Genomic DNA, 60188 nt, shown 5'->3' with positions numbered 1-60188 from the left:
AGGTAAGATAGTATGGAATGGTGAAAAATATGTGAGAAATGATGTAGGAAAAAAATTAGAAATTTAAACAAAAAAAAGTGGGATGGGCAAAAAAAATCTTAAACCCTAAACTCTAAAGTGGGCTGTGCAAATGGAAAAGAACAAAAAAAAAAAGAAAAGAAAAGAAAAGAAAAAGTGGGTTGGCTCATCGGGCGGGCTGGTTGGAGATAGCCAGCCCACTGGCTTGATTCGTTGGTTTTGGCTCGGTGGGGCCGACAAACCCTTGTTTGGAGACCTTTTTTGTGTCATTTCGCGGTATTTTCGATCCTATGGTCTTTTGGCCGAATCGGTTGAAGATGGCTTAACACATGAAATCATGCAAGCCCGGCCTAGGCCCAATGCTAGCAAGGCGATTGTCCGGGGCCCAAAAAAATGGGGGGCACCAAAATTATTAGGGTGGTATATTTATATAATAAGAGTATAAATTTATAAAAATTGATTTAGTGACAAAGAAATTTAACTAGATTTGGTGGTTTTGTTGTTTAAAATTAATGAGGATGTCTTAGGTTCAAAACACTATGTGTGCTTATTTAACTAGTACTAGTGGTTTTGTTGTTTACATTCTAATTTTTACAAATTTCTTTTCATAACAGTATAAATTTATTAAATTTGGACGAAATGCTATGTGCATGTTAATTTTTTTCAATTTTTACAAATTTTTGTTTGGTTGTTAATTTATTTACTAGCTAGTAGCTATTTAGGTTGCTATTTTTTAATATCCGTTCCAATTCAAATCCAATCTTCAACAAAGAGTAACACGTAGATTAAATTTCTAGAGCAAATTTGTAAATAATATTACGTGTCATCAAAAGGTTTAATTTAGTGTTCATTCATTACTTATACATATCCATAAAGACTCGAAAACATTATTATTTTTTTAGTCTTACATTGACGAGGTTAGTAAATAAGAAAAAAATAATTCGCGATTTATACAAAAAACACTTTAAAAGTTCAGATGGAAAACAAAATCTATGTACTTGTAAGCCCGAAGTTTTTCGGTTTCATTCTTTCGATACAAAATAAATTAGTTATTCCATATTTCTAAATTATTGAGTTTGAAGTGTTTTTCTAAATATAATTTTATCGATGTCGTAAGTGTAAAAACAAATAATTTTTTTATATGAAGCGATGACATATTTTTTGGTGTCATCCTGGACCTCAAAAATCTTTGAACCGGCCCTAAAATCATGTGTGTGTGTGTATATATATATATTTATTTATTAGTTTATATGCATGTGTGCGTGCAGCACATATACTTACATGCACATTTTGCATTTGATTCAAACCGCAAGAACCTTTTGGCTCGACTGCCAACGAAGAAAAAAATTAGTCAATGATAAAAAGAGAAATGGACTTTTGTAAAGATTCATCAACAACATCATTAAGGCTTAGCCAATTAAATTCGTAAAACGGAAAAATTATGCACATAAAAATCTTGAGTCTAATTTAAGAAAAATGAATTATGCTTATGACTTCCCACTGAAAATGTGTCATGCCTGAACGACTTGTCTCCCTGTGGATGCTCATCTGGCTTTTCAATTTGACTGTATTGGTACTGGTTGTGTAGGAGGTTTTTCGCTATAATATTTTCTATTTCTATAAAAAAAGACAAAAAATATCAAAATTTTGGTGAAATAAATGTTCACCAGCATATTAAAGTTTTGACATGTCAGAGCATACATGGCATATGCCATGTAAAATCCCGTTCGCGGAATTTCACCAATGACTACGTATTTTCGTTATTAAATTTCGTATTTTGGGTTACATTTTTTTAGTTAATTTTTAATTCCGTAAATTTTAGGAATTAAATCGAATAGTTGTTGGGTTTGAATTTTCGTAATTAATCTTTAAAATTCATTGACCTTTCGAGGTCACAATTAATGATTTCGAATAAATCTTGAAACCACGAACGGATAAGCGAAAGCTGTTTGTGAATCTGGGTTTTAACGGTATAGTTACGAACATTTGAAGTCGTTTTACTAAACTATAGATTTTAAATTAATTAAAACTTCCACCATGTGGGAATGGTAACCAATCAAAGGTGAGGACCTGCCCAATCAGGTACAAATTTAAGGGGCCAATCATAAGTGAGGGAGGGGAAGAATGACCAATCAGGAAGAGAGAGAAAGAACCTTCCCTTCCTGTTGACGTGGTGTACCTGCGGCCAACCTGGTTTTATTCCGGCTATTTTCACCATTTTTTCCGTTGAAATTCACACATCCACCAACTTGCAACCTCTTCTACAACCTCCCCACTACCATTCCCACCCAAGATCAAAGGATTTTAGGTCCAAATTCGCGAGGAACTTCACCGGAGCACCAGAGGTAATCGATGGCGATCCCACCATTCCGGCAAGTTGCACCAACCACCATCACCCTTAATCAACTCCCCTTGGACCCAGGAACAAGACCCAACTAGTTGTAGTGGTGTCGAAACACCAAGGAAGGAGAATCGAAGTTTACCCATTATAGGGTTTCCGACGTGTGTGAGCCAATTTGGGGATTTTTTCGGCCAAATTGGACTTGGCCACATGTATAAAACTTACTCTACTCATTAAGACATTCATTCTGCTAAAATTTGGTAATTTTTGGAAATAGTTGAATTTTTTGGTGAGTCGGGGTGGCCGGCGGCGAGTGGGTCGAAACCCCACCTAACCTTCCTAGGCTAATTTGGATGCCCTGATTCCATATGTGACGTCCAATTGATGAAATCTTGTCGTATGACTATAGTTTTGATAGAGACCACCACTTGGTTATTACATGAATTGACGATCCGACCGTTGGATCGGCACCAAACTTAACTACGTAATTGTACAGAATATTGAAGTACATTAGGAACATAGGGATTGAGAATCCGATGTACGGATCTTCTCGAATTTGATTTCTAAGTTGTAAAATCAAACGTTAACCGCCACTTGAATTTGCGATTGGCGGAGATCCAATCGTTGGATCGTAATGACATTTTAGTATGTCGTTCTATGATATAATGAGGACTTTAGGAAGTCACAGATCCAAAATCTGACGTGCGGATCTTTCAGATTGAATTGCAAGGGTTGTAGACCCGACGGTTGACCTTTGACCCACAGTTGACTTTTGGTCAATGGATCCCGAATTCATCTAGTGTGTCCTAGAGGACTTGTACAAGCTAAGATTACGTGTTTTATCGATAAATTCTATGATGTGATTTGGTATTTGTTTTAGGCGACAATCGGACGTGGGCGTCTCAATATTCGACCTAAGGATTCGTAGTGCGGGCTCCAGGTGAGTGACTTTAATATATGTGATATTGGTGATTACACGATTTTCATAATTGTTATCCTATGTGGATATGACTTGGTTTTATAAATATGTTTTCTATTGAATTGTTATTTTTAATACTTAGTCATCGATTTATGTTTATGAAATAAGATTTGATGTATAGATTTGAAATATGGTTTGATTTGTATGATTGGCATGTTGTGATGAAATATAAGGGCTAGTAGTGGACCGTTAACTTATTGTGATGGGGATTTGTTGCTTCGATATTGTTTCATTTCCTGCTTCGTTGATTTGTTCTAAATTTAGTATTTGTGCCTTGTTTCACTTTGTTGAGCTTTTGTAAATTGAGTAATTTGTGCCTTGTCTCATTTCTTTGAGCCGTTGTACATTATGGTTGTTGGTCTTCCGCTCGGTTCCTTTCAGTGATCCGGAACTGGGTTTCTGCTGGGGTTTCTGTTGAGTGGTCTGGTTCCCTGCTGCGTCTGGATTCCGTTAAAAGGTCTGAAACTCTTTGTGCTCTGTGATTTCTTTGAGTGGTCCAGAATCGTATCCAGCTTGGATTTTGTTGAGTGGTTCAATATCCATTGTACTCCACGATTCCGTTGAGAGGTCCAGAATCATATCCACTCGGATTCCATTGAGAGTTTCGGAATCCCTTCTACTCTACGATTTCGTTTAGTGGTGTGGAATTGTATCTTGGTTGAATTTTGTTGACTGGTCTGGAATCCCGTTTGGTATTATGGTTCTGTTGAGAGGTCCGAAACCCAATTAATTACGTTGTTGATACTTTGGATTAAGTTTGGATTGAGATAGCTTTAGAGATGTAGGCTTCGGCTGAACTATGTCGCTCTAACCTTACTTTTCATTGTGTTGTATGAGTTTATGATTGTGAGCTCTTGTGACTTGTTTCAGACGAGTCGTTGGATATTTGGGTAACTCCATCAGGATTTTTAGTGACTTGATTATGATTTCGTAAAATATGATTTTATATTTGACATTTATAAACTGAATCGATGGTTGATTTTTTATAGTATCACACACGTATTTAGGTAATTACCTATCCTTAAGGGGAACAAGTCATTTCTGATGCCTAGTTATGAGCAATTTTGGGATCATGATTTTCCAAGGTTAGAGTAAGATGGAACGGAGTATGCCTACCTTAGAAGTCTGTTTGTGGACTCAATAGCCTTCATAATGGAGCTAACTTGACAGATAAGTGATGCCATCATCATCCTATTCCAAAATCAATGGGCAGAGTCCGTCAACTATACTGAAATAGACTGTTCTTATTCTGCAAGATTCGGGAACCTAATCTAGTATGGAATTAGTAGGTTTCCTATAATCTTGGAATCCTTACAATCTAATTGGCATGCGCTGTAAGTAATCACACTCCTAAGAGGAAACAATATCTACTTTTTAGATATCCTCAAGGATTCTCCCAGTTTAATAAGGATTCTACTATCCTAAAAGGTCATCTCTGCAACTAGTATAAATAAACCTTATAGGTAAATGGATTCGAGAATCTCAATCACTCACGGTGGTGTGCAAATTTGGTTCCAACATGCAATTTTAGATTATCGGTTTTACACAGTGTTATTAAACTCAATTTTCCATTTGGTTAACTACTCCAACAAAAATGCCCCTCACCTTATTTTTCACACCAAAATTGTAGAAGCGCTCGCCTCACTTAAGCAAGCCATTATTTGCTAGTGAATCCGACTCCGGGAAAATTCGGAGTGTGATTCCGGAATTCATCTAAGTCCCACACGATTTTTGATTCCTCTCATGGTAGTAAACACCAGTGTAATCCGTAATCGGAATTCAATTCAATTTCTTAACTCTCATTACCCTTACGTAAACGCGTCATTGATGGGTTGAAAATGAGAGAGAAGGGAGACAAAAGACCACATGGGCCTTCGTGTGAGTGTGTGTGGCGTGTGGTTATTAGTTTTTTTTTTTTTTTTTTTGTCTATATCGTTAAAGTTATTAGATTGTTTTCAGTTAAAATGTAAGTTTTAAAACTCTTTTTATTAGTTTTTCTTTTATTTAAGTTTTTTTTTTATTAGTACCCCACATATTATTGAAGATTATGTATCATTAATAGCCAAAATTAACACCCAATTTCATAAATGTTACTTTTTATAAAAATTTCAAATATAGCAGAAAACTCACGTGGATAGACCTAAATACCCTCAAAATTCAAAACTCATTTACATAAAAAAGCCAAAACACTTTAATAAATCTCCTCGGCATTGTTGTTCAAAGTGCGAGGCCGATAAAGAAGTTGGTAATATCAAACTTGTGCAAGTTTATGAAAGATCGATCCTAACCGGCTTAAACTCTAAAGCAAAATTGGATTCCATAAAGCATTTTCAATCCAAAGAAGTTGGTAATATCAAACTTGTGCAAGTTTATGAAAGATCGATCCTAACCGGCTTAAACTCTAAAGTAAAATTGGATTCCATAAAGCATTTTCAATCCTAACTCCTTGTTGTTCCTCTTTCCTCTAGCCTTCTCAAACTTCCATCCCTTGGGACCGCACATAAGGTTTAGTGTTGTTGTGTGGGACACCAGGACCTAGACCAAAGTGCTTCACTGCTTCACGAGAATTCTTAGGACCTCTGAGGAGAACCATGTTCTGACCCTATCGTGCTCTCAAAGCAAGCTGATCAAATGTCAAACACTCTCCTCTTGGCTTCTCAATCTTAGCCCTCGCAATCTCCTTTTTTCCAGTCTTCCAGACAAGAAAACGGTACAGCTTAACGAGAAGCTTGAGATTGATATCATCGGACTTGGGCACAGTGCGAGTCGTCCTTTTGCTCTTACCTACTGCCACAAGATCAATCCTTATTGTTGCCACTGTTATTGAAGCTTGGTTGCTAGGGACGTTGCTTCGAAAGAGTGATTGCCCCCACGGTCTTGTATGTCACATCCCGGCCCGGGTGGGACCACTTCCCGGGCCCGCTCCTGGGTGGGACCACTTCCCGGGCCCGCTCCACCACCGTAGCACGATATTGTCCACTTTGGGCTTACCATTCCCCCACGGTTTTGTTTTTGGAAACTCACAAGCAACTTCCCAGTGGGTCACCCATCATGGGATTGCTCTAGCCCCCTTCTCGCTTAACTTCGGAGTTCCCATGGAACCCGAAGCCAGTGAGCTCCCAAAAGGCCTCGTGCTAGGTAGGGATGAGAATATACATATAAGGATCACTCCCCTGGGCAATGTGGGATGTCACATTGTACCCATAAGAAAGGCTTTTAATGGTACCTTCATTGCTGGTAGTAATTTGTTGCTAGTGGTTACGACAAGGGAGATGGGAACAATTTGAGGGCTGTGTAGATCTTATGCTTATGGTCATTGGTTCTTGGCTAACTTTGACTTTTTTTCTCATTGAATTTAGTTTATGCTTTTTTTTTTAATTTTAAGGGCATTTAAGTCTATTTAAATGAATTTTCTGTTATTTAAAAAAATATTTATAAAAAGTGACATTTATGAAATTAGGTGTTAAATTTTGGCTATTATCAATAAAAACTCATTGTTGAATGCATCATACATAAAATTTTAATATTAAATTACTTATATATCTTAGGGGGATTTTGGATGTGGTTCCTAGCTATGAAAATTCTTTGGCTAAAATCTTGTTGGCTTTCAATTTTTTATCCAAGTCCTTGAAATTAATGTGATAATTTATTTCTATGTATGTTACTATATTTTTTTAAATTAAAAATTGAAATTTATAGTTGTTTATATTAATGAGATTTTAAATAAAATAACCATAATTTGTGGGATTAAAAATATTAAAATATAAATATATTATTGTGTGTGTGTGTTGTCACATCCCGGCCCGGGGGGGGGACCACTTCCCGGGCCCGCTCCACCACCGTAGCACGATATTGTCCGTTTTGGGCTTACCATTCCCTCACGGTTTTGTTTTTGGAAACTCACGAGCAACTTCCCAGTGGGTCACCCATCATGGGATTGCTCTAGCTCCCTTCTTGCTTAACTTCGGAGTTCCTACGGAACCCGAAGCCAGTGAGCTCCCAAAAGGCCTCGTGCTAGGTAGAGATGTGAATATACATTTAAGGATCACTCCCCTGGGCGATGTGGGATGTTACAATCCACCCCCCTTAGGGGCCCGACGTCCTCGTCGGCACACTTCCGGCCAGGGATTGGCTTTGATACCAATTGTCACATCCCGGCCCAGGGTAGATCACTTCCCGGGCCCGCTCCACCACCGTAGCACGATATTGTCCGCTTTGGGCTTACTATTCCCTCACGGTTTTGTTTTTGGGAACTCACGAGCAACTTCCCAGTGGGTCACCCATCATAGGATTGCTCTAGCCCCCTTCTCGCTTAACTTCGGAGTTCCTACGGAACCCGAAGCCAGTGAGCTCCCAAAAGGCCTCGTGCTAGGTAGAGATGTGAATATACATTTAAGGATCACTCCCCTGGGCGATGTGGGATGTTACATGTGTAAACATGGGTACATTCATCAAAATTAACCAAAAAATTATTGTACCAGAACATGGGTACATTCTTCAATATCACGAAAAAAAAAATATTAGGCTTAATAATATTAGTAATTTTCTTCGATTAAACTTCACATGGATACATTCTCAAAAAAAAAAAAAAAAAAAAGGAATGTACCCATATAATTTTAAAAATGGATTAGAAAAAAAATTGAATAGATTTTATATAAAAAAAATGGTACATTTTACCTATAACAAATTGGTATATTTAAGAATGAGTACATTTTAAGGTTAAAAATTTGAAAAAAATTACATGAATGGTACATATAATTAGCATGGGTACATTTAGCAAAATTAAAAATGGGTACAAATACAAATAAATCTTTATAAATAATGGGCACAAAAAGAATTTAATATATGGGTACAAATTAAAACTGAAAAGAAAATTGGAACAAATTAAAAAAGGGTTGCAAATTAAAAATGGGTACAAACTAAAAATAAAAATATATGATAAAAAATTTATCCATAAATATAAATATACTAATTGTAACATTTTTAACATTAAATGAATATATTTAGAAATAAAAAATATTTTATTATTGAAATAATTAATGATGTTATTAATACCAAGGACCTTAATCAAAAAATGAAAACGAATAAGGTTTTAATCAAAGGAGTAGTCAAAAGAAGGATGAAAACCTAATTTCTATCTTAATACGAAAGACTATTTAGGCTTTGTGAGATTATGAATACACCACAAAATCGTTTTTTGGCATATACTATTTTATTCAAGCTCCCAAAATCACTGTCATCCTTTGTAGGCAACGACACAATTTGTTGCAATGTCATTTATGACGTATCACTTTATGTTTATAGTTTTCATTTAATTGGCTAACATCTCTTCAGAATCACTTCATGTTTATAATTTTGATTTAATCTATACTATCCTTTTCAGGTGGGTAATTTGGATTTTAAGGGTTTTGCTCGTCCGTTGCTTGTTTACATGATGTATGATATTATACATCTTTGTTAACTTTGGTTACTCTTATTACTTTAATAGTACTTATCAAACTAAATTCTTTAGGCGGTTTAATTTAAATTCTTTCATGGACAATGATCTATTTTTACCTTTGACCCTTTGACCCTACAGGGAGAATTTTTTAAGATGGAGTCGGACAAGGGTTGGTTTTTGTATCTGCAGAAGAACCATGAACTATTTGCCCTAAATATTAGCAAATTATTGGAGCTCTTTGGAGAAGGCTCGGATGCCTCCTAGACCGGATTTTAAACTCGTGAATGCTTCTTGTTATCCAGACGGAAGCATGGTGCCATTCGGAACAAGATATATGATTGAGGGTTACAACCCTTATATTGTTGGGGGTCAGTTCAGTTGCCCGCATCCTCTTTTAGGGTATGATTATTGGCCCAACTTTGATGTTATTGCTTGTGATCATCCCACTGATGATCCATGCAAGAGTAATCTACGCATGTTGTCTGGTCCTAAATTTTATCCTTTTGTAATTACCCTCGAGAAACCCTACAGTAAAGGGGATATGTCGCAGAAACAAGGCCAGCCCTTTTTGAGGTTTATAATCCCGAATCTGGTAAGTGGAAAATTCTCCCGAACCACCCCCCCCCCCCCCCCCCCCCCCCCTTTGTCGTTGGTAATACTGTCACTAGTCCTGCTGCCCATCACTACTATGCTTTGGGACAGAAGCTCCTGGTGACAAACACATGGTCACTTTCCACGGGGTCGTCGAGGCGTGGAGAGTCAGCGACGGAAAGGATGCGGCGAGCCCCAAGCCGAGCCATGAATAGGCGGCGGATGAGAAGAGCAGCGGTAAGATTCAAAATACGATGAGAAATATTTTGGGGATTAGGGTTTTTGCAGGAGAGGGATCAGGGAGGTGAAGAGGGAGAATTGGGAGGGATCAGGGGAGTCGAAGAGGGAGGGGGAATGACCGGGCGTGGAGGGGATCATGATCGCAAGATTGAAGGTTGTGACCGCGTGAGAAAAGAAAAGTTTTTATTTTCTATATTTTATTTTTATTTATTTATTTTTAAAATATTTATATTTTTAAATTTTAATATCCACGTAAGTCATATTGACACGTAGTGCATGTAAGCTTTACGTCATCAGTTAACGAAAGTCTTGACGGAAAACTTAACTTTTAAAATTATGATTTTAGATACTAAAATAGGACGAAAAACACTTAATGTATCAAATATTAAAAACCCAAAAACTTCAAATTAATAAACTAAGATTAACTCTTGAATTAATTCTTCAACTTCGGGCCAAATTGAAAGATGGGCAAAAAAATATCATAAACCCAATTATGCCTAAAAAACAATTAGGTGATAAAACTCGGTGGCCCAAAATTGTTCCAAAGCCCTAATGTACTAAAAACGATGAAACCATGCGGCCCAAGAACAAAATTAGGCTAGGTTGGTCCACGAGCAACAGGCCCTGTTGCACACGAACGGGCTGCAAAACCAGGCCTTGAGACAGAGGCCGGAAGTGGGTTCTAATTTGGTGCGTGGCTGGTGCTGAGCGGGCCGAAGGGAGCAGATGCAGGACTGTTTCAGGCGGGCCCAAAACCAAAAAAATTGTTTTAGCTGCGGGCCGAGGTGCCAGGCCCAATTGCGCTCGAGTAGACCAAGAAAAACACTCCATCTGCTACTGGGTGGGAACCAGCGTCGCCGCTACTGGTGGCTGTGTTTTTAGGTTGGGGACCTCGAGGTGAGCCACAATGCATGGTGGTTCGTTGAAGAACCAATCCTAACGAGGGGATTGGGAACGGGAAATTCTCGAATTCGATGAATTTGAACAAATTCAAAGGACGTCGTCAGAGGCGACGATGCAAAACCCAAAATAGCACGACTGCAGGTCGTGATTTCTAGGAAAAAGGGGAAGGCAAAACCGTGGTCTCGGCTTCAGGCGAGGCTGGGGTTGGCTTCGTTTTCTTGGGTTCTCAGGTGGATGTAAAATCTAAAATTCGTAAACGTATGGTGGATGTTCATGCTATCGAGATAATTGTTTTGGAAGAATTTAATCGCGTGATGATATTGACGAACTGGTTTGTAGCAGAAAATTTTATGTTAGAATCCTTAATGTAGTCGAGGAGCGTGCTAATAACGTTTTGTGGCATATTTTACTGAGAAATAATATAGGGTACGTGTTGTGGCCTATTTTACTGACAAAGAATATAGGGTGCAGCAAAGAGAGGGCGGAGAAAGTGTAGGAACTTCTCTGTGTTAATGAGATGTGTTATTCCCCTACACAGTGCCTTTATTTAGTGCTTATTTATAGTAGTAAAGAGAAGAGAAATTACTTTTCTTCCAAGTAAATACAATCATGAGAAAGAATAACGAGTATACTCGAGGAGCATGCTAATACCGTGTTGTCACCTATTTTACTGACAAAGAGTATGGGGTGCGGCAAAGAGAGAGTGGAGAAAGTGTAGGAATTTCTCTAAGTTTATGAGATGTGTTATTTTCCCTAAACAGTGCCTTTATGTTTATAATAGTAAAGAGGAGAAAAATTATTTTTCTTCCAAGTAAATACAATCCTAGTAGAGAAAGAATAACTAGTATCCAAATCTACCAAGTATTTATACAATCACACTTTAATATAATATTTGTAACAGTTTGTTAAAGAAAAAAAAAATTATATATTGTCAAGCTTGCCACATATATGGTCAGATTCTCTGTCTAGAAACGAGCGGAAACGACCGTATCTCTAACTATATCGTAAACTAGGAACGAACCAACTTTGTGCGTGCCCTCTAAAATTGTCAATGCTTTGCCAGCGTCTTTCCACATATCCACCCACATATGCACCATCTAAATAGAAGACGCCGCTATCATTAGATAGCGTAGTAGGAACGCAATGTTCGAGGAGCCCTTGGCCTTGAAAATAAATGCGATTCCCTTTTAACCCTATAAAATCACTCGTTTGCAAAGACAAGAAAGAACCACTTGCTATGAAGAATGTTTGGTCCCCCAAACTGTGTACCCTGATAAAGCTCCCACTATAGGGGTCAATCTTGTAAACCTTAAATTCACTAGTCCTGCTATATTTGGAGGGATGCATCCGACGCTCAATAATCTGATGTTCAATAACACTACTCTCGAAAGTATCCATCATATGATGAATCAGCAAGATTTCGTTGTTGGTTGTTGATTCGAACAAATATGCCCGGTGATTTCCATTTAAATTGATTCTGTGCAAGAAATCACCATGTCCACGGTTAAGAGAACTCCATGGTTCTTCTATGTTGTCATAGACCAACTTCAATTCAACTGCACAGGGTTCGTCTTCATCTTCATCTCGAAAGTTCAAGATGAAAGGTCTAACGCCACCATTCTTATTACTGTAAGTACTCGTAACCAAGGCGTAAAACACGCCGCGAGAAAACAATAGATCCAAAGGATACTCATCCTTAAAATAATCTGTTACTTGGAAGGTGTTCCAACGTTTTCCTCCAGGTCTGCACAAACTCAATTCCTTATAAGGACCTACAAATACTGCCACTATACATTCTGAGATATTTGAACTGGACAATTCAATTTTATAATCAAGAAAAGCCGAGGCCGCACATGCTGTCCTTTCTTCTCCATTGACACTCTGTTCAAAAGACGCAATTGTTTTCAAGGATGGAAGTTGGTGTTGAGCTTTGGAAATTGGGTTCAGTAGAAATACTTTAGAGTCTACTCCTTGTTCCCTGATCATGATCAACCAACCTTTGCGAAAACTATGAAACCACCCTCGACATCTCTTAGGCAGCTTAATTTCGAGAACTTTACCCTCAGATAAGCCGTAAAACTTTAAGTACTTGGGACTTTCTTGAGGGTATAGTAAACATGGAAACTGTGGAGAGCAATGGATGTCACTTCGTGTAACAGTCGAATTCCAAAACTTGCAGACGGTGCTTAAGCGTATGTGATCACTTAAGTTCAAGCGCTGTAGAATATTTTCCAGTATATCCATGGGTGGTGTCTGCCAGCGAGCATAATTAGCTTTTTTCATGTCGTCTTGCTTTCTGTTGCCTCTCTTGTTTTGAAGTAATTTCTTGAAACAAAGGGAAGACGCAACCACTTTTCCAGAATATCTTGAGTTTTTGAAATTAAACTGGGTACAACGTTAGAGCCCTAAACTTTTATTTATATAGACATCGCAAGCCTTGGCTACAAGGATTAGGATTCCTTGTTCAATATAATTAATTACATTCTATTACATTGAACAAGGAATCCTAGCTAGTATTATATTCTAGGGTAAAGTACAAAAAACTACCTTAACTATTGGTGTTCCGACACTTTCATACCTCATCTTTTAAAATTGACAATGTCATACTTCATCTTACGAATTTGTGCCAATGTTATACCTTCCGTTAGCTTGGCGTGAATTTCTCAATTAAATGCTGACGTGGCATGATTTAGGACCCACTTTCTATTAAAAAAATTAATAAAATACTATTAAAAACTAAAAAAAAAATTATTTAATTATTTTTAAATATTAAAATAATAAAAAAAGTTAAAAAAAAAAAAAAACGAAACAACTCTTTCCCTCTCTCCATCCCTCCCCTCGCGAAACTCCAACACAGAAAACAAATGAAGAAAAAGAAAAAAAAAACTTTATCCCTTCCCAACCTCCCCCCCCCCCTCCCCAGGCGGCGTCCTTCTTTCTTCTCCCCCATCCCCCCACCCCCTCTTCTCCCCTACCCGAGCCCTTACCTGCAACCCAAAAAAAAAAAAAAAATCCCAGTTCTTCTTCCCCTTGAATCCACCCTCCGCACCCATCCTTACACCCACCCAACCTCGCACCCACCCCCTTGAGGAATCGGTGAAAGGGATCTGGGTTTTTTTTTTTTTTTTTTTGCCTTCTTCTTCTTCCTCCTCCTTCCTTTGCTTTTTGGTTTGGCAGGGTGTTGGATTTGTTTTTTTGGGAGGGGGGGGGGACGAATTGGGTTTGTATTTTTTTGGGAAGAGGGACGAACTGGGTTGGTTTTATTTTTTTTATTTATTTATTTTTTCCTTCTTCTTGGGGTTGGGGCAAATTTTTTTTTTTTTTATTTTTTTGGTTGAATCACTCAGGGAAGAAGAAGATGGGGAGAGAGAGAAGGGGGAGGGGGGGTGGATGGGAATGTTTTGATTTTTTTTTGTTTCAACTTTTTATTATTATTTTAATATTTAAAAATATTAAATGATTTTTTAATTTTTAATTTTTTAATTTTTTTTAATAGGAAGTGGGGCCTGGTTTAAGCCACATCAGCATTTAACTGATAATTAACGACAGGCTAACGGAAGGTATAACATTGACACAAATTCGTAAGATGAGGTATGACATTGTCAATTTTAAAAGATGAGGTATGAAAGTGTCATGACACCAATAGTTGAGGTAGTTTTTTGTACTTTACCCTATATTCTAATTCTATCAATTAGACGGAATTGAAGAGATTTCGCAATGTATTTTAAGCATCCACAAATCTCACATCTCTCTATGAGATTTCGATGGAATTGAATAAAAAATTTACATAGAATCTCTACAGTTAAATTCTATAAAAACCTATGTATTTATAAATCTAGGTCATAGACTAACATTTTTTTTTTCAATTTTTTTTTTTAACAAAAGTCTAACAAATTTTTAAACCAACAATTTTTTGTCTTGTTTTATTAACACCTTACATTTTATTGATTACACCCCACATACTTAATACACCCTACATCTACTTCTTAACTAAAAATTTATCTTAATACACCCCGCTTATTTTCCAATACTACTCTTACACCCCATACCCCTCTACGTACACCTCACACCCTACTTAAACCCTACAATCATACTCTTCGTTAATTACATTATTCAAATAGTTTTTGGTGTTTTGTTTTTCTGCAAAGAACTTGCTAGAGTTTTGGGGGAGAAGATAGTCATAGAATTCTCAAATATGTGGATCACGTTGTGAGAAGAAGTATATGCCCATATTGTCTTTCTTGCTTATTTTATGTTTGAATATTTCTGGGCAACTGTAGGATCAAAGAAGAAATTTTAATGTTACGATTCGTGCGTGGAATCTAAAGCTCCACCCAAAAGTTCCCTTTGCATATCAATTAGAGATTTTAAACGATTTTCATGCAAAGGAAACTGTACGTCAAGAGATGTATTTATGAAGAAATATATAAGCGCATGCATTTTTCATTTTTTTTTTAAAATTCTAATAATACAAAAGTTGGAGATGACATTTTAGTTTCAAACTTACAGATGATATGGATGTTGGAATCAATATGGAAGTTACAAATGATACAGATGTTGTAGTCAATATCCAAGTGACAGAGCTACGAATGACGTCGAAGCCTCCAAAAAATTGATTTCATGTTTCAATCGTCAAAATTAACCTCTTTTTTTCATTAACCATGTTGTGCTATTAGTTACGGTTTTGTTTTATAATTGAGGTGAGAGTATTTTCAAGAGCTTAAAAGAAAACAATCTTGGAATACATATCGACAAATAGTTGTTTTTTAATATGGTCTAAATAGTAATTGCATATTAAATATAAGTTATTTAGTAATAAAATATTCTAATAAAAAAACCCAAGCTTTTTCCTTTTGGCGAAAAAGACAACATTATCCCAAGGCATCATCGTTATCCTTGCCTTGGGCCCACCTCGTATCTCTCACACGGAGTTTGAAACTAATGTTTTTTCTGTACTCCTTTCGCAAAGGTATCGTTTGGTATGCAGACGGGACGGGACGGAACGGAATGGGATGAGACGGGATGGGACGGGACAGGACGGAACGGAACGGAGCGGGAGCAAAGATGCCCTCGGATGGAAACAAGGAGGAAGAAGAAGGAGACGGAGATGTTATAGTTTTGTGTTCCATGGATGTGGAACGAGTCGTTCCAGGGGGTGAGGTGGAACGAAAATTCACCCAAAACTCATCCCGTGGAACAGCTCGTTCCACCCGTTTTAGGCGCACCAAACATGGGACGGAACGCCTTGTCTCACTCTGTTCCGTCCCGTCCAACGTACCAAACGGTACCAAAGGGAACAAGGGATTAAAAGACCCAATCAAGTGATTGCTATTGAGTTCTTGTGCTAAGTCTGTTTCCGATTCCGACTTGGATCCAATCGCAATCATTGTAGATTTGCCTCTGATTTCTTAAATAGAATCCAGCTTGATCTCTCTCTTCTCTCTCAATAACATAAATCCATTTTGAACCTCTAAAATGACATTCTCCCAAATTTCTCACTCATATTTCTAGATATCTGATTCGAGCTCTATCAGAAACCGAACTCAGCACCCATTTGTTCTCCGGCTTCCTAATTTCTCCAGGTTATTTTGGCTGAGGGGTGTATATTTATCTGACCCCTCCCCCTCCCTCTTGCCGCCCGTTGGATCGCTTTGCTTCCTTCGATTTTCAGGTAATAAGCCTCAGTTTCGTAGCGTGAAAATTCATTGGAGTCTCTTAGTTGTGTGCAATTGCAGGTTATTTATTGACTGGAATTTAGAGGTATTTTACGTTTTCTGTCGATTTATTTTGAGAAATAAATAGGGGCATTTGGTTGGGTGTATGAATCGCAGTTGTGGTAGTCTTTTTCAATTTCTCTTAGCAAATCCCGTTTTCAATCTCTCTTGAGCAAATCTAAACACACACACGGGGATCAAAATAATAATAATAATAATAATAATATTATTATTATTATTATTATCATCATTAATCTATACTATCTTTTTCAGTTGGGTAATTTGGATTTTAAGGGTTTTGCTCGTCCGTTGCTTGTTTACATGAACATGATGTATGATAATATTATGCGTCTTTGTTAACTTTGGTTTCTCTCATTACTTTAATAGTACTTATCAAACTAAGTTCTTTAAGCGGTTTAATTTAAATTCTTTCATTGACAATGATCTCTTTTTACCTTTGACCCTGTAGGGAGCAATTTTAAGATGGAGCCGGACAATGATCTCTTTTTACCTTTGACCCTGTAGGGAGCAATTTTAAGATGGAGCCGGACAAGGGTTGGTTTTTGTACCTACAGAAGAACCATGAACTATTTTCCCTAAATATTAGCATTGGCGTGGAGCTCTTTGGAGAAGGCTCGGAGGCCTTCTAGACCGGATTTTAAACTTGTGAATGCTTCTTGTTATCCAGACGGAAGCATGGTGCCATTCGGAACAAGATATATGATTGTGGGTTCCAACCCTTACATTGTTGGGGGTCAGTTCGGTTGCCCGCATCCTCTTTTAGGGTATGATTATTGGCCCAACTTTGATGTTATTGCATGTGATCCTCCCACTGATGATCCATGCAAGAGTAATCTACCCATGTTGTCTGGTCCTAAATTTTATTCCCCTACACAGTACCTTTATTTAGTGCTTATTTATAGTAGTAAAGAGGAGAGAAATTACTTTTCTTCCAAGTAAATACAATCATAGTAGAGAAAGAATAACGAGTATACTCGAGGAGCGTGCTAATACCGTGTTGTAACCTATTTTACTGACAAAGAGTATGGGGTGCGGCAAAGAGAGAGTGGAGAAAGTGTAGGAATTTCTCTAAGTTTATGAGATGTGTTATTTTCCCTAAACAGTGCCTTTATGTTTATAATAGTAAAGAGTAGAAAAATTATTTTTCTTTCAAGTAAATACAATCCTAGTAGAGAAAAAATAACTAGTTACCAAATCTACCAAGGATTTATACAATCACACTTTAATATAATATATGTAACAGTTTGTTAAAGGAAAAAAAAAAATTATATATTGTCAAGCTTGCCACATATATGGTCAGATTCTCTGTCTAGAAATGAGGGGAAACGACCGTATCTCTAACTATATCGTAAACTAGGAACGAACCAACTTTGTGCGTGCCCTCTAAAATTGTCAATGCTTTGCCAGCGTCTTTCCACATATCCACCATCTAAATAGAAGACGCCGCTATCATTAGATAGCGTAGTAGGAACGCAATGTTCGAGGAGCCCTTTGCCTTGAAAATAAATGCAATTCCCTTTTAACCCTATAAAATCACTCGTTTGCAAAGACAAGAAAGAACCACTTGCTATGAAGAATGTTTGGTCCCCCAAACTGTGTACCCTGATAAAGCTCCCACTATAGGGGTCAATCTTGTAAACCTTAAATTCACTAGTCCTGCTAAATTTGGAGGGATGCATCCGACGCTCAATAATCTGATGTTCAATAACACTACTCTCGAAAGTATCCTTCATATGATGAATCAGCAAGATTTCGTTGTTGGTTGTTGATTCGAGCAAATATGCCCGGTGATGTCCATTGAAATTGATTCTGTGCAAGAAATCACCATGTCCACGGTTATGAGAACTCCATGGTTCTTCTATGTTGTCATAGACCAACTTCAATTCAACTGCACAGGGTTCGTCTTCATCTTCATCTCGAAAGTTCAAGATGAAAGGTCTAACGCCACCATTCTTATTACTGTAAGTACTCGTAACCAAGGCGTAAAACACGCCGCGAGAAAACAATAGATCCAAAGGATACTCATCCTTAAAATAATCTGTTACTTGGAAGGTGTTCCAACGTTTTCCTCCAGGTCTGCACAAACTCAATTCCTTATAAGGACCTACAAATACTGCCACTATACATTCTGAGATACTTGAACTGGACAATTCAATTTTATAATCAAGAAAAGCCGAGGCCGCACATGCTGTCCTTTCTTCTCCATTGACACTCTGTTCAAAAGACGCAATTGTTTTCAAGGATGGAAGTTGGTGTTGAGCTTTGGAAATTGGGTTCAGTAGAAATAGTTTAGAGTCTACTCCTTGTTCCCTGATCATGATCAACCAACCTTTGCGAAAACTATGAAACCACCCTCGACATCTCTTAGGCAGCTTAATTTCGATAACTTTACCCTCAGATAAGCCGTAAAACCTTAAGTACTTGGGACTTTCTTGAGGGTATAGTAAACATGGAAACTGTGGAGAGCAATGGATGTCACTTCGTGTAACAGTCGAATTCCAAAACTTGCAGACGGTGCTTAAGCGTATGTGATCACTTAAGTTCAGGCGCTGTAGAATATTTTCCAGTATATCCATAGGTGGTGTCTGCCAGCGAGCATAATTATCTTTTTTCATGTCGTCTTGCTTTCTGTTGCCTCTCTTGTTTTGAAGTAATTTCTTGAAACAAAGGGAAGACGCAACCACTTTTCCAGAATATCTGGAGTTTTTGAAATTAAACTGGGTACAACGTTAGAGCCCTAAACTTTTATTTATATAGACATCGCAAGCCTTGGGCTACAAGGATTAGGATTCCTTGTTCAATATAATTAATTACATTCTATTACATTGAACAAGGAATCCTAGCTAGTATTATATTCTAGGATAAAGTCAAAAAACTACCTTAACTATTGGTGTTCCGACACTTTCATACCTCATCTTTTAAAATTGACAATGTCATACTTCATCTTACGAATTTGTGTCAATGTTATACCTTCCATAAGCTTGGCGTGAATTTCTCAGTTAAATGCTGACGTGGCATGATTCAGGACCCACTTTCTATTAAAAAACTTAATAAAATACTATTAAAAACAAAAAAAAAATTATTTAATATTTTTTAAATATTAAAATAATAAAAAAGTTTGAAAAAAAAAAGAAAACGAAACAACTCTTTCTCTCCCTCCATCCCTCCCCTTGCGAAACTCCAACCCAAAAAACAAATGAAGAAAAAAATAAATAAATAAAAAACTTTATCCCTTCCCACCACCCGCGCCCCCCCCCCTCGGGCGTCCTTCTTTCTTCTCCCCCATCCCCCCACCCCCTCTTCTCCCCTACCCGAGCCCTTACCTGCAACCCAGAAAAAAAAAAAAATCGTAGTTTGTCTTCCCCTTGCATCCACCCTCCGCATCCATCCTTACACCCACCCAACCTCGCACCCACCCCTCGTGGAATCGGCGAAAGGGATTTGGGTTTTTTTTTCCCCTTGCATCCACCCTCCGCACCCATCCTTACACTCACCCAACCTTGCACCCACCCCTCGCGGAATCGGCGAAAGGGATATGGGTTTTTTTTTCTTCTTCTTCTTTTTCTTCTTCTTCCTCCTCCTTCTTTTGCTTTCTGGTTTGGCAGGGTGTTGGATTTGTTTTTTGGAGGGGGGGGGGAACAAATTGGGTTTGTTTTTTTTGGGAAGAGGGACGAACTGGGTTGGTTTTTTTTTTTTTTTTTTTTTTTTTTTTTCCTTCTTCTTCTTCTTCTTCTTCTGGGGGTTGGGGCAAATTTTTATTTTTTTATTTTTTTGGTTGAATCATGCAGGGAAGAAGAAGATGGGGAGAGAGAGAAGGGGGAGGGGGTGGGTGGGAAGGTTTTGATTTTTTTTTTTGTTTCAACCTTTTTTTTTTTTATTATTTTAATATTTAAAAATATTAAATGATTTTTTATTTTTTTTTAATAGGAAGTGGGGCCTGGTTTAAGCCACGTCAGCATTTAACTGATAAATTAACGACTAGCTAATGGAAGGTATAACATTAGCACAAATTCGTAAGATGAGATATGACATTGTCAATTTTAAAAGATGAGGTATGAAAGTGTCATGACACCAATAGTTGAGGTAGTTTTTTGTACTTTACCCTATATTCTAATTCTATCAATTAGACGGAATTGAAGAGATTTCGCAATGTATTTTAAGTATCCACAAATCTCACATCTCTCTATGAGATTTCGATGGAATTGAATAAAAAATTTACATAGAATCTCTACAGTTAAATTCTATAAAAACCTATGTATTTATAAATCTAGGTCATAGACTAACATTTATTTTTTTCAAATTTTTTTTTTAACAAAAGTCTAACAAATTTTTAAACCAACAATTTTTTGTCTTGTTTTATTAACACCCTACATTTTATTGATTACACCCCACATACTTAATACACCCTACATCTACTTCTTAACTAAAAATTTATTTTAATACACCCTGCTTATTTTCCAATACTACTCTTACACCCCATACCCCTCTACGTACACCTCACACCCTACTTAAACCCTACAATCATACTCTTCGTTAATTACATTATTCAAATAGTTTTTGGTGTTTTGTTTTTCTGCAAAGAACTTGCTAGAGTTTTGGGGGAGAAGATAGTCATAGAATTCTCAAATATGTGGATCACGTTGTGAGAAGAAGTATATGCCCATATTGTCTTTCTTGCTTATTTTATGTTTGAATATTTCTGGGCAACTGTAGGATCAAAGAAGAAATTTTAATGTTACGATTCGTGCGTGGAATCTAAAGCTCCACCCAAAAGTTCCCTTTGCATATCAATTAGAGATTTTAAATGATTTTCATGCAAAGGAAACTGTACGTCAAGAGATGTATTTATGAAGAAATATATGAGCACATGCATTTTTCTTTTTTTTTTTTAAATTCTAATAATACAAAAGTTGAAGATGACATTTTAGTTTCAAACTTACAGATAATATGGATGTTGGAATCAATGTCGAACTTATAAATAATACAGATGTTGTAGTCAATATGCAAGTGACAGAGCTACGGACGACGTCAAAGCCCCCAAAACATTGATTTCATATTTCATTCGTCAAAATTAACCTTTTTTTTTCATTAATCATGTTGTGTTTTTAGTTAGGGTTTTATTTTATAATTGAGGTGAGAGTATCTTCAAGAGCCTGAAAGAAAACAATCTTAGAATACATATTGACAAATAGTTGTTTTTTAATTCATATATGGTATAAATAGTAATTGCATATTAACGTGGGCCCCTGTGCCCACCTCGTATCTCTCGGAGTTTGAAACTAATTTTTTTCTGTACTACCTTTCGCAAAGGGAACAAAGGATTAATAGACCCAATCAAGTGATTGCTATTGAATTCTTGTGCTAAGTCTGTTTCCGATTCCGACTTGGATCCAATCGCAATCATTGTAGATTTGCTTCTGATTTCTTAAATAGAATCCACCTTGATCTCTCTCTTCTCTCTCACACTTCACCTTAATATCAATGACATTCTCCCAAATTTCTCGCTCATATTTCTACATATCTGATTCGAGCTCTATCAGAAACCCAACTCAGCACCCATTTGTTCTCCGGTTTCCTAACTTCTCCAGGTTATTTTGGCTGAGGGGTGTAAATTGATCTGACCCCTCCCCCTCCCTCATCTTATCTCTTCCATCAGGTCTCTCACTCTTGCCGCCCGTTGGATCGCTTTGCTTCCTTCGATTTTCAGGTAATAAGCTTCAGTTTCATAGCGTGAAAATTCATTGGAGTCTCTTAGTTGTGTGCAATTGCAGGTTATTTATTGACTGGAATTTAGACGCATTTTACGTTTTCTGTCGAATTATTTTGAGAAATAAATAGGAGCATTTGGTTGGGTGTATGAATCGCAGTTGTTGTAGTCTTTTTCAATTTCTCTTAGCAAATCCCGTTTTCAATCTCTCTTGAGCAAATCTAAACACACACGGGGATCAAAATCATAATATTATTATTATTATTATTAATCCATACTATCTTTTTCAGGTGGGTAATTTGGATTTTAAAGGTTTTGCTCGTCCGTTGCTTGTTTACATGAACATGATGTATGATATTATGCGTCTTTGTTAACTTTGGTTACTCTCATTACTTTAATAGTATTTATCAAACTAAATTCTTTAAGCGGTTTAATTTAAATTCTTTCATTGACAATGATCTCTTTTTACCTTTGACCCTACAGGGAGATTTTTTTAAGATGGAGCCGGACAAGGGTTGGTTTTTGTACCTGCAGAAGAACCATGAACTATTTTCCCTTAATATTAGCAAATTATTGGCGTGGAGCTCTTTGGAGAAGGCTCGGAGGCCTTCTAGACCGGATTTTAAACTTGTGAATGCTTCTTGTTATCCAGACGGAAGCATGGTGCCATTCGGAACAAGATATATGATTGTGGGTTCCAACCCTTACATTGTTGGGGGTCAGTTCGGTTGCCCGCATCCTCTTTTAGGGTATGATTATTGGCCCAACTTTGATGTTATTGCATGTGATCCTCCCACTGATGATGCATGCAAGAGTAATCTACCCATGTTGTCTGGTCCTAAATTTTATCCTTTTGTTATTACCCTCGGGAACAAAATTTATGTTTTGTCCCTACAGTACAGGGGATATATCACAGAAACATGGCCAGCCCTTTTTGAGGTTTATAATCCCGAATCTGGGAAGTGGAAAATTCTCCCGAATCCCCCCTTTGTCGTTGGTAAGACTGTCACCAGTCCTGCTGCCCATCACTACTACGCTTTGGGACACAAGCTCGTGGTGACAAACACATGGTCAGTTGAGTCATACGTGTTCGACACTCTCGAAGAGAAATGGGAGCCATGGGACAGTCGGGAGGATCCATTTGAAATCGCATATAAACCCCATCCTACTTTAGCACGATTCAAGGACTTTTTGGTTGCTGTCCATCAAGGGCATTTTGGTGATGTTCTTACTTATCGGTTGGATTCATATGGCATCCCTCGACCGGGTCGGAATCTAGTTGAGCTTGAGAGCATATTCCTTCCTCCTCTGGACGGTTGCTTTCCCTTCATCACTGAAATCAACGACGCTGGCCTTATGTGCATTGTGTGTTATTCTGGCATTGAACAATCGGAATTGTGGCGTTTACGTGTAGTGGTGTTCCAAGTGTCCATCTCAGGCCATCTTGACAATCAATTCCTTTGTGCTGATATTAAGGCCAAAGGAACTTACTACTTCTGTCAACGTATTGATCCAATCATCTTCCCACCAGTTATCACGTAAGCAATTATTTCCAATTCCCTTGGACATCCCTATTCCAAACTTACTCTTTCCCGTTTCTTATAATAGTTAACTCGTATTTTCACTGTTCATATTTTTGTTGGTGATATATTTGTGATATATTATAGGGTAGCATGTTACAGTTCCTAAATGTTAGTATGGACGAGTCACAGCAATTTATCCATCATTTGTTCGCCTTCATGTTCCACAGCATTCCTCGTGTGGTTTCAGCAAATAATGGTTTGGTTTTGGAGAAAATGGACAAAGATATATGCACCACTGACCTTTTCTGTTAATCCATGTTGAATTTCGTGTATGAGTGCAAGTTTAGATCTTAACTCTATTGGTTTTTAGTTGTTTCTCTATTTCATTAAGTTGTGACTTAAAGTGCTATCCTACCTCAAACCAATTACCACTGTTCCCGGTTTGTATTTAGAAGCTTATTATTAGCAAGCATCTTACCATGAAATGGTAAAGTTTGTCCTAGCTGTGAGAGATTGTTTGTTAAGGTTGAGATGTTAAAATTAAGGGTAGCTGAAAGGAATCATGTCCTATGTTCCGAGCAAAAGGAACATTCAATAGTAATTTTTTTTACTACCTTTTTTCTTTTGTGTTAGATTTTGATTCACTTTTCTTTTTGCTGCATAGCATTCCGATTTGCTTACATGCACTCATGATTGTGATTTTTTTCCCTAATCATTTATATTTTTAAATTAAACATGGTAAAACCTGAAATAATGTGGATTGTGGATTTTTATATCAGTCTCTTCACTCTTCTAAGTTGAAGCTTGAGAGGCTGAGAGCATGTGAAATTTTGGTATGAAGCGAACTTAGTTTTGATTGGTAGGGTTATAATGGATCTATTCTGGTGTACTTTTGCTTAACTCAAAACTTCTGGTCTTGTCATTTGTAGGAGTGATCGGTTGGACAAGCACGACAATAAGCCTGATGTATTTTGGAAGAAAGAAAATCTTTCTCGGCTGGATAGGTTTGTTTTCTCTGGATGTAACTAGTAATGGCCAAGTTATTAAGTTCTGTTTTGAATCTCATAGTATTACAGTGAGTATGCAATGCATTTTTTTTTTTTTTTTTTTTTCTGATAATATTCCTGTATTGTGGTGTTCTTGTTTATGAAAATGATCTGTTGAGCGAGATAGAAAAATTGCAAATCATTTCTATAAGCTTTAGCTGCAAGCTGTGAATCTGGAATCCAGTTGCATTAAATTTTTTGAATAAAAGAATCAGCCCATGGTTCATAATCATGGGATGTAAAATATGCAGAAGATGTTTGATTTGCAGTTTGCACAAAACTCTCTCTCTCTCTCTCTCTCTCTCTCTCTCTCTCTCTCTCACACACACATGTGGTGTTATTGCTGTCATACCCGCTTATTTATCTTTCCATCTCTGTCTACCTACTCAGTGATATTATAAGTGATCTTAATGCTTGTTTTCTTGTTTTTTTTTTTTTTTTTTTCTCTCAAAAAAAAAAGGGAGTTGTACGATGCCTGGTGTTCCGGGTACTGGGGGGCGCTGAAGGGAAGCAGTAGCAGCAGTGGTCATACACAAGATGGCCAGGTACCCTTAGGTCTTATTAATGGCTATAAGTGTGATATTTACAGTTTTGCGTTTGTGAAATGGGGGTACTTTGTTGCAGGGTCATGGGCGAGGGTTCAAAGATGGGGTTGAAAATAGTTTGCAACAGTTAAGTGTGATTGTGTGGCTTGGTATTCAAGTTTGATAGGCACCAGCAACCAACCGCATAGTTACACTATTAGTTGTGGTTTTGAAGTTTGTTTATAAGCTCTAAATTAATTGTTTGGTGCAGGAAAAAGAGGGCAAGATATGATAATGCAACTTAGTTTTTCTCCGGCAGAATTAAAATCTTCAACAAGGGGGTGCAGAAATGCTTGAGGATGGCACACCAAGAACATGAAGTTCTTTGAAAGAGAATGGGGCAAAAGATGCGAACACATGCTGGAATTGATGAAGTCTAAAAAAAATGGAGATATGTTGTGAGCAAGTAGTTGTAAACTTTGGGATATTCTATTTTGGTCTGTTGGATATTAAACTTTGAAGGGTTGGTGCATGAATATTCGTTAGTTTATATTTAGGAAAACTAATAAAAAGGGTTTGAAAACTTTGAGTTTTAACGATAAGGACAAAATAAAGGGTAAAGTGAATAGTATTAGGATTGACTTTTTAGTGTAAAAATGTGATTTTTCGTTAAAGTGAACAATACTGCAGGCTTTTCGTTAAAACTCCCTTTATATTTTTACCTATGAAGTACTATTAAGCACTGTTGTTTGATACTATGAAACCAGCGGAAGATGGTAATGTTATGTACACTGCTTGCTTGTATTTAGCAGATTACAAGTACCTCCCAAGCTAAGAACAGTTGATTAACACCGACCACTTGTTTCATGAATCAAAAACTTAATATAGAAGCATCCATCGGCACCACACCAATCACATAGGAGTAGCGTGAAAAGCACAAACCCTCAGATCCATGTAATTCCAACTAGCCAAATGATCAGCAACATTGCGCCAAATTTTATTTAAATACGAATAGAAATGTTTACATGTTTGGCCAAAACATTAAACAACCAGTCTGGAAAATGCCATCCCCATTGACCTCATCTGTGAGAACCTCGAGTCTTTGTTACGTAGGAAGTCACCGAGCTGCTCCGTCACATTTTCGGGGAGCAAACATAATCTTAAACAGATTCCAACTGCATCAATATTTGCATGTCTTCACCTTTCCTCGCAGCATCCTAATAAGCATAATAGATGAATCAGACTCGAAAATCACCTGCAGAAACTCTTGTTCGACGCACATCGTCCAAGCCTCACAAACTGTCTCGGCCTCAACAAGGGTTGATGCTGCTCAAATACCTCCCCGTCCACCTGCTAGCTGGAACCATTCAGCAAATTTTCTTACCCCGCCGAGGCCTGCTGTGGCAGACCCACCATACTTTTGCAGCTATTTAAAAATGTATCGAAAGGAGGAAAATTATCGGCCACATTTTGCCCAATAAAGGTTACATCTAAGGCTCTACAAGACGCTAATTCGACGACGGGCTGAGGCCTAACATCTAGGTGCTTATGCAAGGAGAAAAACTTGTGTGGGATTTAGCTTGACGCTAAACTTTGGTGAGTGGCATCACAACCCACTCTATAAACTCATAGTAAGTTTTAAATATAATATTTTATCATTCCCCCTCATTCTTCTATTCTAAGATTTTCATAATGGGTGTGATATTCACACATCACTTTTTACTTCTCACACACCCCTTATTAATTTTTGTCCTTTGATCTTCTTCAATTCATTCGATCCAGCGGCCGAAAATCAAAAGAGTGTGAAAAGTAAAAAGCGGTTTTCATAATCATCTTTTCCACTAATTAATACACTATAAAATTTATCTAACAGTTCATATTTTTCCCTCTCCTCCTCTCTTTCCTTTTCCTTCCCTCCATACCGTTGCGATGAACCATATATGAAATAGCAAAAGGGCCCTAATTCATCATGCTTTAACTCATCACAATATCATACATATAACATAACAATTAATCATGCACGAAATAGTGAACTGAGTTACCCGAATGCATCACCGAAGGCATAATCGTCAATTCAACCCCAAATCGTCAATGCTGGTAGCTGTTGTTCTTCTTTGCCGCAAGCCAAATCATTGAGGCAATCATTCATCCAAGATCAAGTCATCTGGACCCTTTGATCAACAACCCTTACATACACACTTTGCATGTTCGAAGATCGAATTAGAGGATTCAAATTGTAAAGAGATTGTAACCCTAAACTCATTAATACAAATATGTTCTCTTGTTATTTTGGCACAATATTTTTGTGTTTACATGTGTATTTGTAATTATGAAATATTGGTTTTCAGGTTGCTTGTTTGAAGACGTTAATATGTTGTCTAGCATATTCCAAGAGATATTAACGTTCATAATCTGTTTTTCTTTTTGGGAATTTTGCATGGATGGGCTACGAGTTGATGAATTTATTGACAATTCTAATTTCTTGAGTCTATTTGAGGTGGTGCTTGATGATTCTTCAAAGGCTTTGGTGAACAACGTAGAAGACTTTCTAAATTCTTTTGAGTTTTTGGGAATTTGGATGTTTGAGAGTTTTAGAGTTACAAAACTTTAGCATATGGTCGTAAAATGATTTCGGAACCCTTTCTTTATCTTGGAACCTCGTATTTATGAACTCTCCAATCTTGCCTACAAATGAATTTGGCATTGATTGTGGACTTACTTAATTGACAAAAAATTAGGATTTAATTTTGTGAGCCAATTCATAATTTGACTCTATCAATTAACATTTGATTTAATTAAATTAAAATCAAATAATTTACTTCCGTGAAGTGTTGACACGCATCCTTCTTGATGACTCGTCCGATTTTAATGAGTCACATCCGTGTGTACATTTTATAAGACACATAGCGTATGCCATGTATGCCTTGACATGCCAAAACTTTAATATATTGACGAACATTTATTTCACTGAAATTTCGATGTTTACAACACAATTTGTATTCAATTTGATTTTCACCGGTTTTATCTATCAAAGGTTATTCAAAGATGCCAAATAAAATTTTATAATTCTTTATCTCAATTAAAATTGGATATTCAAGATTTTAAAGAGACAATTTTGATCAACAGAATAATTTGATCATTTACAGCAACTATATGTGTATATCCCAGTATATCAATTTTGACCAACGGAATAAATCATACGAGTAAAATTCCCGATAAGAAAGCGGAAGCAGTTCATAAAAATCATAGACACAGACAAAATAACATAGTATCAGAGATGATCAAAACCAAGAAGGAAAGTTTTCCAGAAACAACATTCAAGATAAAACCTTTTCTTGCCTAAAAACGGATTGTGTCACATGCATTAACTTCATTAGTCTAATATGAAACCATTAGTTTAATAACAATAATAATAATAATAAAGGTTAACTATTAGACTAACCATTAGATGCATCAGGACACAAAACCATGGCCTCTAATATTGACATTTGCAATTCAATATATATTGATATACTAGCTCAAAATAAAATTCAGAAGTTTAATAACCATTAGATGCATATGTTTGTTCATATATTCACAAACCTCAACAACTCCTTGATCTTTTGCAAAGATGGTTTAGACAAAACACGATTTTTCCCTTTTTCAAAATTGCAATTGTCAAATAATTTTGAAAGAAAAAAACACTACCTAATCTTTTACATAAAGACGTACTCTATATTATTTTCTTAAAACCTTACAAAATTATTTTGCAAACCAAAGTCGATTCCCTCTAAATCATCACATCGATTACTACTTCGATTTATACTTTCAATTTGAATTCAAGAGCAAAAATTATAGGCTTTGATACCACCTGTAAGACTAAACTTATCAACAACATAAGTTAAGAGATTAAGCTTAGGAACCACAAATTTATACAAGTATTAAAATCACAATTTGATAAACACAATAACAAACTAACCCGTTTAAGCAATAGAACAAGAAGCCAAAGCAGACTTCTAAACAATGCCCAAAGTAGGCAAGTTTAATATCGGGTGTATATTTTCTTAGAGCACTATTTATATTGAAACCATCCTCGTGATTTCCCTATTAAAATCAGCGTAAGAAACAAACACACAATTCCTATCCAATTATGAAAGCTAAGTATCAAGATTTAATTAAAGTTTCAATCCCAAACTGATTAGGTCAATTTTAACCTTTACAACAAAAACCTTTCCATACTAATCTGAAACACTATAGCCGGTTTCTAGCACTCACAATCCTACTCATATTTTAACACGACTATCATGAAATGAAATGAAAAAAAAAGTCCAAACCGAAGTTCTTCAACCACACTGTAATTGGCGAACACAAGTACAAAACACGACTCTCCGCTAAACTTAGAGCTTAGAGAAAGGAAGGGAGCAGCTGATGGAACCGACTCAACTCCTTCATTCACTTGTTGATTCCATGGACTCCACAACAACAATCAAAACTAGCATTCAAGAGCTGCACTTATTTAAAAAAAATCATTACAAAAAAAATAGAAAACGTCCAAAAATTTTAAGATACTAGTACCTAAAAACGAAAAAAAAAATCCAAGCAATTTCAAGTAATCCTACCCAGAAATAAACAATTCCACCAAAGAAAAATAAACAACAGTAGGAGAAAACCCAATAATTTCACAAAACCAATAAGGGTTTAAGAGCAAGAAAATGGATAAGCTAGAAATATTGAAACTTTAGGCCCGTTTGATATTCAAGTCAAATTTTTTTATTATTTTTAAAATCAGTTTGGGGAACAATTTGCAAAGAAAGACTTGTGAGACTGTGTAACAGTCCAGTTTAGGGATGATTCATTCAAATATTTTTCTTCAAAATTATTAGAGCACGATTCGAATTAGTGTACATATCTAACATCTTTCTACACCCAACTTACTATCTTCACCCATATTATTTTTTTATTAAACAATTAATATCTTTTTAAATCTAAATTTATTACCTAAAGTACTACTATTGGAAGTTGTCTAACGTACTTTAGGGTTCGGGGTTCATGCATGGTTGAGTTGATGTCTTAGTGTCATGTTGTCAACTCCTTAATTCATGGAGTGAACATTTAGCTTTCCAAAGTATTTTGTAAGGATCTCAAGGATCTCAAGTATGGGTTGTCATCCTCACTTTAGCTAAGTTATGGGCTAAAGTGATGGTCTTAACCCTACTCTTTGTCTTCCATACCTTGTCTTGTCCCTTACCTTCTTTCCTTATTTTATTTTTCTTTTGCTTCTCACGGAACTAGGGCAGATTCTTAGGGATGGTGTTTGCTTCTCACTTGTATCTTCTTTATGTGTTTCTCTATAAGAGTGTTCTCACTCTCTTGTAATAAGATAATGAAAATACAACTTAAACTTTGAAAAGCAACATGGTATCAGAGCAGGAACTTTAACCTGCTCCTGCTATATTGCTTTCCAAAAATTTCCAATCTCAAAAATGTCGCAAGAAAATCCGGCAGCTTCAACCGCAGATAACTCCTCGGAAATTTCCTCCGTTAATGCGCATGAAGTGGATGTCAACCCAAATCAAAGGTTAAGCTCAGTCGTATTGAATGAGTTCAATTACTTGCCATGGTCGAGAGCTGTGTCGTTGGCGTTGGGTGGTAGGTCCAAGTTAGGGTTCATAAATGGAAGCATCAAAGTTCATGATGCTTCCTCATCAAACTATGAATCCTGGCTGAGCAAAGATCAGCTTGTGATGTCATGGCTCTTGAATTCCATGGAGCGAAAGTTAGCTGAAATTTTCAGCTACTCAGAATCTTCTTATCAACTATGGGAAACAGTCAAGGAAATGTATGAGAGCCAAAATAATGCTGCTCGGGTCTTCCAATTAAAGAAGGACATCTCTGATTTGCAACAAGATGGTAAGCCATTCGTGCAACTCTTGGGAAGTATGAAGACCATATGGAACGAGTTGGAAACCTATCGACCTCATACAATAGATGCAGCGTTGCTATGAAAGAGGGCAGAAGAAGACAAGATATTCTAACTCTTGTCCAGTCTTGACTCAACATATGAAGATCTGCGATGTCACATGGTCATGAACACAGAACTACCTTCCTTTCCAAGCGTGTGTGCAATGATTCAACGTGAGGAAGTAAGGAGGAAAGTCATGAACATGAGTACTATGCCAAATGTACTGGAGTCTAGGGCATATGTAACTAACGAAAGAAGATACAAAGGAAAGCACCCTCACCTAAAGTGTTAACACTGCAATAACACAGGTCATGTTAAGGACACATGCTGGATTTTACATCCAGAATTAAAGCCAGAGTTCATGAAGAATGTACCAAGGGTGAATCGTACTCCACATCGAGCAAATTCTGCATCCACCTCCATCTCCAATAAGTCAGATTCATTCAAAAACTTCACAGCAAATCCAACAGAACTCATGAATGAGTTCCTATCATTTCTTCAAGGCAAGAAAGGAGGTGATCAAAGAGATAGTACTACGGGCATGGAAGAAGGAACATCAACAGCTATGCTTGGCAAGTTCACAGGATTCTTGACAGACACAAATCCTGTACCCCAAGAAGACATGCCAGGTATTATGCAAGCCTTTAAAACTGCACTCAAATTAAATATGTTGCATGATTTTTGGGTTATAGATTCAGGTGCCACAGATCATATGACCAACCTTGTGTCTAATCCTCAAAAATTTGAAAGATTGACAAAACCTTCTCAAGTCTCAATAGCAGATGGAAACCAAGTAAAGGTTTTAGGAAAAGAAAAAATCAAGTTGATGTCTGATGAACTCGAGTCTGTAGCTTTGTATGTTCCTTCCTTCCCATTTAAACTTCTATCAGTAGGTAGGATCACAAATACCTTGAATTGTTTAGCCATTTTTTCTCCTCACAATGTGATTTTTCAGGACTGTGTCACCAAAAGGACGATTGGTGAGGGGTTTTACTTAGATGGTCTCTATCACCTGTCAAAGAGCAATCCCAGAGGCTTTCAAACCAAGTTCGACTCCACTCGTGATACTTGGTTGTGGCATCAACGTCTAGCACATCCTTTCTCTCCCATTTTGTCAACTTTGTTCCCAAACTTAGGAAAGGATGATATGATTTGTGAAACCTGTCACTTGTCTAAAGACACTAGATTATCCTCTAAATCTTCTCTTTCTAGAACAAGTAAGTGTTTTGAACTAGTTCATTCCGATGTATGGGGACCAACTAGTGAATCTTTTGATGGTTACAAGTATTTTGTGATTTTTGTGGATGACTTCTCTCGAGTCACTTGGTTGTATCTGCTAAAGTCTAAGAGTGAAGTTATAGAAGTATTTAAAGATTTCCATAACCTTGTAAAAAACTATTTTTCATCTCAAATACAAACCCTACGATCTGACAATGGCACCGAATACATGTCCCATATCATGAAACATTACTTGAGTGCTCATGGCATCATGCATCAAACGAGTTGCGTTGGAACCCCTCAACAAAATGGGGTAGCCGAACATAAAAACCGAGATCTTCTTGAGAAAACAAGAGCATTGATGTTGCAAATGCATGTACCTAAGAGGTTTTGGTCACAAGGAGTTATGACAGCTGCATACATCATCAATAGGTTGCCTAGTCGAGTCTTGGAACTCAAGTCTCCCCTAGAGGTCCTGAAAGGAAGAAAAATTGATGTCTCACATCTTAAAGTGTTTGGTTGCATCTGTTTTGTGCATGTTCAATCTCAATACCGAGATAAATTGGATCCCAGAGCAGCAAAATGTATCTTCCTTGGTTATTCATCCACTCAAAAGGGATATAAGTGCTATAAACCCCAACTAAGGAAAGTGATCGTGTCCAAAGATGTCAGATTCCATGAGACTAATTCCTTTTTTAATAAAACAAGTGCAAACATAGACCAAGGGGATGGCATCCTGGACCTGTTCCCATTACCAAGAATCGGACCTGAGGATCTACACCACGAAGAGCTCAGTCTCAGTCATGACAACACTGATACTGATCTCCAAAACTCTCAGCCAGATGAGTTCATACAAGATGAAGGCAGCGAGAACCAAGAAAACCATCAAAATATTGCTGAAGGGTTACACGAGAGTGAGCCTTCTCTCCCAGAACCCCGACGCAATCCCCGGCGTGATAGGCAGCCTCCCACCAGGTTTTAAGATTTTGATATATATAAGCCAAAGCATCCAATGTCAAGTTATGTGTCATATCAACAGGTGACTCCTTTGCATGCTGCCTTTCTTAACAACATTTCTAGTTACAGGGAGCCTCAAAGTTTCCATGAGGCTAATAATCAGGCTGTGTGGCAAGAAGCAATGCGAGATGAACTCAAAGCTCTAGACCAGCACAACACCTAGAGCATCACCAAACTTCCAAAAGGAAAAAAGGCAGTGGGTAGCAAGTGGATCTATAAGATCAAGTTTAATGCAGATGGTTCAATCGAGAGGCATAAAGCCAGGTTAGTGGCTCGAGGGTTCACTCAAACATTTGAAGTGGACTATAAAGAAACATTCGCGCCAGTTGCAAAAATGAACTCAGTAAAGGTGCTATTGTCTGTTGCTGTCAATAAAGGCTGGTCTATGTATCAAATGGACGTGAAGAACGTCTTTCTTCACGGTGATCTCGAAGAAGAAGTTTACATGCGATTGCCCCTGGACATCCTCAAAGTCAGGTCCCTGATCTGGTGTGTAAGTTACATAAGTCCATTTATGGACTGAAGTAATCGCCTTGTGCTTGGTATGCGAAACTAAGCTCAGTTCTTCATAGTGCTGGTTTCAAAAGAAGTGGAGCTGATTCATCATTGTTCGTACGTACTAGAGCTGGTGGAAAATTAGTGGTGCTGATTTATGTGGACGATTTGATAATCACTGGTGATAATGCTTCCGAGATCTTCAAACTCAAACAGTCACTACAACAAAAGTTTGCGATTAAAGATCTGGGGGTGTTAAAATATTTTCTTGGGATTGAAATGGCATCTTCTCACAAGGGTTTATTTCTCAATCAACGAAAATATGTCATGGATCTTCTCAATGATGCTAACATGAGTGAGTCAAAGCCTGCCACCACCCCTCTCGACAGCAAGCTCAAACTTAAAATGGGCGGGACTCCACTCTCAAATATCAGTTCATACCAGAGGCTTGTTGGTAAGCTAATCTACCTAACTATCACCAGACCCGATATCTCATATGCAGTGAGCATTGTCAGTCAATTCATGCACACTCCTTCTGTCGATCATTTGAATCTTGTAAAGAGGATCTTACGTTACTTGAAAGGGTCTGTGGGACATGGTATTCTCATGACAAAGAACGATCACACTCACATCATGGGGTACTGTGACGCAGATTGGGCAGGCAATGCCATTGATCGCAAATCCACCAGTGGTTATTGCACCTTTGTTGGTGGAAACCTGGTCACCTAGAAGAGTAAAAAGCAAACTGTCATCGCCAGATCCAGTGCCGAAGCTAAGTGTCGTGCAATGGCTTCAACAGCTTGTGAATTAATCTGGCTTAAGGGTCTTCTAAGTGATTTAGGGTTTTCTGCAACTCTTCCTATGTCTCTATTCTGTGACAACCAAGCTGCCATGCACATAGCTTCCAATCCAGTGTTTCACGAACAAACGAAGCACATTGAAGTTGACTGTCATTACATTCGTGAACAAGTGCAATCACAAGTAATTCAGACACACTATACCAGAAGCTCTGATCAACTGGCTGATATTCTCACAAAGCCCTTGCCTTCTAATCAGTTTCAGTGTCTTCTATCCAAGCTTGGATCCATCAACCTTCTGGATCCAGCTTGAGGGGGAGTATTGGAAGTTGTCTAACGTACTTTAGGGTTCGGGGTTCATGCATGGTTGAGTTGATGTCTTAGTGTCATGTTGTCAACTCCTTAATTCATGGAGTGAACATTTAGCTTTCCAAAGTATTTTGTAAGGATCTCAAGGATCTCAAGTATGGGTTGTCATCCTCACTTTAGCTAAGTTATAGGCTAAAGTGATGGTCTTAACCCTACTCTTTGTCTTCCATACCTTGTCTTGTCCCTTACCTTCTTTCCTTATTTTATTTTTCTTTTGCTTCTCACGGAACTAGGGCAGATTCTTAGGGATGGTGTTTGCTTCTCACTTGTATCTTCTTTATGTGTTTCTCTATAAGAGTGTTCTCACTCTCTTGTAATAAGATAATGAAAATACAACTCAAACTTTGAAAAGCAACAACTACCCTCTCAAACCCAATTCAAAATGTAAAATTATTTTTACACTCATTCCATAATAGAATACGAGATGTCAGGCCTAGTAAAGGTGAGGTACTGTAAAACACCTACTAAGCTTCTGTAAATAGTTGGATGGGAAGAGTAGTGCTTTCTGGTATAAGTTACTCAGTATGAGGCCTTAAAGGTATAGAAGTAGGTTTACAAGTCTCTATGCCATCCTTTTTAACCAAATCTTGAACATACTTAGTTTGGTGAATAAATAAATCACCATTCTCTTTGCACTCAATTTGCAGGCCCGAAAACAAGTCAGAGGACCCATATCTTTCAATTCAAACAATTCTACATGATTATTAATCACTTGTTGAACTTGAATATTAGAACCAGTTAAAATGATGTCATCCACATAGAGCAATAAAATCACCACAAGAGAACCATCATAAATGACAAAACAAACTAGCATCTGACTGAAAGGAAACAAATCCCAAAATAGGTAAGGCTCCTATAAATTTAGAGTGAGAAGCTCCAGGAGCTTGTTTGAGACCATAAAGAGATTGAATGAGTCTGCAAACATAGTCAGCAAACTTGCAGAAAGGCAATTTTAATATCCAATTGGACTAAAAGAGATTGAATGAGTTGTAGCCAAAGCCAGAATAAGTCTCATAGTAGAATGCCTCACAATTGGACTAAAAGTCTGTAAGTAATCAATGTCATGCTAATGACGTGTAAAACCCTGAGCAACCAATCTAGACTTGTACCTGGCAATACTCCCATCAGAGTTCTTTTTAACTTTATACACCCATTTTCACCTTACTACAGACCTGTGCTGAGGAGGTGGAACTAAAATCCAAGTTCCCTGAGACTTTAAGACATCAAATTTCTCCTACATTGCTTGCTGCCAATAACTGTTAGAGGATGCAGCTCTAAAACTCTTAGGTTCATCTATATCAAATATTTGAGCTACCAGAATAACCAGACAAACAATTGAAGTCTGAATCAATACGTAAAGACTGTAATTTTGGTAAAGTAGCAAGATAGGCAGAAGAATAATGCCTGAAAACTTTACCAGTTTGCAATCTGGTTTAAATTGCAAGTCTAACATTGGATGTAAGAGATGTATCAGAAGGAACACAAGAAGATGAATGATGAGATAGGAAAAAAAACCTTAAGCTATGCAGGATGATGGACAGTAACATAAAGGAGGAATCCTGAAGAGTAGCACTGTCGTGAGTTGGAGTAGCGAATGTTTCAGATTCCTAAAAAGTTGCAGAACTAGAGACAGTAGTGGATGAACTTGCTGAAGTTGATGAATCACCTTGAGAGATAAACTGAGGAGCAACAAAAGTATTCTGAGAAATAGCACCTGGAAGAGTAACCAGTACTGAAGGTGACAACGCATCATTGGAACTGAGTATACAGTGCTATGACTGAGAATATTTCGAATGACTTTTCTAGAAAAAGTTTCTTATCATGTACTGTATGTCTAGAAAACATTAACTTTTGATTCTGAAAGTTGTAACAAATAATCGCCTTATAACCAACTGAATAACCTAGAAAAACATTAAATACAGACCTAATTAGTAACTTGTTGCTAATGTAGGGCCTGATATATTGATATACTGCTGTTCCAAAAACCTTTAAATAACCCAACTCAGGTTGAGTATGATACAAAGCACAAAATGGAGAATCCATGTGTAATGACTTGGTAGACATCCTATTGATAAGAAAAACTGCATGAGCACAAGCATGGAACCAAAAGAATTAAGTCAAGCCTGCGGCAGCGAGTAAAGTGATGCCTGTTTCAACAATGCGTCATGCCTTTGTTTAACAAAACCATTTTGTTAAGGTTCACAGGGACAAGAAGTTATGTGTTGAATGCCCTTAGATACTAAAAAACTATCAAACATTTTACTAAGATATTCACCAAATGCCTCAACGATATGAAGATGTGAAGCATAACCAAAGATATGAAGTAAACAAAGCATAACTTGTCAAACTCATCAGACGCCTCAACGCACGCTGAAATGTCTAGGTTCCAAATACATGTATTAAATTAATTGTCCACAAAAGAACAATACTAGTAAACTAACTGCACATCTGCACTATATCAACTGCATTCTTCAAGCAGCTCGAGAAAACATGTGAAGAGCGGAAATCAATACAGTTGCTGATATTGATCATTCCTTCTGGTCATTTTTCGCATTATCATAGTAAGAAACAACGTCAGTGTGCATGCCAAACTTCCAAACCAGCCCTTCTATTTTTTTCACTTTACTCTCTTCCATATCTTGGGGAATCAATCTTCGGGCTCTAAAACAACTTCAAGGTGCATTTGCGACCAAAGAGTTTCAAAATACTTGTGGCGGAGACTCTCCTGAAACTAATCTAGGATTTCTAGTTTCAATTCGCTAGTATTCTCCTTCCAGACTTTTCTTAACATAGCACAGCTGTCTATCTTTTTTATACTCAACTTAGCCATAAGATACCCTACCCGTGCTTGACCTGCTGCCTCTGGCCTTAAAATAATAGCTGGGGGGGCTGCCATAGACGCGAGAACAGATCTTAAACATGGCAACACCTGGCCATTCAGCAAACCATAAGCAAAAACAGACACTCGGTCTTTACAGTCTTCAATTGGATCAGTATGTAGTGGAATCTTGATGACCAAAGGCTGGAACGACAAAATGTAATACTCGGTCAGTTAGAGGCTCATAGTAAGGTTTATCTGTTGGGGGATCCGAGAAAGTGCACAGAGACTGAGCATACTCAACACGCCACTCTGTTTTGCACTAGTAACACCATGCATGTAAGGACGTCCTGTATTTATCAACTCACTGTATACCAGAAACTCAGGGGCTGAATTAGAAACAGATGACCAACAGTGGAGAAACACTGTCTCCTTAAGCATGTCGGCTTGATATCGAACCGCATGGACTTTTTTCTATCTCCTTCAGATGACCCTGAACTTCCTCTAATGCATTTGGCAACCCTATCTACCCAACCAGCACAGATAGCTTGGCTTAGGAGCTCTTCCTCATACAGTGAAAGAGGGTTCTTACTGTGGGAAACCCTCCAAACATGTTCAACATCTTCCCAACTTCCAAAAATCCATGAAAAGTCATTCTCGCCACCAGAACACTTTGATTAAAGACAAGCTGGAGTAGTTGCTTTCTCAGCTTGGACATTTCCTCCATTGTTTTCGGGTGTAGACCATTGGCATTACAGAATTCCACTGGGCTCTCTGCAAGTTCATAGCACTGCAAAGCAAAAGCTACGGACAGATCATCACTGTTGGGATTAGAAAATTATTCACGCAAAATTTTACAGCTAGCTTGTCTATAACTTTAATGTTCCCGTCTTCATTTAAGTCATGGCTTTCTTTGTGGCTATCTTCAAACTGCCTGACAAAAGGATTTGACTCAAAGCAGCAGCTGCTGCAACTGCATATGCTAGCACTAAATTAGCTCCAGAACTCTTATTCTTACTCAAGACTTGAATAACAGTAAGGAGCATCCTAGTGTGGTGAGGACTCATGGGGTAATGAGCCATGGCCCTCCCTAGAGGTGTCAGTCTTCCATCTTTGTCAAGTGCTTGAAGAATCTTCAAGCAACGCTCTGCTTCATCCAAGGCAGCACCATCTGAAGGAGTTGGAAGTGGAAAATTGGATACCTGGATGCCCAAAAAACAAGGTCATATAGTATAACACCAGTCCAGACGTAAAAGAGGAAGCATAAATAAGACCATATAAAACATTATTACCAAAATGCATCATGATAAAAAAAATTAATATATTTTCAGGTGAAACAAAACACTGCCTAAAACCTATTAAGAACCATCCAAAACCATGAACATAAGAAGATGGACGATACATCTACAGCTGATAAGATCCGCACCTAACCCCATGAGGTCAGTATTGTCAATTTTACGCGTAGTCCGGAGAATGAACATGAAAATCTTGTGAAGTAAACCATATGTCCACCCCACAAATCAAGTTACTGGAAGAAAACTTCAGTATATGTCTACCCCCGTTGTTGTAAATTGTTAGCATGCAAACAAGACAGCTAGAAGATTATACGAGATATAGACCCAACACCAAAACATATTTTGCACCTACCTTATCAATATTCATGGATTTCATGAGAAGGACAACACCATCCACAGGGACCTTAGATATTTCAGCCAGAGAAAAGTCAGGAAATATGTTACTATATGCTGCAGAAGAGTACCGACTGTAACAGTGGCCAGGCCCCGTTCTTCCAGCTCTTCCTGCACGTTGAGCAGCCGATGCCTTACTTATCCACTGTACTTCATATGTTTTCGTGCCACTTGAGGAATTGTAGTTCTTCACTTCTTTTCCAGTATCGACAACATACTTTATCCCAGGTATAGTTAAAGAGGTTTCAGCCACATTAGTGGCCACAAAAACAAGACGTTCTCCTTCCTTGACGTCTTTAAATACACGAAGTTGAGCTGCCGCAGGCAGCAATGCATAAAGGGGGAGAACATGCAATACGGCAGGAGAATTATTATCATCAAACCCACTCTTCCTATTACCATTTATTTAAAAAAAAAATTTAAATGTAACTTACCCATTTTCTTTGTTCCTATGCATTGGTTTTAATTTTCGAACACATAGAGATGAATCTGAGCAGTGGCCAACAAATATTTTGACACTAATTTCTAGTCCAGATTAAAAAAAGTTGGAAAAAGAACAAATTTTGAGTGAGGTTGGCCGAGAGTTAAAGGTGATCCTGATTCCTGAGCAAAGGTTAGCCGTATCATGGCATTCATCCCAAAACTGGACTCTCGATGGTGCCTTCGGTCACGTCTCTCTTAGTCAACTGTTGTTGGCTTGTGTGAGGTTCAAACCAACCATTTAGGGAACCTCACTAGTCTCCTAATGGATCATTTTCACGCCTATGACAAATTCTGTATAAAGGCATATACATTTCAAAATTAACTGTTTCTTAGCCAAAGAACGTTTTTTATTCATACTGTTTTCTAGGTCTTAACTTCAAACCATACCGGTATGACACGGTCTTATTTGTCTTTCTTGATAATAGGGATACCACAGTAATTCTACGCTTGTGTAGAAATCGTTCTCGTTTCCCTCATCAAACTGAATTTATATTTGTATTATTGGGTTTTTCTTGTCTAAAAAGATAATTATAGCGATCGGACCAGTCCAGAAAGAATTGAGTTAGAACCGGTCATGTCCTAGCTGAAGCTAAATGCCCAATATAAATAAAAAAAATAAAAAACTAACTTTTAAAACCATAACTTCTCATTTTTCTTTCTTGGTTCTAAGTTTGTGGGACGCTCCTTTCTGGGTCAAAAGCTTTAAATTGTGGGTTGACGCCTTTGTCGCCAGCGACATCTGTGTGCTTCTGCGGTGTCAGAAGAACTAAAGAATTGCTATACCAATACAAATGTAAGTGCTGTAAGTTAATCATTACAATGTCGTGGAAAATGAGGGGGGAGGAGCTGGAACATGTAGACCAAGAACGTAGAAAATAGAAGTTCGTGGTTCATGTTTCTGTAGAAAGCGCTAGCCGTTGTGTGAGGCGAAGAGAGAACCCGAATAGAAGATTTGATGGAGGTGAGGGAAGTGGTTCGGAAAGCAAGATGTGCTATGAGTCAGGTATGAGTTTTTAAGGACCTGTTTGGTATTCAATTCAAATACAGTTTTATAACTCAAATACAAGGTTTGAGTTCCAAACTCCAATATGGTTGGCCTATTTTTAAAAACTAAATTCAAGAATACCTTAAAAACAAAGGAAAACTAATGAAAAGTCTTCAAAAACTTTAGTTTTAATGAAAACGACAAAATAAATGTGTAAGTGAATAGTATCAGGAGTGATTTTTTAAGATAAAAATGTCATTATCATTAAATGTGAACAATACTAAGAGTGTTTCATTAAGATTCCCAAAAAAACAATGCCTATTTGATAAAAACACGAAAAGTATGTCTATTTGATAAAAACACGAAAAGTATGTCTATTTGATAAAACACAGTGTGTGCCTATTTGATAAAAACACAAAAAGTGTGTTTTAAAAGTTTTTAAACACCAATTAAAAAGGGCTTCAGCAACATCAAAGATACAAACCACAAAACTCCACAACCGATCCTCACCATCTCTCTCCCGTCTTCCACTTCTCTGTCATTTCTCTCCTCTTCCGTTTTTCTCTCATCTCTCTCCTCTTCCGCTTCTCTCTCATCTCTCTCATCTCCCTCCTCTATTCGCTGCCACAACTTTCCTAGTTTTCCTATTTTAAGATCTCTATTTTAAGATCTAAAACAGTGTCTGAGTATAGTACCAAACAATTTGCTCTATTTTGACATGTTTAGCATCCTAACTATTGTAATTTGGCACCCGTCCCTTCTGTGACTCGGGAGAGGAACTCTTTGCGAATGAGGTTCCATCTTTACCTTGTGCAGAAGTATCGCTACATGGATTCCAGGGGTTCCATCCTGGACTCAGTAAAATCTATATTTCGCCCAAAACTGGATGGGATACAGAGTTTAAGGAGTGGAAGTTGACGATAAACAAAGATGAATAATCGATAGTCGATTGGATATCACCTATACTGCAGGCATGAAACATTTGTAAAGACATTTGATTCCAGAATTGGTAAGAACGCATCTGTAGTGCCTTTACAAATGTCTCATCCTTGCTTATAGATGATATCCAGTCGACTATCGGATCTTCTTTTATGTTTACTGTCAACTTCCACTCCTTCAACTCTATATACCATGCAGTTTTGGGCGAAATATCGATTTTACTGAGTTTGGGATGGAACCCCTTGAATCCATGTAGATCGAACTTCTGCACAAGGTAAAGATGGGACCTCATACGCAATGCGTTCCTTTCGCGAGGCCACGGAAGGGATGGGTGCCAAATTACAATAGTCGGGATGCTAAACATGTCAAAAATCAAAATACAGCAAATTAACAAATAAGCCGAAATAAAACATACACAAAAATTCAGGAGTAGAATGCATTTAGAAGAGGAGGTGCGGATTTGAAAAGCTTACATGGATTAATTTTAATGTGGAAGTTGGAGTCGTTTGTACATAAAACTGGAATACAAGTAATCTCGGAGAAGTGTGGCCTTGCACACCATGAAATTTGGTATTTCCAATACAAATTTGTTGTAGTTTGGTAAGGTGCTGCCTACCTTCAATCCAATGATTATATGCTTTCTCCGTCAACTGATTCAAAAGAAGAGGGAGCAGGATAAAAAAAACTTTTGTTATTGTTATGTAGTAGTTGAGGCGAATAAAAGAAGTAAAGAGATAAACATATAACATGAACTCTGTAACATGATTTCAAGAATAAAAACTTTTGGACTTCTATTTTCTGCATCCTTGGTCTTTCAATGACATTGTAATGAATAATTTACGACACTATCGTTTGTATTCGTATGGCAATTCATCTCAGACCGCACAAGCTCACGTGCGTCGTGGACGACATAGGTGTTGACCCACAATTTAAATCTTTAGAACCAGAAAGAAAAATGGAAAAAGTTATGGTTTTAAAAGTTAGTTTTTTTTCTTTCTTTTCTTTCTTTTATATTTATTTGGGCATTCAGCTTCGGCTAGGACATAGCCAGTTCTAAACCTCACTTCATTTTGGACCGATCCGACTGCTAAAACTATTCCTTTTAAACAAAAAATTCGGAATAATTTAAATTGGGGAAACAGTTTAGGAGAATAAATTCTACACAAGCGTATAATTACTCTGATGTCCCTATAACCAAGTGAGGCCATATCACACGTTGTGGTATGAGCCAAGGCTCTCCGCTTCTTTTGGCGAAATGTGCATGTACGCGTGAAGATGATCCATTAGGGCATCATATGAAACTCTGTTGGATACTCGGTTGTACACACAAATGGCCTATTTGAAACAAGATTAGCCTAGTTGAGTACCTCTTAGACCATCAATAAGTATCTAGTGTTGATGCAAAATGCAAAATCCAAACAGGTGGGAAGCAATCCAAGAACAAACATCATCCACCGGACCCTCCAACAGTGGAGACAAACTTCGATCGATCTGTTAGGATTGAGCGCGGCTGCGGGTTTCGGTATCAGAGACTGATGGACAGCTAAATATCCAGCCACCGACGTTTCAGCCTCCAACTCTTTCGCTTGAAACGAACAGTAAATAAATAAAAAAGGTTCAAAACACTAAGTATAATGGCCATAGATAATTCTGGAAATAATTTCTTACCCGTTTTGTACAGAAAGAATAAAGATTGAAGATTAGACATTGAGATCGTACACAAAAAACTTATCAAACTCATCAGACGGCTCTACGTTAGCCTGATTAGGCATCAAATATAAGTGAACCCTTGAATTACCTTTTAAAAATTGCTTCTTCACCACCTCAGTTAATTGTCCAGAAAAGAACAATAATTGGTAAACCAACTGCACATATGCACTATATAAACCGAATTGTTCAAGTAGCTTGCGAACGAATGTGGAGCGGGAATGTGGAGCGGAAATCCATACGGTTTCTGATCCTGATCATTCCATTCCTTCTTCTGGTCATTTTTCACATTTTCACAGAATCATGGCATGTAGAAAGAAACAATGTCAGTATGCTGGCCAAACTCCCAAACCAGCACTTCAACTTTTCACTTTTACTCTCCTCGACGTCTTGGGGAATCGTTCTTCAGGCTCTAAAAGAACTTCAATGTGCATTTGCGACCAAAGAGTTTCAAAATACTTGCAGCGGAAACTCTCTTGAAACCAGTCTAGGATTTCTGTTTTCAATTCACTGGGATTCTCCTTCCAGACCTTTCTTAACATAGCACAACTGTCTATCTTCTTCATTCTCAGCTTGGCCAAAAGATTCCCTACCCGTGCTTGACCTGCTGCCTCTGGCCTTAAAACAGTAGCAGGAGGGGCGGCCATGGACTCGAGAACAGATCTTAAACATGGCAACACCTGGCCGTTCAGCAAACCATAAGCAAAAACAGACACTCGGTCTTTATAGCCTTCAATTGGATCAGTATGTAGTGGAAGCTCCCATAAATGAGGACCAAAGGCTGGAATGACATAATGTAATACTCGGTCAGTTAGAGGCTCATAGTAAGGTTTGGTATCTGTTGGGGGTGCCGAGAAAGTGCACAGAGACCGACCATACTCAACAAGCCATTCTGTTTTAACACTAGTAACACCATGCATGTAAGGACGTCTTGTCTGTATTAACTCACTGTATACCAGATACTCAGGGGCTGAATTCGAAACAGATGACCAACGGTGGAGAAACACTGTATCTTTAAGCATGCAGGCTTGATATTGAACTGCATGGACTTTTCTATCTCCTTCAGATGACCCTGAACTTCCTCTAATGCGTTTGGCAACCCTATCTGCCCAACCAGCACATATAGCTTGGCGTAGGAGCTCTTCCTCATACAACGAAAGAGGGTTCTTACTGTGGGAAACCCTCCAAACATGTTCAACATCTTCCCTACTTCCAAAAGTCCATGACAAGTCATTCTCGCCACCAGAAACACCACTTTGATTAAAGACAAGCTGGAGTAGTTGCTTTCTCAGCTTGGACATTTCCTCCATTGTTTTCGGGTGTAGACCATTGGCATTACAGAATTCCACTGGGCTCTCTGCAAGCTCATAGCACTGCAAAGCAAAAGCTACGGACAGAGCATCACTGCTGGGATTAGAAAATTTTTCACGGAACATTTTCACAGTTTCTTTTAGTTTCTTCCTCCCCAACTTCCCTAGCTTGTCTTTAACTTTAATGTTCCCGTCCTCATTCAAGTCATGGCTTTCTTTGTGGCTATCTTCAAACTGCCTGACAAAAGGATTTGACAAACTCAAAGCAGCAGCTGCTGCAACTGCGTATGCTAGCACTAAATTAGCTCCAGAACTCTTCTTCTTACTCAAGACTTGAATAACAGTAAGGAGCATCCTAGAGTGGCGAGGACTCATGGGGTAACGAGCCATGGCCCTCCCTAGAGGTGTCAGTCTTCCATCTTTGTCGAGTGCTTGAAGAATCTTCAAGCACCGCTCTGCTTCATCCAAGGCAGCACCATCTGGAGGAGTTGGAAATGGAAAATTGGATACCTGGATGCCCAAAAAACAAGGTCATATCATATAGTATAACACCAGTCCAGATGTAAAAGACGAAGTATAAATAAGACCATATAAAACATTATTAGCAAATAGCATTGTGATTAAAAAAAAAAAAAATTTAACATATTTTCAGGTGAAATAAAACACTGCCTAAAACCTAGTAAGAACCATCCAAAACCATGAACACAAAAAGATGGATGATACATCTACACCCAGTAATATACCACACGGTCCACACCTAACCGCATGAGGTCAGTATTGTCAATTTTACGCATAGTCAGGAGAATGAACATGAAAATCTTGTGAAGTTAAATCATATGTCCACCCCACAAATCAAGTTACTGGAAGAAAACTTCAAAATGTTTTATGGTCTTGGGGATCAGTATATGTTGACCCCCACTGTTGTAAATTGTTAACATGAAAACAAGACAGCTAGAAGATTATACGAGATATAGTCCCAACAGCAAAACACGTTTTGCACCTACCTTATCAATATTCATGGATTTCATGAGAAGGACAACACCGTCCACAGGGACCTTAGATATTTCAGCCAGAGAAAAGTCAGGAAATATGTTACTATATGCTGCAGAAGAATACAGACGGTAACAGTGACCAGGCCCCGTTCTTCCAGCTCTTCCTGCACGTTGAGCAGCCGATGCCTTACTTATCCACTGTACTTCATATGTTTCCATGCCACTTGAGGAATTGTAGTTCTTCACTTTCTCTTTTCCGGTATCGACAACATACTTTATCCCAGGTATAGTTAGAGAGGTTTCAGCCACATTAGTGGCCACAACAACAAGACGTTCTCCTTCCTTGACTTCTTCAAATACGCGAAGTTGAGCGGCCGCAGGCAGCATTGCATAAAGAGGGAGAACATGCAATGTGCCAGGAGGATTATTATCTTCAAACCCACTATTTTTTCCCGTGCAAGAGTCTACAGTATCTGAAATAGGTTCTTTTGCATCAGAGTTGGAGTTTAAAGAAGTTTTTCCAGCTAAAGGTTCAAAAGCGGCCTTCAGTGAAGCAATTCCCCCCTCCTCTCCTAAAACTTCAGCAACATTACTATCACTTTCAGGGATATCATGGAACAATGAGCCCCCATCGTCGCCAAAACTTTCCAGTTCGCTCCCTGTTTCTGAATCATACGAGGCATCCAACTCATCCTCGTCTATATCATACTGATCTTCATCAAAAGAGCTAAATCTATCAGTTTGATGGCCCGCTGAACTTCCATGAACCTCAAACGCTTCATTAATCTCCTTCATGTCTATTTCCTCAGCAGAATTTATTTCAGAAACTTCACTGGCATCACTCCTGGTATCCCCTTTAGATGTTTTTATACTCGGTGCCTTTGAAGCTCTACGTAGTTTTTGACACAAGTATTCTACTTCCCTCTGCCCAGTGACAAAGACGAGTATGGCCCCGCGTGGCAGCCTCTTGTGAATAGCCAAGACTTTTTTATATGCTTGCTCAATATAATCCTTTTCCTTAGTTCTCTTTGAGAAGTGAATGGATACAGGAAATTGCCTGGTGGGAACTTCTATAACCGGTGGGGGATCATGAAAAAGCTTTTTACCAGAAATGAAGTCTTCCACTCGCAAGGTGGCACTCATCAGAACAAGTTTCAATGGAAATATCCGTTGATCAGGACTTATAGTTCTTCCCAAATGCATTTCCTTTTGCTGCTCTGCATATCTTTCCTGCCACCATATGCAAATCAGTACAACAAAAGGGTCAAAAACCTTGACTAAAAAATTCTTGGCAATAAACATTCTTGAATTTCACCTCACGAGTACGAATTACACGTGAAAGCATTCCAATAAGTATGTCGGTGTTCAAGCTCCGCTCATGAGCCTCATCAAGAATTATGACAGAGTATCGCTTCAACAAAAAGTCATTCTGTATAAAAAAGAGATTCCTTTAACTACACTGAACATACATAGCTAAATTAGCTATACTCCAAAATTGCATAAATGTGACAGTAAAAAAATAGGTTGAAAATAGATCCCAAGAAGTAACGGACAATTCCTGTACACTTGAGAAAGGGGAAGAACCAAAACCATTACAACTTCAGTTCAGGGTTGAATAAAAGTGGCCCATTTGAGCATCTTCATGCAAAAGTAAATTGTGCAAATACTATTCAATACTCTAGTAATTCCATCCTCATGGTTCAATAGTATGTATATAAATATATAATATACATGCATAGACATCATGATACTGCAACTTGACATTAATGGCTTCATTCTTATCCTTCGTTGGCTCTTTGATAAGATGAGAGAAACAAACAAGGAATGTGAGTGAGGAGAAGGGGGTGTTATTTTCAAGGAAAAAAAAAAAAAAAGGAACGATATTGTTGGTCTGATTCCATCATCTAAAACCATCTATTTATCCTGTTCCCTTCAAAACTAATCCTACACACAAATGTCGTAACATTATGTGCAAATAGTTTGGCCCAGAAAGCCTAATCACTCACACACACACAGAGACAGAGGATAAGTATAGCGAAACAGTGATTGTTTGATGCACAGTTATTTAGATCATGATATGCATTAGAAAAAACTGCTTAGCTATTGAACCTGAAGTTCCCGTAGTAATATTCCATCGGTCATGAATTTGATGGAGCAACTTTCACCAATCCTTTTGTCATATCTAACTTGAAACCCAACCTCTTTACCTAAATGAAGACCAAGCTCATATGCCACACGCTTAGCAGTAGCAAGGACTGCAACACGGCGAGGTTGAGTAACACCAATTATACCACTTCGTGCAGAAGTGGAGCTAGAACCAAAGCCAGCTTCAAAAAGAAACTGCAATATGTGAACCAAAATGTAGAAATTAGGAGAGTAAAGGAAATTAAGACCAAGCATACACAGTAACGATAAATATAAAAACAATAATATGGCAATAACCTACCTGAGGAACTTGGGTGGTTTTACCACAGCCAGTCTCTCCGCATATAATAACAGTGGAATTGTCATTAACAGCCTCCATTACCTCCTGCTCCATCATTATTATAGGAAGATCCTTCCTTGTGTTTTCAACTTCCTCAGGCCTTGATACATGCACTATGGTTGGGGAAATAAGAGGCCTTGGTGCAGGAGAAATTGATGATTTACTCACCCTGCTGATATTTGCTTTTGGCATCTCTTTTACGTGGTCCTGTCCAAACCCATCCCCAAGTACAGTTAGTTGGTAGCAGTCATATACAAATGAATGTCACTCAGAAGATATATAAAAAAACCATAATACCACAGTTCTTACTACTGTTAAACAGTAAAGTATAGCATGTTGATTGTGTTTTGGCACATTGTTAGTCTGTTACTCTTACTACTTATCCAAAATCCAATGTCATATCGGATTGCTCATAGGACGTTATTTGTTTATTCCTGTTTTTATTTTCTATTGAGGAGGGAATATCGTAACAATAGAATATATGCCCAAAAGACCAACTAAAGTTTCCTTTTTAAAATGCATCAACCAATAATGGGAGGATGTAATCGGTAAGCCAAATGAATAACATGAAGAAAAGATACTTTGACTAACTCATAATATAATGAAGAGAAACATACCATCATCGATTTTTCACTATCACCATTCACACATGAAGGGGGAGAAATGTTTGTGTCTTGTTGCAAAGACATGTCAAGTTTGTTGCTAATAGCATTTTCAATAACTGACGAGGAAGCAGCAGTTCCGCTATTGATGCCTTGCCCTCTGCCACAAGGTCGCAAAGACATGTCAAGTTTGTTGCTAATAGCATTTTCAATAACTGACGAGGAAGCAGCAGTTCCGCTATTGATGCCTTGCCCTCTGCCACAAACTTGACCTTGAGAGGAGTCCAATGAAAAAGTTGTCTTCTTTTGGATTTCTTTTTGTAATATCTTCGAATGCACCTGATCATTCTTGCCAATATCCCGCCATGATTGGGTTTTTTCTACCTCAGGTTCACTTTCACTACAAGTATGGTCACTATCTATCTTGTTAAATGGTTGGGGGTCAATCACGAAAGCTTCAAAGCCAGCTTTGGAAAATAGTACGCCCTTTTGACATTTCTCCTTTTTAGACTCAACCTAAAAGCATAGTGATTAAACAGAATGAGTCTCCTATTGAGAATAAAGAAATGAATCGAAATTTGATTAAATTGGCAAATACAAACCTTGCCAATGTTCTTCGAAGACTGCAGAAGAGAATACAGAGTCTCTGGAAGCTTGTATTTCCTGATAAACGTAAACAACACAAAATTAGTTTCATCAAACCCCATCTAGATATCAAGTAAAAAGAGGGGAGGGAGCAAGGAAGGTATATATAGACATACTCTAAGGCCTCAATGCTTTTGGAGATTGAAAGGGCTTTTTCCTTCTCATCCTGGAGAATTAAAAAACAGCAAACCATTCCAAATCCAAATCCAATTAAGAGAAAACCGAAACAAAACGAATGTGCATGGATAGATAGACCAACACACCTCCAACTTCTTCAGCTTCCTCTGCTGGGATTTGCTAACCGTTGGTGCTTTTGTTTTATTGGGTTTTCCACACTCCTAGGGTAAAATCAAATTAAGCGAAGAACGAAACAAATATCAAAACGAAACGAAAACGCACAGACAGATAGACCAACGAACCTCCAACTTCTTGAGCCTCCTCCGCTGGGATTTGCTAGCCGTTGGCGCTTTTCTTCTTTTACTGGGTTTTCCACACTCCTAGGGTAAAATCAAATACGATTCAGACACAAATTAATTGGAATTCATTGACAGAAAAGATGAAAGCGGTGATATCAGTAAATTAATTTCAGTTTTCACCTGATTGGTGCCCTTCCTTTTGTTTCTCTTAGCTGGCAATACGAGGGCGTTGCTATCACCCCCGCCATCTCCCAAGCAAAGTTCCATCGTTGGTTCGTCGATTTACCTTCCGGCCTCTGCTTCACGTCACAGCCCCAGAACGGTCGAACAGGCTGCCGTCGCCGATTCGATGTTCAACTGACAGGGTTTAGGGTTCAAGGAGCCATGTCAATACTCATAGTTCCCCACAAACCATAAACCCTAAACCCTGGCTGCCCCTACTTTTAGGGCGTGTTTACGTGTTGTAATCAGAATCAAAAGTCGGCGTGTGATTCGGATACAGGTATTCTAGCGTTTAGTAAAATTTGGAGGAATTAAAATGGGTGGGGTCCACTTGAAATATGGAATTGGATTCCTGATTTTGGAAGAATAGTATTCCTGAGGTAGGAGGTGGGAGGTGAGACAAACGGAATTCGGATTACAACATTTCTACCTATTATAACCCCAGCTAATTCCTAAAACTCCAATCTGCCATTGAAATCAACAGACCCGGACCTCTCCGCCTGCCTCCCTTTCACCTCCCTTGCATTTACACCCGAATCAACCAATCCCAAGAACCCTAGGACGTCTTTAGATATCGTAAAGCTCTGGTTCTTCTATGGTCGTGGCGTCGTGGTCATGTGGGGATGGAGGAGTGGGAGAGACGGAGCCGCAAGAAATGATAATGAAGGATGCGCATAAAATAAAACGTTGGGGTGGGAGGGAGAGGGTAGTGGCGATGGTGGTGTCGGCTGGGGAGGATTAACGAAGGGAGAAGGATTCTCTCCCCTCTTCCTTCTTTCTTTCTTTTTTTTTATTTTTTTATTTTTTTTCCTTTCTATTTGAATGGTTACGTTAAGCCGCGTCAACATCTTATATTAATTTTTTATAAAAAGAGACAGACAAAATAAAGAGTGTGAGAGGAGGGGAGGGAAATGAATGGAAAGATGAGAGAAGAGAATCCTAGTCCCCGATGAAAGATGTTGGGAGAAGAGGAAAGGACGTGAAGATTTGAAAATGTCGAAAAATTGGGCTGCTTGGGAAGTTATGGGAGAAGAGGAAAGGACGTGAAGATTTAAAAATACGGAGCCTAAGGATCAAATAATCCGGGTCGTTGATAACACACTCCGACCGGAATCAAGGCATGCTGGGCGTCACATGAGGATAACGTGGCCATGTGCACAATGCGGAAGTGATAATGATATGAAAATGTGAGTAAATAAAAATCTGAACTAGCTAACTTACACTAGTTAAGTAAACAAGTGCACGTGGAAGTATTTAAAGTGTAGATACACATATTCAGAGCATAGGTAACCTAGATGCAGTCCAGCCAGCTAGTTAATAATTATACAAGGCATGAAAGAAATTCCTACATTATTTGAGGTCTGTCGGAACCGCTGTAGAGTCCGCGTAAGCCACCAACACAAACTTCTAACTAGAACATGAAGGGGCGCAAAACAGAAAACTTGAGTGGAAATAACAAAGCTTTTTAAAACTATTTCACTTTCCGAAAATAATAACCCATCACCATAAAACCCGTGTAATTTCCAAGAAAATAGTAATGCATACATATGTAGTAATCATGCTTGAGAGTAATAAAAATCGAGTATATGCCATGTCAAGTATCTCAGCAATGAAATAAGTACGCTAGGTGAAATAAATCAATATAAATGATATGTCAGCTAGAGTCACCTAACGTGACCTGTACGGCTGAACCTATAGCTCATCAAATATGCATGCACACGAGTCAAAACCACCTATTGTGGTTTGTACGACAGGGTTGGGTGTAAATAAGTGCGCTCAAATGTTACGATCACGTGAAGGCTATGAGAATAATCGTGGGTCATCTACGAGTCAGAACCACCTATTGTGGTCTATACGACAGGGCTATGCACCGAACTTGGATCCAAGGTGAACGTGCGGTGCTGGAGCTGAACATCGCGTGAAAGACTGTGCCCTAGCCACGAGCGGGAGCACTAACACCGGGGTGCAGGATAATGAGCTCTACATGTCTCTACGTATAACCATAACCAATGCAACCACTAACATCATGCAGTACTCACCTGAAACTTACCTGGCCTCCGAAGCGTCATACAATAGTATGCATATACACATCAATGCATATAATAAAATGAAATTCAAGCATGACATGGCATTTAAAAGAATACGCTCGCTTTAAAATAGCTTTTGGGAAAATGTAAAGCATATATACATATATATAGAAAACCAAAAGTCCACTCATTGGTATGTTGCAGGGTCGTAACCCCCGAGTCTCACATGGCTACGCTCGTCCTCCGGATACATCTCAATTATATGTGAAACAACTAATTTAACATTAATTTTAAGCACATAGCCAAAACTGTGTAATAACTTTTCATACGTTGCTTAATTCAGGTGTTTGAATATACTATCGTGGCTTACAACGGTCAACACCATGAGCATCACCATATTTTTAGAAAAAAAATTTCGATGTCTCACGCGCCCTCATGCGCCGACCAAGGCACGACCACACTCGCTAGACACACCCAGGCACTTGCCTAGCACACTAACGGATTCCCTAACGATGTTAGGGAATATTCCGTTAAATTCCTAGAATATTCTGTTAAAGTTACCTAACACCGTTAGTATATTTCGTCAAAGTTGACAAAATATTCTCCTTCATTCTCCAGTGGTTTGTTGGATTCTGGCGCCGATCGCCGCTGTGTTGCTAGTTTCTAGAAAAATTTAAAACTTTAATATCTCCTTCAATTCAACACCAAACTTCACAAATCTTATAAGGATTTGAAACTCTCAACAAGGAGAACGAATCCTTACCTCTTAGAGGTCCTAAAACCGACGGAACACGGTCGGAAAGTGACTTGGAGTAACCGGCTAAACCTGGAAACCCATAGTCGAGCTTATTCTGACGTTCAACCTTAATCAAAATTAGCCTAAAACACTAGAGGAGTTGTGTGGATACCTTTTTTAGTCTCGAAACCACGTAAATCCTTCACGATCGTGTTAGAGGATATTGGAACCCTCACCTGAGTTCTAGGCTCCAAAGTTCCCGTCGTTTATTCCCTCAAATATAGGTATGGATAAACTAGTGGAGTCACGAGGAAGATGATGATGACCAATTTAGGAACGATCTATGTCGATTTGGTGGTGGTTGGAATGATGATTCCTCGGTTGTACGGACATGGAAGTCTTGAGAACAAAGGTGAGGGATAAATGCTGGCGTGTGTGTGTGTGTGAAATTGGTCACGGGTTGGCCAATTTAAAATGGCCTCAAGCCCTAATTGGGCTATAGAATTTAGGGTTTAAACAATTGAGTCCAAATAGAAATAAAACCAACCCAATCTCACTTATTCATCCGTAATATTTTCATTACGAACCCGATTCGACCCAAACTCGTGTTAACACTCTCGTGATGTCGAGTACAATTTAATCACACTAGCGACAAAAATAATTTAAAACCATATACACACGTCCACCTCACCAAGCCAATGAGGGCATAATCATCATTTACACTTTCGGAGAGAAAAATATATATATTTATTCGGGACGGGTCGTCACAGTTGAAATTTAATCCAACGGTTACAATTATTATAACTTTAGAGGAGCCTCATGTTTGTAACAGTTGAATCAAATTTGAACGGGCCGAATCATTTGCTCCTTAGGCTCATTTTTTTAGATATGGAGAGGATTTGTACTGGGGGTATACAAAATTAGGTTTAAAAAGGTAAAAAAGGGTTAAAAATTTAGTTTATAAAGAGAGAGAAAATTCAATTATTTATGGGTCAAGGTTGTTTATGAAAATTAAATTTTATTAATTACCACATAAAATAACTCATTTAGATTAAGGGTAGTTTAGTAATCAAATGGTTTCAAATTCCAATTCAAAAGTGAATTGGTAAACAATTTATCTAGAATTGACATTATTCCTACTCCGTTTTCCGATAGTCTAGTAAACACCTTTCTTAGAAATCTCTTTCTGATTTCTCATCAATCAAATTCTTTCTTAATTCAATTTCATCCATTTTGATTACGGATTAGTGTGCATTCAATTGAAATTTAGAGAGATTGTAATAGATTTATACATTCATAGATTTTTGGTGGAGTTTAATAAATTTATAGAGATTTTATGTAAAATTTTGATTTAATTTTCTCAAAATCTCCATAAAAAATGTGAGATTTGAGAATGTTTAAAATACATTAAGAGATCTCATTCTCTTAAATCCTTCAACTTTCTAAAATTCTTTAATATATATATTTTAATAAAACAATAGCGTTCATTGATAGAAATGATCCAAAACAGCTCTATTTGAGGTAGTACATTAAAGATTACAAATAGATGGAGAGACTATTTACAAGCAATCCTCAACTAGAAGATCTAATTAAATACACTTGAAATATTATAAATTTTTTTGAAAATCTTAGCTGAATATGGTGGATTCCTAAATAGATAATGCTAGGAAGAGAGGTCGAATTTTTAAACCAAAATTAATAATTCACTTATCAACTTTTGGTTTACAAAATTCTATTTGCAAATTTAGTTTTCCTAACATTATTACTTTAATTAAAAGTATTAAAATTCCTCAAAATCCTCACTTTGTTTGTGTTTTTTTTTTTTTTTTTAATCAAAGCACTGGTTTTGTTAGATTAACCATTGATGAAGTTCAAACTCACGTTATCATGCAAAAACTCAACACTTTTCTACCACCCATGGTAAATGACTATTTGCATCTTCGGAAATTTGGGAAATGATATAGGAAAGTAAAATGACAAATATACCCTTAACTCTAAATCCACACACAGTAATTGGCGGTTATTGTACCTATCCAAACTTCATGTATATCTCTTTAGCCGTACAATTACAGTTACTCGCAGCTGAGCTTAAGCGACATACTCATCTATCAGGCATGGCTGTTGCCACAACAGTCACTGTGAGCTCACTATGCGCATCTCCACTGCGCTCACCTCGTACCGTGCCAAACTTTGTGTACCAATTCGCACCAAAATTCTCGTCTTTCAAAGTGGGTTTTGAATCTCTGCAACTGCGGACCGCTCTGCCCGCAACGAAGCTTGTGGTTCGAGCTGCTCGAACCGAGTCCAAAGGCGTCTCACTGGGCTTCCGAGCTCCCAATTTTGAGGCACTACATATATACTTGTTCTTTTTATTTTTTGCCAAAATATACTTGTTCTTATTAAATTTTGTTCAAAATTTGTTTTTTTTTTTTTGATTGTTTTGGGGAATTGGTTTCAGATTCCGGAGCCACTTACTGGGAAAGTTTGGAAATTGGAAGATTTTGAATCACATCCTGCATTACTGGTGAGTTCTTTCTTTGTGTTTTCTTCAATGGTGTTTTGGCTGGTTATTGTTTGATTGATTTTCTAACTATATGTCATGTATTGGATATTGACATTTAGTTTGAGTGGATTTTTAGATAAATTAACATGAACTGAAGTAGGTCCTTATTAAATAACAACTGCAAATGACTTTACGTTCGTTTTATCTTACTAGAATTTGAATTTAAAAACTTGTTAGAAGTGGCACAACCAAGTTGTAAATGGAAGATTCTTAGATGAGGAAATTGCAGTGCTCTTCTAAGCCAACAAGGAGGTTTCCTTTATTTTGTTAATGATGATTCTAGGTCTTATCGTTGCTCTGAATTACTTGTAGATCAAGTACATAGCTATAGAAGTTAGTTAGTTCATTCAATTCACTTTTTGCTGTCGTGTTTGGGAACAATTTACACTTGGGGCCCGTTTAGTGGCTTGGATGAGATTGAGCCTTAGAGATAGGATTGGATTGATATAGACATGTAAGATAGGACGTGTATCTCATGTATAAGGGTAGGTTAGATAACCCACTCAATTGTGGGTTCATAACTCATCATGCTTGATCGTGTCCACCCCACATTTGACTCATGCCCAGTCATTTCCACCCCACAATTGACACAACAAACAAAGGACCGGAGTCAAGTCCATTTTAATTGGTCACAACTTATCCCAACTAGCCCACCAGGCAGGCGCTTATAGTACTGACAGCCAATGGCTAGCCTGCCAGATATCCGAGTTTTTGGAATGTTGCAAGCTTTATATCACTAAAAAATGAGATAGTATCTCGCTATTTTCCACTCACAGCAGGCTTAGCATTGGATTAAGCTGGGGGTGAGAGCATAAACAACTAACTAGAATACCACTTTAGTTCATTTCTATAGTACAAGAAATGCAACAGTCTACATATTGAAGTTTACATAACTATTGGCCAATAGATTATACTGAGGAAGATACTACCACTGAGCGCTTTTAGTTGAATATTCGTTCCAAGTGTCATTTCTTGAAGCAACCAATTTATTCTGATTTAACTGGAACCTTTTATGCTTTATCATTAGTAAGGAGATCTATATGCCATCACCGGACATCTGTAACGTTTCAGCTGCCAATTTTTTCTGTGCATACCTGCACATGACCTTGCTAGGTCATATGTAGCTTGAGAAAATTAGGGAAAATAATTATGAAATCTACTGCGATATGTGACATATGAAAAGATCAGCACAATGGACCTATAGTGCACAGACTGTAATCTGCTGCCTCCTCTTAATGTTGGAAGTAAACTCTATGTGGTTTCTTAACTAAATAAAATATTAGATTGCATACATTATGTGTTTCTTCGCATATAAGCAAGGGATTCGATGCATGTTAACAGTGCAATGGTGCAGGTTATGTTTATCTGCAACCACTGCCCATTTGTTAAACACCTGAAAAAAAGTATCGTGAAACTTGCAAATTTCTATATGAAGGTAAGACTTACGATAGCTGAAATTTTTTTCCTTCTAAGAGGCTTGCTTCATTTGACAGTTGTACCCCAAACTTCACTGTGCAAAGGAATATATGATACTAACTTATTCAAATGTGTTTATTTGTGTATTTGTTACAATTATATTGTTAAAACTTTTTCCCAGAAAGGACTAGCAGTTGTTGCAATATCTTCAAATTCTGTAGCTACACATCCACAGGTACTAGATTCTACTAGCTCCATAGTTTGGGGTTAGAGCTTGTAAAGCTATTGTATGATCCGTTAGTTGTGGAACTCTTCCTGACAGGATGGACCACAATTTATGGCAGAAGATGCTAAACTGTTCAAATATCCTTTCCCATATCTATATGATGAGGTATGCTACTGCCAAAGTGCCAATCTCAACCTGCTTTATCTCATTTTGCTCTTTTATTGGGGCCTGTGAAAATATGCATGTTGCTGAGCGATAATATCTTACTATCATAAGAATCTGGCAGGTTTTGGTATAAATGCAAAGTTCTCAGTCATACATGTACGCACACACTATCAAAATTAAGTTTCTCAATGTACTAATTCAAACTTGAACTTTATTTAACACCAAAAAAAAAAAAAAAAAAAAAAAAATTAAAAGAAGAGATACTAATGGCTACAAGTGCATGAGTAACTCGATATTTGGAATGCAAGACAGGCTGGGAGGTTTCATCTATTGGGTTTTCCAGCCCATGATGAGTTGTCCTAAGGCTATTGGGAAATATAGTTTTAGATGATTAATTGTTTTCCCAACTGAGTTGTTTTCCCAATTGGAGTTGTTTACACAGTTGGAGTTGGTTTCTCAATTGGAGAACGATTCATAACTAGATTCCAATTTGGATTAGTAATCCTTATTGAAGAAAGACCTTTATTATGTCTATATAAAGGGGCTATTGTACTAGTTTTGAATTTGGAGCAAAACAATATTTTGTATACCACTCAAGGGATTGAAGTGAGAGAATGTTGTAAGGGCAAAGTGTGTGCGACAGAAAAGAATAGAGATAAAGAGTGTATTTCTTTTTCTTGTTCTTTCAAGTTTATCGTCAAGTTCTTAATTCTAGAGTCTTGGCAAGATTATTGGTTGTACTTATTATGATATAGTGACAGATTGTTGTTGCTATCCTGTGGACATAGGCACATATAGCCGAACCACCTTAATTCTTGGTATTGTCCATCTTGGTTTTTTCGGTTTCCTTGTTCATTCTGTTTTTCCCATTCTTAAACGTGATATTCACAACATTATCTAAATCAGTGGTTCATTTTATGAAACATGGGTCCCTAAAAAGCAAAAGTCTCTGCAAGTGTAAAATTTGAAGGTATAGGGGTGTAAAAAGAATTTGCTTTCTTAGATGTAGCCTATTTGAAACAATCAAGAAATGATAGTCTTGATTATTATGTAACTTCAGCAACTTAAGTCACTTTTTTTTTTCCGTTTCCTATTCTACTGGTCTTGTATTTTTTTGTCAGCTGTAGGCTAGCCATTCCTAAAACTGAGATTTCGAGGGCAGTCAAATTCATGTCACACCTTGTGTGAAGTCTAATAGTGTTTCAACTTACTTGAAACACAATAATGCTCCTGGTAACTCTTTGCATAGTGAATTCATTATCATCGTTGAATGTGTTTAATACAGTCACAGAACGTGGCTCGAGATTTTGGAGCAGTTTGCACACCCGAGTTCTTCCTATTTAAAAAGGTGACCACAACCTACACCAATCAATTTGTTGAAACTGTTTAAGGACAGTACCTCATTTCACTTTTTTCTTTACGGGACCAATTGTAAATTGTCAATGTGATCTGAATTTGAGTTTATCGACCTTTTATTTTTATTTTTACCATTTCTATCACGCAGCTAAAATTATTACTACTTAACAGGATGGACGGAGGCCATTTGAACTGGTGTACCATGGCCAGTTTGATGATTCAAGACCTAGTAATAATGTTTCTGTAACTGGAAGGTAGGCCTATGTGGTTTTATCTTTAATATGTTCACATGTTAGCTTTAGAACATATATTCTGAGGTATAGGAACTGATTTGAAATACTCCATTCCATGTAGGGACTTAAGCCTGGCAATAGATTGTGCTCTCAGTTGCCAACCAGTACCATCGAATCAGAAGCCCAGGTACCTCTTATGCTACCTTTTTTTTTTTTTTTTTTTTTTTTTTTAGGTCTTTAGGATTATGGTCTTGCATGGTTATATTCTGAAAGTCATTATTTTTTTGAAGTGTTGGATGCAGCATAAAGTGGCAACCCTAGAGATAACTGTGATATGTAAACTTGGTTTCAACTTTCTTGAGATTATAATCTGTGAGTAAATTTTTTCTTCATGACGTTTCTTTTGAATGGACGGCAGCCTTATTTATATCGGAATGTAACTTATAATTTCTTCTCATTGTTCCTCTAATATTCCTTTTTTCATTGCTTTCAGTTTCCGAAACCACATAAAGATAGGATATACTATAATATTTGATTTCCTTTCCCTCATTTCGGTGAGAAGCTGTTGTAATTGGAAACCTACAACGTTTTTATATACTATATTAATCAATAAATTTGTCTCCCTCAAAATATGGGATGCCTGATGATATTTGCACACATGAGCTCCAATGTTTGCTACTTCCCCCAATGTTTGGTACACTAGATCTCGGCGTCTCGCGCCTAAAACCTTGCAACTGAATGCACCAGCACATTGCAAGATCATGGACATTGGCCTAAAGGAGAACGCAATATGGTATGTTTTCCTTGCTACTGTGTGAGATGTATAAAGCTGTAGGATGTTTGGGAGGACAAGTTTAGAGACATTTTCACCTTTGACAGCTGATATGGACATATTCTTTTCATTTGTAACTGGGTTTTCCTTCTGTCACATGTCTAGGTGCACGAATGGTCCTAGTTTGTTTTTTCTATTTCTTTTTATTATACAATGAAGGGTAGGTTTTCGCTTTCCATATCCCACCTTCCGTATTGTGTCTAGATTGGAACTTGAAATCATCAGCGGATGAGTGAGTTAGGAGATATATATTGTTGAACAATTTATTAAGTAGGTGATAATGTGGAACAATTTATTAAGTAGATGCTTTTAGCTGGCTTGTGTTTTGATTTTTCTTTCACAGTGAAGGACAATTAAACTCTTCCATTTCTCATACTTCTTCATTTGATTGTGTTCTAAAATCTCTTTGAGCAATTACAAATTTTGAGGTTCTGATTTTCTTACCCCACCTAACATAA

General features: G+C 37.7%; 4 protein-coding genes and 1 pseudogene across 16 annotated transcripts; 2 read left to right on the top strand and 3 right to left on the bottom strand.

The window, feature by feature from the left end:
• The first annotated feature begins 15428 nt into the window (after positions 1-15428).
• On the top strand, positions 15429-25751 carry LOC137726009 (uncharacterized). 9 transcript variants are annotated; one of them, XM_088695063.1, is made up of 7 exons: positions 15436-15464; positions 21614-21954; positions 22438-23492; positions 24407-24481; positions 24984-25068; positions 25148-25194; positions 25319-25751. In XM_088695063.1, the coding sequence occupies exons 3-7, from the start codon at positions 22453-22455 to the stop codon at positions 25350-25352; spliced, it is 1281 nt and encodes a 426-aa protein (XP_088551189.1). In that variant the 5' UTR covers positions 15436-15464; positions 21614-21954; positions 22438-22452; the 3' UTR covers positions 25353-25751. The 9 variants fall into 9 exon arrangements, 7 of the variants coding, with proteins under 7 accessions (XP_088551189.1, XP_088551188.1, XP_088551191.1 ...); XM_088695062.1 differs by lacking the exon at positions 15436-15464 and adding an exon at positions 21454-21539; XM_088695064.1 differs by lacking the exon at positions 15436-15464 and adding an exon at positions 22245-22303 and having other exon boundaries at positions 21640-21954.
• Positions 17585-20206, bottom strand: LOC137725099 (F-box protein At2g26160-like). The gene is made up of 3 exons (XM_068463695.2): positions 20199-20206; positions 19937-19970; positions 17585-18904 (listed from the first exon to the last, which is right to left on the bottom strand). The coding sequence occupies exons 1-3, from the start codon at positions 20204-20206 to the stop codon at positions 17585-17587; spliced, it is 1362 nt and encodes a 453-aa protein (XP_068319796.2).
• Positions 25752-37477: 11726 nt separating the features above from the next.
• Positions 37478-43505, bottom strand: LOC137725098 (ATP-dependent RNA helicase DEAH13-like; annotated as a pseudogene).
• LOC137725515 (ATP-dependent RNA helicase DEAH13) lies at positions 43424-50865 on the bottom strand. Of its 2 annotated transcripts, XM_068464229.2 has the most exons (11): positions 50135-50865; positions 49958-50035; positions 49802-49876; positions 49655-49704; positions 49496-49556; positions 48909-49409; positions 48253-48498; positions 47916-48146; positions 47122-47235; positions 45819-47036; positions 43424-45324 (listed from the first exon to the last, which is right to left on the bottom strand). In XM_068464229.2, exons 1-11 carry the CDS (start codon positions 50219-50221, stop codon positions 43864-43866), a joined length of 4122 nt encoding a protein of 1373 aa, XP_068320330.2. In that variant the 5' UTR covers positions 50222-50865; the 3' UTR covers positions 43424-43863. The 2 variants fall into 2 exon arrangements, with proteins under 2 accessions (XP_068320330.2, XP_088551187.1); XM_088695061.1 differs by lacking the exon at positions 47122-47235 and having other exon boundaries at positions 50135-50443.
• A 4106-nt stretch (positions 50866-54971) lies between these two features.
• On the top strand, positions 54972-59555 carry LOC137726372 (Thioredoxin superfamily protein). Of its 4 annotated transcripts, XR_015963186.1 has the most exons (10): positions 54972-55284; positions 55398-55463; positions 56857-56937; positions 57100-57153; positions 57241-57309; positions 58595-58657; positions 58837-58919; positions 59020-59085; positions 59189-59270; positions 59392-59555. XR_015963186.1 is itself a non-coding variant. In XM_068465291.2 (9 exons), exons 1-9 carry the CDS (start codon positions 55054-55056, stop codon positions 59217-59219), a joined length of 744 nt encoding a protein of 247 aa, XP_068321392.2. In that variant the 5' UTR covers positions 54985-55053; the 3' UTR covers positions 59220-59355. The 4 variants fall into 4 exon arrangements, 3 of the variants coding, with proteins under 3 accessions (XP_088551185.1, XP_088551186.1, XP_068321392.2); XM_068465291.2 differs by lacking the exon at positions 59392-59555 and having other exon boundaries at positions 54985-55284; positions 59189-59355; XM_088695059.1 differs by lacking the exons at positions 57100-57153; positions 59392-59555 and having other exon boundaries at positions 54984-55284; positions 59189-59355.
• Positions 59556-60188: the final 633 nt, after the last annotated feature.

Source organism: Pyrus communis, chromosome 5 (genome assembly GCF_041283825.1).
Source record: "Pyrus communis isolate YQ-2024b chromosome 5, ASM4128382v1, whole genome shotgun sequence".
In the NCBI taxonomy this organism is placed as follows: domain Eukaryota; kingdom Viridiplantae; phylum Streptophyta; class Magnoliopsida; order Rosales; family Rosaceae; genus Pyrus; species Pyrus communis.
The sequence above is the reverse complement of the archived record's forward strand: the minus strand, read 5'-3'. Positions and strand labels throughout refer to the sequence as shown.

Coding starts and splice junctions, on each gene's coding strand:
- LOC137725099 (XM_068463695.2), bottom strand. Junction 18,905..19,936: donor AAAAAAAAAAAAAAAAAAAA/AAAAACCAACCC, acceptor CTTTGTTTCAAG/AAATTACTTCAAAACAAGAG.
- LOC137726009 (XM_088695063.1), top strand. CDS start 22,453: ATGGAGCCGGACAAGGGTTGGTTTTTGTACCTGCAGAAGAACCATGAA. Junction 23,493..24,406: donor ATCTTCCCACCAGTTATCAC/GTAAGCAATTAT, acceptor TGTCATTTGTAG/GAGTGATCGGTTGGACAAGC. Junction 24,482..24,983: donor AATCTTTCTCGGCTGGATAG/GTTTGTTTTCTC, acceptor CAAAAAAAAAAG/GGAGTTGTACGATGCCTGGT.
- LOC137725515 (XM_068464229.2), bottom strand. CDS start 50,221: ATGGAACTTTGCTTGGGAGATGGCGGGGGTGATAGCAACGCCCTCGTA. Junction 48,147..48,252: donor AAACCACCCAAGTTCCTCAG/GTAGGTTATTGC, acceptor CACATATTGCAG/TTTCTTTTTGAAGCTGGCTT. Junction 47,236..47,915: donor TATTACTACGGGAACTTCAG/GTTCAATAGCTA, acceptor TTTTTTATACAG/AATGACTTTTTGTTGAAGCG.
- LOC137726372 (XM_068465291.2), top strand. CDS start 55,054: ATGGCTGTTGCCACAACAGTCACTGTGAGCTCACTATGCGCATCTCCA. Junction 56,938..57,099: donor TTGCAAATTTCTATATGAAG/GTAAGACTTACG, acceptor ACTTTTTCCCAG/AAAGGACTAGCAGTTGTTGC. Junction 57,154..57,240: donor CTGTAGCTACACATCCACAG/GTACTAGATTCT, acceptor TCTTCCTGACAG/GATGGACCACAATTTATGGC.